At 44.9% G+C, this 72,089-nt stretch overlaps 2 protein-coding genes across 5 annotated transcripts; one reads left to right on the forward strand and one right to left on the reverse strand.

The window, feature by feature from the left end:
• Nucleotides 1-5,226: 5,226 nt before the first annotated feature.
• LOC134572686 (myoD family inhibitor-like) lies at nt 5,227-19,620 on the reverse strand. Of its 3 annotated transcripts, none has more exons than XM_063431794.1 (5): nt 19,556-19,620; nt 8,190-8,290; nt 7,963-8,118; nt 6,860-7,168; nt 6,563-6,631 (listed from the first exon to the last, which is right to left on the reverse strand). In XM_063431794.1, exons 2-4 carry the CDS (start codon nt 8,278-8,280, stop codon nt 6,897-6,899), a joined length of 519 nt encoding a protein of 172 aa, XP_063287864.1. In that variant the 5' UTR covers nt 8,281-8,290; nt 19,556-19,620; the 3' UTR covers nt 6,563-6,631; nt 6,860-6,896. The 3 variants fall into 3 exon arrangements, with proteins under 3 accessions (XP_063287865.1, XP_063287864.1, XP_063287863.1); XM_063431793.1 differs by lacking the exon at nt 19,556-19,620 and adding an exon at nt 9,993-10,054; XM_063431795.1 differs by lacking the exons at nt 6,860-7,168; nt 19,556-19,620 and adding an exon at nt 9,993-10,054 and having other exon boundaries at nt 5,227-6,631.
• A 5,897-nt stretch (nt 19,621-25,517) lies between these two features.
• Nucleotides 25,518-56,277, forward strand: CXXC1 (CXXC finger protein 1). 2 transcript variants are annotated; one of them, XM_063433054.1, is made up of 14 exons: nt 25,518-25,602; nt 26,896-27,005; nt 29,093-29,193; nt 29,283-29,416; nt 34,343-34,504; nt 34,714-34,869; nt 34,950-35,057; nt 45,458-45,642; nt 45,813-46,020; nt 46,245-46,355; nt 46,572-46,621; nt 48,729-48,825; nt 48,914-49,066; nt 55,901-56,277. In XM_063433054.1, exons 1-14 carry the CDS (start codon nt 25,600-25,602, stop codon nt 56,045-56,047), a joined length of 1,725 nt encoding a protein of 574 aa, XP_063289124.1. In that variant the 5' UTR covers nt 25,518-25,599; the 3' UTR covers nt 56,048-56,277. The 2 variants fall into 2 exon arrangements, with proteins under 2 accessions (XP_063289124.1, XP_063289125.1); XM_063433055.1 differs by having other exon boundaries at nt 34,343-34,492.
• The last annotated feature ends 15,812 nt before the right edge of the window (nt 56,278-72,089 follow it).

The following is a 72,089-nucleotide window of genomic DNA, read 5'->3' on the forward strand; positions in this document are numbered from 1 at the left end:
AGTAACGTACATTAACCAATCACACAATAGTTACATCCCACACATAGCCCTCCCCTCTACCTGTAAACTAATTATCTGTACACACAGGAAAATACAATTATCCTAGGTAGGGAAAATACCGTTTTTACACAACATTCATAACTCCCAAAATATACATCACATTCGCATAAAAATACATATACACAATCAATCCATTCAGGGGAACAACATACTCAAAAATCATACGAATTGGACCAGGGGTTCAAAAGTTAGTACAAATGTGCATTTGACCTTCTGGAAGCATGGTTTTTAGAAGCTCAAACTAGTTCCCCAGAATCCTCTATCCTGGAGACAATGGAGAAGCTGATTTAATTATATCCAGGGACAAACACAGCCTCTATTAAGCACATGTTACCAGCAACCACCAAAAGACATAAAAATACATAACTCCTGTTATACTAAACAGAACCCCCACATTCAACCTATCCCCAGATGGCTTGGATCTGAGCGCTCAACATATCCAAACAGCGTTTAGATGCCACAAACACAGTTCAAACGCCATGGGGTTTAAGTTTCGTATGGGCTGATGAGAGGGCCCATAATCCTGGGGCAGCCCAATAACCCACAGTATGCCCAAATACCGTGCATAAAGGGCCAAATCGCCCAGGGACCGTAGTCACAGGGTAAGAGGCGGGCAAGCAGCCCCCTCCAAACCACAGTGGCGAAGTGGCTTTCGCTACAGAAGGTCCTTAAGAATGATTTCAGGGAATTAGGTAGCAAACTTAAGAAAAGGGCCTCCAAGGTGGTATTCTCTGAGATATTACCTGTGCCATGCGTTACAGTGGAAAGGCAGCGGGAGATTAGAGAGGTTAATGCGTGGCTGAAGTCTTGGTGCCGGAAGGAGGGTTTGGGGTTTTTAGAGCACTGGGCTGATTTTGCGCTTGGGTACAACCTTTATAGTAGTGATGGGTTGCACCTAAAAGGAAGAGGGTCTGCTGTGCTGGGGGCTGCTCGGTGTCATTTAAAACTACTAGTGACTGGACAGCTAGTGCTAATGTCACTAGTGCAATAAGGGGGGACCTGACACAGAGTATTCTCCCATGGTGGGGAACCCAAATAACTAAAACGGGGGGGACATAGGTCACCCCCGTGCCCCCACCCGTTGTTATGGTACTTTTTAGCAAACAAACCAAAATGTTTAAATGTCTATCTGTTCCTGTCCAAATTAAGAAAATTGAATTGCGTATATACGCTGAAGTAATTAAGTCTGACACACGGAGTTCAGGTTAAAATAACTTCGAGAAAATTTATTGGCAAGTGAAGAAAAGCGGGCGCGCAGGCCCTTTTAAGAGACATTTTACGTCATCATTGATTATCAATATATTAGTGAATAAACATCATTAATTGGGTTAATTGTTAAGTGTCTGACTTAGTGCCCACCTATCTGTATAATTAATTGGTTCAAAAACTAAGTGGTTAGTCCCGTGCCCACCCACCAAGAGGTGGTATTCTTTTGGACACGGGTGGGGACAAGGGGGTCTGGAGCGTCATTTTACACGGTCAGTGATCTCAGATCTCGTGGCCAGGTGCAAGGTCTCTTATGAATAGAACATTTCATTACTACTGTGTTCTCATGGCCTTCAAATTATACTATGTTGCGAGTTAGGGGAAAGTCAGCAGTTCCTGAGTTAATCATGTCTTATAGAAAATACAGTCTTTGTCCATTGTTAGATGTGCTGGGAAATTCTGTCATGTAATGTAGCTTTAAAATGAGGAAGTTTGGTTATGAGGACAAAATGGAGGAATGAAGAAGTCAGGTTAGGAGGACAAAATGGAGGATTTGGCAAGGTGTGAGGTTAAAATGGAGTTAGTACAATAATTCAATACAAGTACAATAAAGATTTTTAATAATTCTACATCACCGTCACCTGTGGGTGGGGCTATTAATATAACTAGGGGACCATTAGAAGTCTTCTTTCTTCTAAAACCTTCTTTTTTCAGCCCCTAAAAAGGCCAAATAAAAATCCATAATTTCCATCGAATGTATAAAATTGTGCAAAAAAAAATCCAGATGCTAAAAAAAAATCCATCTTCACCCAGCGAGGGCACCACGCAAACTGAGTACGCAGAGCGGGGAGTCACTGGGAGGGAGTACGTAGAGCGGGGAGTCACTGGGCAGGAGTACGCAGAGAGGGGAGTCACTGGGCGGGAGTACGCAGAGCAAGAGTCACTGGGAGTATGCAGAGCGGTGAGTCACTGGGCAGGAGTACGCAGAGCGGGGAGTCACTGGGCAGGAGTACGCAGAGCGGGGAATCACCGGGCGGGAGTACGCAGAGCGGGGAGTCACTGGGCATGAGTACGCAGAGCGGGGAGTCACTGGGCATGAGTACGCAGAGCGGGGAGTCACTGGGCATGAGTAGGCAGAGCGGGGATTCACTGGGCAGGAGGACGCAGAGCGGGGAGTCACTGGGCAGGAGTATGCAGAGAGGGGAGTCACTGGGCATGAGTACGCAGAGCGGGGAATCACCGGGCGGGAGTACGCAGAGCGGGGAATCACTGGGCATGAGTACGCAGAGCGGGAGTCAGTGGGAGGGAGTATGCAGAGCGGGGAGTCACTGGGCGGGAGTACGCAGAGCGAGAGTCACTGGGAGGGAGTATGCAGAGCGGGGAGTCACTGGGCAGGAGTACGCAGAGAGGGGAGTCACTGGGCGGGAGTACGCAGAGCGGGTAGTCACTGGGGATGAGTACGCAGAGCGGGAAGTCACTGGGCATGAGTACGCAGAGCGGGGATTCACCGGTCAGGAGTACGCAGAGCAGGGAGTCACTGGGCGGGAGTACGCAGAGCAGGGAGTCACTGGGCGGGAGTACGCAGAGCATGGAGTCACTGGGCATGAGTACGCAGAGCGGGGAGTCACTGGGCGGGAATACGCAGAGCGGGGAGTCACTGGGCGGGAGTACGCAGAGCGGGGAGTCACTGGGCGGGAGTACGCAGAGCAGGGAATCACCAGGCAGGAGTACGCAGAACGGGGAGTCACTGGGCATGAGTACGCAGAGATGGGAATCACCGGTCGGGAGTATGCAGAGCAGGGAGTCACTGAGCATGAGTACGCAGAGCTGGGAATCACCAGGCGGGAGTACGCAGAGCGTGGAGTCACTGGGCATGAGTACGCAGAGCTGGGAATCACCGGTTGGGAGTACGCAGAGCGGGGAGTCACTGGGCATGAGTACGCAGAGCTTGGAATCACCAGGTGGGAGTTCGCAGAGCGGGGAGTCACTGGGCAGGAGTACACAGAGTGAAGGCTTATAAAGCCTTCCCACGCCCTGCAGTTTGACTCAGAGCGCTCTGATTGGTTGGTTTAAGCCAACCAATAAGAGAGCTCTGATAGGTAAATCTTGAGCCTTGCAAGTAACCAGTCAGGCAAGGCTCAAGATTTACCTATCACAGCATTCTTATTGGTTGGCTTAAACCAACCAATCAGAGCGTTCTGAGTCAAAACGCCGGGCATGGGAAGGCTTTATAAGCCTTTTCCCACCCTGCGGAGCTCAGTCTGCATGGTGCCCTCACTGGGTGAAGATGGATTCTTTTTTTAGCGTTGGGATTTATTTTTTTCGCCGTGTTTTTTTTTTGAGCTCAAGGTTTTTTATTTTATAAGTTTGATGGGAATTATGGATTTTTATTCGGCCTTTTTGGGGCCTGAAAAAAAAGAAGACTTCTAATGGTAAGTATGATTGTAGTTTTTTCAGGTATTTAGGTTTATTGGTTGCCCCCTCACTATTTTTAGGATGAATTGGGTAGGTAGGCTTTTATTTGACGGGGTGACTAGGGGCTTGGGGTTTGCCTAGCTCTATGCAGCTGAGTTGACATGATACCTGCAAAAGTCTTTTTATAACAAAATCTTTCCTCTATGTGGGGATAACGAAGTGTATATACATATGCGCGTAAATTGCCAACTCCTGCTTCCTTTTTATTCCTTTGGGAAGTCTATATCTTATAAGAGATAGGGAATTAGCTGTGTATGGTCAAAGGCAGTGATCTGAATTCTCATTGGATGAATGAAAACAGTAAGCATCCAATCAAACAGATAGGGCTTTTAAAATATATATATAGGGAGCGTCTTTCTCTGATTTCATACCTCGTCTTTTAGAAATATGAAAATGCCAAGTCCCTTATTATTATTCATATGTCTTAAAGGACTACAGAATCCTTGTTGTATAAAAGCCATTCACACATACATTTATTTATTTGTATCAAACTGATTAAATATTAAAACGAGGTCTAGTTATGTTTATTAGTTCACAAAATTAATTAAAATGACACGATTCAATAAAGAAACAGATTTTGTGAATTTTAAAAAGTAAACACTGTGTTAAAGCCATAACAATCCGTCCAACAGTCCTGGGATTGTAAATAGAATCGAAGGACTTTCCCTGGTTTATTGCCTTCCAAAAACACATTGAAATAACATGTAATTCGCGTAAATTGATAGTAAATTTGATGGACCAGTAAACTAGGGCTAGTCACATAAACTGTAATACATATATAAAAAATGATATTTTAACTGACAGTTAAGGAAGCCATGCTACAATACAAAGTGCATAAAGATCACTGCAAAACATTTGTCTCGAAAGGCGTTGCGGAACAATCGTCCCCTGCCGTGATTAGTTATAATAATCTTCTCCACCACTTTTCCCTTTAAGTTACTCACTACATCTATAATTGTAGGGAATCAAAGCGTTTTATTCACTAAATGACAAACTGTAGTGATCTGAAATTCAACATATTGGCAAGCAATAGCCGATGGCTATCTACAGTCACAGGTTGGCAACGAATTTTAACCCCAAGGAGAATTAGAAGTGAAAGGACGACTGATACCTCAAAATATTTTTTATATAAGAACTACTTCATTGAGTAATGATGAAAGACAATTGATTTGTTTTAAATGAGAAAAGCTCATCCCTCCCCTTAGTATATGACAGGATCCTTCAGCCATATACGTACACCTTGGGTCAGATAGTGTTGGGAAACTGACAGTGTCTCTATGGTTTTCCCTGTTTTTGTGCTGGGAGTGAAGCAGGGAAAACCATAGAGACTAACTGACGGTTTTCGAACACTGTCTGACCCAAGGTGTACGTACATGGCTGAAGGATCCTGTCATATACTAAGGGGAGGGATGAGCTTTTCCTCATTTTCTGATATATACTTCAATTGAATAAAACTTTTTTCTTTCAATTTATTGTATAAAAAATATTTTTGAGGTGACAGTCGTCCTTGAAGTTATACATTTTAAAGTCAGTTATGTTTCGAGATTTCAAACCTAACATTCACATTGGATGTCCAGCGATTCCCACTTTAGTAAGCTTGTGTTTGCATTTCTGGAGACTGACAAACTCAAATCCCCATGCTGGGCGTGCTGGGCCCTGCCTTGGAGGACTTTGCATATCTTGTCTACCCAATCTCTGAATATTGCTGGTCTTGTTGTGCGAATCCTGAGATTAATGAGTTTGTTCATGCCTCACTCTGAGCATTACTCTCCCAGATGTGTGAATTACTTGCTCTCTGGGACCCGTAATAAGTGTGGATAATGGGGTTTATGGCAGTAATGAGTTCTCTAATGTGCTGAAAGTAATGGCCTGGGAGTATTAAGTGATGGGATGTAATGCTGATATATACTGTATTTACACTGGAGGATGGGGCTCGGCTGAAATCAACAGGATTCTACCAGCCCTTCCTGTGCATCCAGGGGTCCTGCACGGAACAGCACAGATAGCAATAGGAAATGGCCTTATCTCTGTTTTTGGTGAAACAGTGTGAAAACTCCAAACAACTGTGCCCTTTCCTGCAGGGCTGGGACACTGTAATAGATAACCTTAAAATGGATGCAAGTGGCTCAAATATCCCCCAGATTAGCCCCCTTCAATGTGACCCATTATTGGTGCTTGGCAGGGGGGTCTGAATGAGAGGGTGGTTTAGGACTATTGTTCTGTTTGGAAATGTAATATGTATAATAAAATGGAATGGCTTTAATTAGACTGACACGTGGAGGATACCACAAACTGTCCATGGGTGAAGGCATACATTTCCACGGCACAGATAATTGTCACTTATTCCTGCAGGATGCTGGGAGCCACGAGCACGAGGAGGGAGCAGTAAGGGGCATTACCTGATAAACTTATTTCAGCTGGATATTCCTGGGTTACCAGCCCAAAGAAACTCCTTCCATTAAGACAAAAACACTATAGACAACAAAGTAGGTAGAACATTGTCAGAGCGTGTTCATCCTTCACATGCCAAAGTTTGGGCCCATGTGCCCGTGGGAAGCCACTCATTCCTTAGAAGGTCTATCTCGCTGCTATATCCAAGCATGCCTTTGGGTTGATTTCCAGACATGGTCCAGTCAGGATGGGAAGCAGAGGGAGCAGCACTCCAGCATAATGTCCAGGCAGTCAGATGAGCTACATGCCTCACCTGTCACCATGCAGCCTGGGGCACAGGGCATACTCCCAGCCGAGGCACAGCACATTCCCTCTGGGGACACTGAGCCACAGAGCACTCCATCACCACACAGACCACAGCTCGCACAGTCCACGAGCGAGGAACAGAGGAGGGACACCTCACAGAATAGAACTGCCAGTAGACAGAGAGTGCACCTGTCTAAAAGAGACAAAGAGATATACCTTCACTTTACAGTCAGGAGTCAGAGAGTGCAGCTTTCTAAAGATACATATTTGAAACTCTAGGGAGGAACTCAACAGAGAAGACATTTGATAGCGAGAATAACAGTCAGAGACTCAGGTAGAGACCTTAGACAGAGGATAAGTGTCTAATGAGACAGACAGCATTCAACACAGACACTACAGAGAGAGATGCAGCAATCAGTACCGTAATCTCTTTGTTAGTAGATGGAGGTTAGGATTAGTCAGTGGTAACATAGCTCAGAGACTTCCATGGCTAGCTCCAGACACTCAGCTGTATGCTGACACACATCCAGGAAGCCGCAGTCTATGTTATCGCAGGACGAGCAGCAGCAGCAGCAGCACAGCTCAGGGAAGCTGGGCAGGCAGTCGTTAGGCAGGGAAGAGGAGCCCAGACAGCGCAAACCCAGACTGCAAGTCCCCGGAAGCAGGAGAAGACAGTCAGAGAAATGACAGAAGAGACAGGCGAGGAGCAGAGAGGCTGCAAGATCTGACACTGCCAGGGGAAAAAAAATACACATTAAAACAGTCAAGCCATCTCTTACCCCTTACTATGCTCCCCTAGGCATGAACCAACCAATGTATCTGACCCATGTTACTCGTAATTATAGGCACAGAACCCTCGGAGCAGAAAATATTTCCTGATGACGCCGAGGAGTGAACGTGACAACCATGAAAATATTATGGATTTCCCCCCAGAGGAGCATCACTGCTTCAACCAAACACTGTGACTCCCCTCCTTGATTACCACCGCTTCAACCCCTGGTTTCCTCTCCCTGGGCAATACCTCTTCAATCTAACACTCTAATTCCTCTTTCCTGTGCACCACTGCTACAACCCAACATGGTGAGTCCTCACCCTAGGTACGACCTCTTCAACCCAATATGACTGATTCCCCTCCATTGGCACCACCTCTTCAACCCAATATGGTGACCTCCATCCCTGGCAACAACCTTTTCAACCCAACACTGTGACTCCCCTCCTTGATTACCACCTCTTTAACCCAACATGGCACATCCTCTCACTGGGCACCTCGTCAACCAAACACTCTGACACCCATCCCTGGCACCACCTCTTCAACCCAACATGGTGACCTCCCCTCCCTAGGCACCAGATCTACAACCCAACACTGTGGGTCTCCCCTCCCTGGGCAAAACCTCTTCAATCCAACATTGTGATTCTCCTCCCTGGACACCACCTCTTCAACTAAACAATGTGATTCCACTCCCTGGGTTCTTTTCCAATATCCACCTATCTTCCAATAGTCTATCATCTTTCATCTCCCCTTACCGTCTCCTGCAGCCTCCTCGATGTGTTTGGCAGAAAGTTTACTTCTTTCTATGGAATTCCCTTTAGTTGATTTCCTTCCCTTATTCTTGGTCACATTAGGCTCTGGACCTCGGCGGAGCTGCTGAATTGGTGGCTGGGTCTGTGTCTGGCCATGGTCTACGGGACAATACAAACATTGGACAGGACAGCTTTAAAACAAATTGCCCTTATTGCTGCATTAACATTACCTTCCTCCAATACGGTCTCTGCTGGAGCCAGCCTGGGATTCCCTGACATTCTTCCAGATGCCTCAAAACTGGTGGAGGGTCCATCATTCATATTGAGAAACCTAGAGGAACAAACAGGGGCCATCACTTACTACAGCCCTCAGTAAGCAACTTTAGTCTCCATTTACTGCTGCATGAAATTGGCCACGAGAGCAGGACTTACAATCACTGGGTATCATGCCATGGGCATTAAAATCACATTGTCCATGGAAAATGGGGTTAGATGGACTTTTCCCCTTTAATGCTTTTTTCCCCCCTACAACTATTACAGATTGTTTGAAATCCTTGTGCAAGCAAAAGTACATGGTCTTTAAAAATAACTTCAAATTACAAGAGAGATATTCAGACCCCCACCCCCACCCCCCCGGGAGAAAATCAGTCCCCCACATCCTGTGCAAACACAATACTATGGACATTCAGCCTCACATATCCTCTGTACCCACAATACCATGGACATTCAGCCCCCCCCCCCCCCACATCTTGTGCACCCACAATGTCATGGACAATCTTTCCCCCACATCTGTGTGTACACACAATACCATGAATACCATGTACAATCAGTCCCCCCAAATCCTGTGTACACACAATACCATGTACAATCAGTCCCCCCACATCCTGTGTACACACAATACCATGAATACCATGGACATTCAGCCCCCCTAATCCTGAACACCCCCAATACCATGGACAATCAGTCCCCCCACATCCTGTGCACCCACAATACCTCCAGTTAGTGCACACTCACTCTGTACATCCAGTTAGTGCACACTCACTCTGTACCTGCAGGTAGTGCACACTCACTCTGTACATCCAGTTAGTGCACACTCACTCTGTACATCCAGTTAGTGCACACTCACTCTGTAACTGCAGGTAGTGCACACTCACTCTGTACATCCAGTTAGTGCACACTCACTCTGTACATCCAGTTAGTGCACACTCACTCTGTACATCCAGTTAGTGTACACTCACTCTGTACCTGCAGGTAGTGCACACTCACTCCGTACATCCAGTTAGTGCACACTCACTCTGTACATCCAGTTAGTGCACACTCACTCTGTACCTGCAGGTAGTGCACACTCACTCCGTACATCCAGTTAGTGCACACTCACTCTGTACATCCAGTTAGTGCACACTCACTCTGTACATCCAGTTAGTGCACACTCACTCCGTACATCCAGTTAGTGCACACTCACTCTGTACATCCAGTTAGTGCACACTCACTCCGTACATCCAGTTAGTGCACACTCACTCTGTACATCCAGTTAGTGCACACTCACTCTGTACATCCAGTTAGTGCACACTCACTCTGTACATCCAGTTAGTGCACACTCACTCTGTACATCCAGTTAGTGCACACTCACTCCGTACATCCAGTTAGTGCACACTCACTCTGTACATCCAGTTAGTGCACACTCACTCTGTACATCCAGTTAGTGCACACTCACTCCGTACATCCAGTTAGTGTACACTCACTCTGTACATCCAGTTAGTGCACACTCACTCCGTACATCCAGTTAGTGCACACTCACTCTGTACATCCAGTTAGTGCACACTCACTCTGTACATCCAGTTAGTGCACACTCATACTCACCCTGCCACCCCAGGAATTAGTTAAATACTTTCTGTTGGAGTCCTGCTCCTCACACTAAACTCAGAGTACTCACTATCACAACACAGACTCATTTAGTTCAGCTCAGTTGATTCTCAGAGATTTCTTAGCTGTAGTCTGATATAACTTTCAGATATTGGGTCCCAGTGCCTCACCTTCAATTCCTGTATCACAGCCTGGGTTACCTGCTCAGCCACTCCAAGTACTCACACTGAATGTGTCAGATAGATGCTCTGATTTCACTGTATCCTGAGCAGTCATGGGAGGGAGAGGGATGGGGGGAGGGGGGGGGGAGAGAGGTATGGGTGGGAGAGAGAGGGATGGAGGAAGAGGGAGAGCAAAAGAGAGGGATGGGGAGAGAGAGGGAAGAGAGACAGAAGGGGAGAGAGAGATGGGGAATGGAGAGGGTGAGAGAGAAGGGGGACAGGGAGGGTGAGAGAGGGATATGGGGACAGGGACTGGAGGAGAGAGAGAGAAGGGGTAGGAGGGAGGGTGAGAGAGAGAAGGGGAGAGAAAGAAAGGAGGAGGAAGAGAGTAAGGAGAGAAATAGCAGGAGAGAGAGGGGAGAAATAAAAGGGGGAGAAAATGGAGTGAGAGAGGGGGAAGGAGAGAGAGAAGGGAAAAGGGAAAGAGGGAGGGTGGGAGAGAGAAAAAGGGGGGAAGAAGCAGGGATGGAGAAAGGGAAAGGAGATAGGGAGAGGGGGAATGTGACAAACATAGAAACATAGAATGTGACGGCAGATAAGAACAATTCGGTCCATCTAGTATGCCCAATTTTCTAAATACATTCATTAGTCCCTGGCTTTATCTTATAGTTAGGATAGCCTTATACCTATCCCTCGCATGCTTAAACTCCTTTGTTAACCTCTACCACTTCAGCTGGAAGGCTATTCCATGCATCCACTACCCTCTCAGTAAAGTAATACTTCCTGATATTATTTTTAAACCTTTGTCCCTCTAATTTAAGACTATGGCCTCTTGTTGTGGTTGTAGCGGATGGCATTGGGCTGTCCTCAAAAGTTCATTTTAAAAATGCATTTCGTGTAATTATTCCCATGTATAGCTGTATTGTATGTAGCCTTCGTCTGTGTAACAGCACCCCCAGGCATAAAATGGGTTAAACGCCATTTAGAGGATATTCCCTTCCAGATATACAGGCAGCTACTGTAGACACCAATCCACCGAACCGGAGTAGCATATGAATGCTCTCAAACATACGAATGCTGTAAACAGCCGAATAGGAAAAACCATACGAATAGGTTTACACTCCTAGCAGTCAAACTGGAACAGCATACAATAAATCCCCCCAAGAACGAGACAAGGCTCCTTTTGAGGGTCAAGCAGGAACAGACAGAGCTGTGGGTTTATTGTTCTTATATACACATTAGTACCACCCACAGGGTTTTGGAAAACAACCAATCAATCCGTACAATACACACAGACACTCCCACACAAGATCCTCCCCTCTGCCTGTGATACAATTACCTTACACAATGGGTAATGTAATTATCACAGGCAGAGAAATAGTTTTTCCACATTATTCATAACTTAAAAGTATGCATCACATTCACATCACATCACATTCACTTACATTTTCAGAATCAGCATACTCCAAATACAAACATACGTCAAAATCATACAAATTGGTCCAGTGGTTCAAAAGATAGATCGTAGTCCTTTGTGACCAAATGAAGCATGGCTTTTCTGCCCAAAACCAGTTCCACATAGTCTTCTATCCTGGAGATAATTGGGAAGTTATCCAATTATCTCCAAGGACAGAGGCAAAACTCCATTGAACACATGGTAGCAAAAGACAATAAAATGCATAAAAATCTAAAAACTGTGCAGCTATTGCATAAAACAGGTACATTCAACATATCCCCAGATAGCTCAGATCTGAGAGCACATTATTACTGAATGGCGCTAAGATCACATACATACAGTTCAATTGCCATGGAGCCAAAGTCTTTCCCATAGTCTTTCATTATACGAATGGGCTCTATGGCATAGCTATCTGGGGTATCACCGCTCAAACAGGGAAAGCACCGAATGACCCGGCTTTTGTGTCTTTGCAGGGGAAAATCAAGCGTTTCAACATGGGGCCATAGTCTAAAGGCAGCAGGCGGACAACCAGGCTCCTCCTATGCACAGTGGTGAGATTGGTTTCGTCACAGTTTGATTGTTCAGTAGTTTTCATTCCGTGTTCCATACGAATGAAAATACCGAACCATCAGACCACCCCAGAGAGAAGTGTGTACCTCGTTAAGCTTTTCACACTCTGTAACCGCAAACTAATTGACCATGCAATCGTTACTTTGTATATATCTGGGTGGTCGCCATTCGGCATACGAACCGCATGGCGGCAGCCATCTTACGCAAGAAAATCTCAGCGGTGTTTGATAGTCGAGCGACTGAAACTCAAATCGGACACTCAATTACCCGAACACTGCTGAGACCTCCAGAGCTCCGTAACTCCCGAACGGAGGGGCCAACAAGCCCCTCGTTCGGTAAAATAAATGTCCCGAACAAGGGAATTAATACGAATACAGATTTAACTTTGGATGGCAAGTATTTCTTTGCATTTTATCTCCCGAACAGAGACCGACTGCAAGGCCAAAACACATGGAGCCTTTTTCGGATACTACCTCGTGTGCGGTCGGTCAAATTGCCTCTTCCACCAGGGGGTACCCATTATATAATTCTATTTGACTGTTTTGGGGTACATCCAAAAATCGGGTAAAACTGCAGTATGTATAAGTGGATTATGTGTCACACTGAGGGGAGGAGATGTGTGTGAGGTAACAGTTACACTATTGGATATTGTACTAATTAATGTGAATCCCTCCCTTGCATGGGAGAAAGCTTTAAAAGAAGGTTGTTCAGGGGGCGGGGCCTGGCCGCCGAGCTGGATGGACGTGGGGCACCTCGGCTCCTCTGTGAAACCCTAATATCCAGCTCAAAATTATTCTTTCCCCCCTAAAGAACACCACACAGCAGCTACTAGAAGGCAAAGGGGACCCGAGCACAACTGTCGGCGGACATACTGAACCCCGTCCTACCGGCGAGGCTGACTGCTGGGCAGCTGGGACTGCGGCCTGCCGTGAGGCTCTGGCGGGAGATGCGGCCGGTCTCCCGCGCTTAGTCCGGCGGGACCCCCCATGCACCTACCGAGGGCCCCGTTCTCCCCCCCTGTGGGCCGGGGGGGTTATCCCGGACCCCACCGGGGATGCAGCGAACACTCAAGCCACTTGAGCGTCGGAAACACAAACCCGAGACCGCATGGCAAAAATCAAGATGGCCGCCTCGCCTACAACAAGCCTAAGAACACAGGCGGTCACAGCAGAGCAACGGCGGGCTGTCTAGCCCGGAGGGAACTAAGTTTTAAGCGCACTGCTCGCAACCTTGCTAAGCCATCGGACCCACTACAGCAAGCAACCGTAGCAGATCCTCAGCCTCCTCCGAGGTCCGAAGCATGTCAGGTACTTACCTCCTGCCGCTCCACCAATCACATCAGCAACCCAGCGCCCCACTCTCCTTATGGGCTGGGGGCCGCAGGGAGGGACATCCAGACACCTGTCCATATACCCCTGGGAGAAACAGAGACCTTGAGGGCACAAGATTCAGCCTCATGGAGAAAGCAGGACTATGGACACAAGGCACAAGCCCTCACCAGAGCTCGAGTAGTGGAGTAACCCAGTTTTTCCTAAACAAAGTTCCTCATGATTTAAGATTATATGCCTCGCGATCTCTCTCACACTGTTGTCTACCCGGTGGTACAAATATACTAATACACAATCACATTGTCAGCTAGAGTACCCTGTTGATTGCTCTATTCTAATCTTTCTTCCCTGACAAGTCTTTGCTTTATAATTTTGTTTTGTGCTACTATAAAAAAAAGTGCAGTACAAAAAAAAAAAAAAAAAAAAAAAAGGTTGTTCACATTATTCCCCAATTCTTAGATGTACCCCAAATATACTAGGTACACCCCTAAATGTGGTATCCCCTGGTAGCCCTGATCTGGGTGAGCAACATATTAAATAATCACCCAGATCGGACCAGGGGTTCGGGAGTTATGGGGGTTTAAACTTTTGACCGACCGCACAGGCAACAGTAGCCGAAAATAGTTCCATAAGATTTGGCCTTGCGGTCGGTCTCCGTTCGCGGAATAAAAGTCACAAAATGTTTGTCATCCATGGCTATACTGGTGTTCGTGTGAATCCCCATGTTTGCATTAGTCTTTCTACCGAACGGCGGCTCGTTCGGTAGTTTCGGCACTAATTTATGGAAGTCTGGAGGTCTCAGCGGTGTTTGCCTAGTCGAGTGTCCGATTTTATTTCCAGACACTCGTCTTTCTGTTGTCAGTTCTGGTCGAGGGGGAAACTGTCTGTAGTCCGTGTGTAAGTAGTTGGTAGGGCATGTCTGTGCTTATGGGGAGTAAGGTTTGTGTCATGATGCTCTGCTTGTTTCAGCTAAGTTGGCTCGGGGGTTGCAATCCTGTCAGCCACGTATGTGGTCCACGGATACCAGGTCAATGCACACCGCTCCGGTCTCCCTTGTAGGTCGGCCGTCAGGGTTTCCATTGAGTGTATGTCCTCCACTGCCGCCACCCACTGCCTGAAGGTGGGTGCACTTGGCTGTTTCCACATCTTTGGGATGAGGGATTTGGCAGCATTGAGCAGCGGCAGGGATTTTTTGTACACTTTCAGTGGGCTACGGGTGTGGTGCAAAAGCATCGTTAAGGGTGCCAGGGGGGTATCGGAGCCTGTGATTTTGTTGATCTCTCCTCTAATCTGTTCCCAGTATGGGGCGATTACAGGGCATGTCCACCACATGTGGATATAAGTGCCGGGTTGCGTGCCGCATCGCCAGCATACGTCTGACGTAGTACCGTGCATGCGGTGTAGTGTGTCGGGCGTTCTACACCAGCGTGTTAGTACTTTATAGTTTAATTCTTGAAATTTCGAGCTAATAGAGCATTTATGAGTGAGGGTGTAGATCTTGTCCCATTCTTGTGCTGTGAGTGTCTCTCCCGCGTCCCTCTCCCAGTGGTCCTTGAACCTAAGCTCCACGTCCCTGTTAGTCCGGGTCATGAGTAGTGTGTACAGAGTTGAGATACCCCTGGTGATGTGTGTGCGGTGCACGCATAGGGTTGAAGTCGGTTAAGGGTCTGTGTAAGCGCCCCTTACCAAACAGGGATGATCTGAACTGTTCAAGGAATGTAGGAGTTCTGTCGGGGCATAGTTCTCCAAGTGTTTTGAGACCGTTGGAACTGAGCCACTGGTGTATATATAGCCAGTCCGTCAGTTGGAGTCCGGCTAAGTCACCGCGTGTTAGTGTGTGGCAAACCTAGCCACTTCTGGACTGCAATGTAGAAGGTTGTCTGTAGGCTGTATTGTGTGCTGTGTATATTATGCTGTATGTATACTGTATTATGGTGCTTCGCATCCTGGCAGCCGTAAGCTACCAGCATGCAGAACACTTCGTTCGACGAACAAGCGACTATCCGGGCTGTTCGTCAAAACAAATCCGGGCTCGCCTGATAGACCACACACTTAGAGGCGTTGCAATCGGTAATTAGAGGCTCTCCTAGGTGGCCGTCGTTCGACTACCGACCATGCGGCGGTCGGCCATCTTGGATTCGACATTCTTCAGCTGTGTTTTGTCGTCGAGCGCCTGGAACTGAAAACGGCTACTCAACGACACGAACATCGCTGCCCTTCCAGGCCGTTCGGGAGTCCGGTGTTCGGTAGGAACGTTCCCCTAAATACAATCGACAGATTGAGGGGAACTTCCATATATAACTTTATTTGGTGCGGCGTTCGGTTATTTCAGCTGGGAGCTGAGCGGTATTCTCTCAAAAGATGCGCTCAGATCCCAGCTATCTACCGAACGTTCGGCCCAGTCAAAATACCGAATAAAACGTAAAAACTGTATTTTAATGTAAATTGTCGGTTTTGCTGCACGAGGGGATAATCTACTTAATCGTCCATTTTAGTGGGAATATCCCTCTCGTGCAGCGGGGTCTGCTGGGAGAATTATACTGCATGCTGGGATAAAACCCCTGGAACCTCTGTAAGAAAACCCCTTGCATGGGGAACTGTATAAATATGCAGCTTGTGAATAAAGCCAGTTAGTTGACTCCCAAACTGTGTTTCGTCCGGTTATTGGGAGGATTGGGAATATTGCCTTGCTTTCTAACCTGACTGTGGATTACCTGTGATACCAGCGGACATCGTGGACTATACTACTGCATTCCGTTACATAGTGTATCTGCCAAGTCCGGGTTATGTATGATGGGGGTCAGGGGACTGGGTGAAGTGGTGAGTTGCAGACGGTATCGGATTGCCGTCCAGACCCGTAGGGTGGCGTCTATCAAGGGATTTTTGGTTTGTAGATCTGCGTGTGTGGCCGTGTGTAGCCACAGTTTGGGGGGTATGTGCCCTCCCGACTGTTCTAATTCCAGTGTAACCCATTGTTTTGTGGGGTGTTGTGCATGCCAGTCCGTGAGCCTGTGTAAATGTGCGGCCCGGTAGTATGTCTCAATTGAGGGCAGGCCGGCTCCCCCAAACGGTTTCGGCAGTTCCAGTGTAGTTCTCTTGGTGCGTGTTGGACGCGAATTCCAGACAAATCTGCAGATGGCTGCCGTCAGGGAGCTGAAGAACGCTCTGGGGACCGCGATCGGCACTGTCTGGAATAGGTAGAGCAGTCTGGATAGTAGGTTCATTTTGACTGCGTTAATGCGTCCAAACCAAGATATATATTGAGGGGCCCATTTTTTCATGTCTGCCTGGATCGTTTGTAGCAGCGGATGATAGTTTTGGTAGTACAGTTGGGCCATGTCTTTAGGTAACCATATGCCCAGGTATTTCAATTTTGTGGGACACCACTTGAAGCGGTATTGGGTGTATAGGAACGGTGAGGGGTCGAGCGGGCCTGGTAGGTGAAGGGCCTCTGACTTATCCGTGTTGAGCTTGAGGTTAGAGATCAAGCCAAATTCTTGGAATGCGGCCAGGAGGTTAGGAAGTGAGATCCGCGGTAGGGTGAGAAAAAACAACATGTCATCCGCGTATGCGGCTACCCTATATTCTCGTCGACCAACGGTGAATCCCGTGATTCCCCCGTCCCGTCGGACCGCCCCCATGAACGGTTCCAGGTAGAGGGCAAACAGGAGGGGGGACAGCAGGCATCCCTGTCGGGTTTCCGTTTCGAATAGGGAAGGGGGCGGACAGTGCCCCGTTTACCCGTATCCGAGCTGTCGGGCTGGTGTACAGGGATAGGACCCAAGATCGCATGCGTGGGCCGAATCCCATGTGTGTAAGTGTTTTTTCCAAGTACACCCAGTCCTCTGGGTCGAAAGCCTTCTCGGCATCCGTCGAGAGCAGGAGTTGCTCCCGACGATGCGAACAGACCACTTGCAGAATGTTTAGGGCTTTGATGGTGTTATCCCTTCCCTCTCTTTCAGGGACGAACCCGACCTGGTCTGAGTGGACCAGGTGTGGTAGGTGTTTCGCGATTCCTAAGGCTAGTGTCTTGGCGAACAGCTTAAGGTCTGCGTTGAGCAGGGATATGGGGTGATAGCTAGCGCAGTTCGTTTGGTCCTTGCCTTCCTTGGTTATTACCGTGACTATGGCCGCCAGTGTGTCGGTGGGAAACCGCTCCCCATCTTGGAGTGAGCCAAGACCTCGTAAGAGGTTTGGAAGTAAGATGTCGCGGAACGTACGCAAGTATGCCAGTGGGAGGCCGTCTGTGGGATTTGGAGATTTTTAATGCAGCTGCTTATTCTTCTACCGTGAGGGGTTGTTCTAGTTCCTCTTTCATTTCGGGGGTTAGTTGTCATTCTACATTTTGGTCTAAGTACTCCGATATTTGGTTGCGGCGATGAGTTTGTGCGGCGTCCGTTGTGGGTTGGGGAATGTTATATAAGTCAGTGTAGTATTCCACGAAGGCATGTTGGATACCGTCGGGTAAACTTGTTTCGGTTCTGTCTCTTGTTTTAATTTTGTGTATGTGGTTCGCCCTTCGTCTGTCCTGGAGTTGGCGGGCTAAAAGCCTACTGCTTTTGTTGGAGTATTCGAAGAAGTGCCGAGCTGACTTTCTAAGGGTGCGCAAGAGACCTTTGGCTAGTATGTCCCACCTCTGCCGCCTAAGCTCCGTCAGTTGGAGGAACTCGTCCTCTCCTTGATTTTGTTTGTGTGCCTGCTCCAGTGTGGCGATTTGTGCGTGTAGGGTGGACAATTGTTGTGAGCGTTCTTTTTTACGCTGTGAGCATATTTTGATATAATGGCCCCTGATGACGCATTTATGTGCCTCCCAGATGGTTAGGGGGGAGTATCTGGAGTGTTGTTAGTGTCAAAGTATTGTGTCAGAGCTTGCCTGGCTTGTTCCTTGTCCGCTATATCGAGCAATAGGTTCTCGTTTAACTTCCATTGCCGTTCTGCGGGTTTATGTAGGGGGGACTGGATTTGTACTGTAATTGGGGCGTGGTCTGAGTCTGCGATTAGCCCTATGTTAGCCCGTTGGAGTAGTGGTAGGGCCTCTTGTGCCATTAGGATGTAGTCAATTCGTCTGTAGCGCTGATGCACAGCCGAATAGTAGGCGTAATCTCTGCCCTCGGGGTTTGCCACCCTCCAGCAGTCAGCCAAGCCGCTCCGGGCTAAAGCCCTCCCTGTTGAGCGTATGCAGTGACCTGGTATCGGGGTTTCTCCCCTGGATGTGTCCAATCTAGAGTCAAGGGGAGTGTTTAGGTCACCAGCCACAATCAGAAGGCCGTCCCTAAATTTGTTTAGTAAGGCTAGTGTCTTAGTTAGAAAGACGTGTTGGTTTCGGTTAGGTGAGTACAAGCAGGCAAATTTGTAGGTGTTCTGTGCAATGGTACCTTTGACAAATATGTATCTACCCCCAGGGTCTGACTTCTGCTCCGCACAGATGAATGGGACTGTACTGGAGAGTAGGATTGCTACTCCGGCCTTCTTCCCATCTGGGTGATTAGCATAAAATCCCCTGGGGTAGCGCCCATTTCTCACGGTCGGCGCTTCTGCTCCCTGAAAATTAGTTTCCTGTAAAAACGCCACAAAGGCGCGCTCTGCCCACAGTGTGCGGAGTAGTTGGGACCTCTTCTCGGGGATGTTTAGGCCTCTCACATTGTTAGACCATAGGGTCAGTTGTGTCGGCTTATAGTTAGAGCCCATCGCTATCAGCGTTATGTGAGGGGTGTGTGTGAATATGTGTGCTTCAGTGGTTGGGGGGTGTAGGGGTTAGGTCTGTCCGGTGTCAGGGGAGGGGGAAAGTCTGTCAGAGAGTAAGGCAACTGTGACTCGCCTCGGATTTTGTCGCCCTTTGGTGTCTGGTACCCTAGGGGTGAGTCACCTCGGTGGCCTCCGAGTGTATATACAACGTGAGTCTGTTACTTGGGGTATGTGGTCCTTCTGGTCTAGGTCGTTCAGTAATGTCGTGACGAGCCATTCCCTTGGCTCCCAGCTCACCTATCATATCGTTTTGTAGATCTATCCAATTATGCTTCCACCCCGGAAACCCCACCCGCCATTGTCGTCCCACCTTGTCGTGGCCTACGTGTGAACTATCTGGCTCGGGCCCCTAGCTTGACGCTAATTTGTAACTGTTGCTATACATGCATTACAGCGCCTAGGCAATACTTTTCAAACATTAGAAACCATGTAACAATCATAAAAACAGTTGTGGAACAAGGCCCCCCACTCACCCCACCCAAGGAGCCTTCCGCTACCCCTCTTGGTGGCACCAATTCATGCCTGAAAAATCTTTGGCTGTCCAGAAGGTGCTTGAATCCGTACTGTCGGTTGGACCCGCCAGACTTGTGTATGGGGAGTTAATCCTCTCTGTGGAGAGTACAACCCTGGTATGGTGGCAGTCCCCTGGCCCCCACCCCCACATCCCACCCTCCCAAAGGTGGCTAGTGTTCCCGGGGCCATGGCAGCTAGCGTGGTATTTCCATGCAAAGTCTGTCCCATGGGGGCCCCCCACCCCTAGGTTGTGAGGCTCAGGCTGGGCCCTGTTAGTGTGATTCGGATCCTCGTGTTACGGGCCTAGGCCAGGGAGTCAAGTACATACCGAGATGTGCCGTGGATCGACCAGATGCGTGGGGGTCATGCCACCGCCTGGTGTCCGACTCCCAAGAGTGCTTCCGACGGTTGGTGGTAAGGCCTTCAGAGATGTCGCGTGGTATCATTCAGTATTGGCTGGGGGGATTCGTTAGTGTGGTGGCAGGTCTGCGGTTGGGGTAGCCGAATGGGAGATAGGGGGCCAGGACCACAGGATTCCATTATTCTTCGTGGCTGTCCGGGCCCCCCTGCCGGAACCCTCCACCTGTGAGGCCCGTGCCCGGCCTTTCGCTGGCGGCTCGTGGATGCTGTGGTTGTCGCTCCAGGACCCAGTTGGAGACCGTCACCGCGGGTAGACTAGCGGCTCGTATGAAGCGTGGTACATCTGCAGGCCATCGGATAATGTGCCAGGTGGAGCCCACCTTCGCCTGCAGGCTGAAGGGGAAGCCCCATTTGTATGGAATCCTCCGCTCCCTGAGAATGGCGGTTACTGGACGCAACGCCCTCCTGGCCTCCAGCGTGAGCACGGAGAGATCTTGGTAAAGCGAGACCTGACCGTCTCTAAAGGCGATATTCTGTTGATTTCTCGACGCTCTCATGATGTCGTCTTTTAAGGCGTAAGAGAGCAAGCAGCAAATCACGTCTCTCGGTGGTCCCTCCGGGGACAAGGGACGCAGCGCCCTATGGGCTCGTTCAATGCCGTAGTCTTCTGGGGCTCTGTCTCCCAGAATATGGGTAAACAGGTCTGTCAGGAGTTCTGGCAGCGTTTCCTCCGCGTTTTCAGGGAGGCCCCTTATGCGGATTTTGTTTCTCCGTCCGCGGTTGTCTCCTAAGATCTAGTAGGACGTTGACCTGTCTGGAGGTGGCAGTGTCAGTGGCTTGTTGGTGCTGCACATTCTGAGCTCTGTCTGCTTCTAGGGCCTCTACCCTGTGTTCAAGGGCTGTCAGATCTTTCCTCACCTCCATAACTTCCTCCCTGATTGCGGTCCTGATTTCTGCCAGCATCTCAGATTTGTCCGCACGAGACAGCATATTGGTAGTGATTTTGGCCACATCCAACGCAATTTGGGAGAGTGATTCTCCCCTGGGTGAGCCCTGCGTCTGGCTGTCACTGCTGCTGGCTCCAGGGGAGGCCGGCGCCATTTTGGCTGCGGCCAGCGCAGACCGCGTGTCTCGCGGCGTGCAGACATAGCCGTCCATGGGGCCCGAGGTGCGACCCGGCGAATCGGCTTGCGAGGGACCCGGCGTGTGGGGTCTCCTGGATTTACCCATCGTGGGTCGATTAGAGCTCGTTGATGGGTGCAAGTGTAAGCTGGGGCCGCGGAGCAGGCACGAGATGTGTCCTACTCCATTCCCGTTCAGTCCACGCCCCCGTTTGTTCATTTTTAAACTACTGAACTAACCGACCGCTAGCCATGATTTCATGGAACTGTCGGTCAAAATTATGACTTCAAGGGAAATTCTGAGCCCCATAACCAATCTGGGTGATTTTTGGATGTTGGTCACCCAGATCGGAGCTATCAGGGGATGTAACGTTTGTGGGGGTTTTATGTGTTTTAAAGGTATTTTGGGGTTTTTGTAATGTATGTTTTTCTGTGCCTGGAGATAATAGAGTCATTTCAGTTCCTGACTCAATTATCTCTCGGGCACAGAGGAGGAGTTTGTAACTTGTAACTAGTCCCCTCTCAGGTCCAGGAAAGGGATTACCTTGTTTGTGTGTGAGTGTCAGGGACGTGCTTAACGGTGTCTGAAATTGTATAAAAGCCGGCCATCTGGCCAGATTAAAACATTCCAGCTCGTACTCTCAGAACGATGTGTTGTCTGGTTACTGGGAGGGGAAAGAGCTAATAACTACTCCAGCTTGTTCCAGTGTGGAGGGTACAGGGGGCTGTATTAGGGGTGGGGGGTACAGGGGGCTGTATTAGGGGTGGGGGGGTACAGGGGGCTGTATTAGGGGTGGGGGGGTACAGGGGGCTGTATTAGGGGTGGGGGGGTACAGGGGGCTGTATTAGGGGTGGGGGGGCACAGGGGGCTGTATTAGGGGTGGGGGGCACAGGGGGCTGTATTAGGTGTAGGGGGGCACAGGGGGCTGTGTTAGGTGTAGGGGGGCACAGGGGGCTGTGTTAGGTGTAGGGGGGCACAGGGGGCTGTGTTAGGGGTGGGGGGCACAGGGGGCTGTGTTAGGGGTAGGGGGGGCACAGGGGGCTGTGTTAGGGGTAGGGGGGGCACAGGGGGCTGTGTTAGGGGTAGGGGGGGCACAGGGGGCTGTGTTAGGGGTAGGGGGGGCACAGGGGGCTGTGTTAGGGGTAGGGGGGGCACAGGGGGCTGTGTTAGGGGTAGGGGGGCACAGTGGGCTGTGTTAGGGGTAGGGGGGGCACAGGGGGCTGTGTTAGGGGTAGGGGGGGCACAGGGGGCTGTGTTAGGGGTAGGGGGGGCACAGGGGGCTGTGTTAGGGGTAGGGGGGGCACAGGGGGCTGTGTTAGGGGTAGGGGGGGCACAGGGGGCTGTGTTAGGGGTAGGGGGGGCACAGGGGGCTGTGTTAGGGGTAGGGGGGCACAGGGGGCTGTGTTAGGGGTAGGGGGGCACAGGGGGCTGTGTTAGGGGTAGGGGGGCACAGGGGGCTGTGTTAGGGGTAGGGGGGCACAGGGGGCTGTGTTAGGGGTAGGGGGGCACAGGGGGCTGTGTTAGGGGTAGGGGGGCACAGGGGGCTGTGTTAGGGGTAGGGGGGCACAGGGGGCTGTGTTAGGGGTAGGGGGGGCACAGGGGGCTGTGTTAGGGGTAGGGGGGGCACAGGGGGCTGTGTTAGGGGTAGGGGGGCACAGGGGGCTGTGCTAGGGGTAGGGGGGCACAGGGGGCTGTGCTAGGGGTAGGGGGGCACAGGGGGCTGTGCTAGGGGTAGGGGGGCACAGGGGGCTGTGTTAGGGGTGGGGGGGCACAGGGGGCTGTGTTAGGGGTGGGGGGGCACAGGGGGCTGTGTTAGGGGTGGGGGGGCACAGGGGGCTGTGTTAGGGGTGGGGGGGCACAGGGGGCTGTGTTAGGGGTAGGGGGGCACAGGGGGCTGTGTTAGGGGTAGGGGGGCACAGGGGGCTGTGTTAGGGGTGGGGGGGCACAGGGGGCTGTGTTAGGGGTAGGGGGGGTACAGGGGGCTGTGTTAGGGGTAGGGGGGGTACAGGGGGCTGTGTTAGGGGTAGGGGGGGTACAGGGGGCTGTGTTAGGGGTAGGGGGGCACAGGGGGCTGTGTTAGGGGTGGGGGGGCACAGGGGGCTGTGTTAGGGGTGGGGGGGCACAGGGGGCTGTGTTAGGGGTGGGGGGGCACAGGGGGCTGTGTTAGGGGTGGGGGGGCACAGGGGGCTGTGTTAGGGGTGGGGGGGCACAGGGGGCTGTGTTAGGGGTGGGGGGCACAGGGGGCTGTGTTAGGGGTAGGGGGGCACAGGGGGCTGTGTTAGGGGTAGGGGGGGCACAGGGGGCTGTGTTAGGGGTGGGGGGGCACAGGGGGCTGTGTTAGGGGTAGGGGGGGTACAGGGGGCTGTGTTAGGGGTAGTGGGGCACAGGGGGCTGTGCTAGGGGTAGGGGGGCACAGGGGGCTGTGTTAGGTTTAGGGGGGGCACAGGGGGCTGTGTTAGGGGTGGGGGGGCACAGGGGGCTGTGTTAGGGGTGGGGGGGCACAGGGGGCTGTGTTAGGGGTGGGGGGCACAGGGGGCTGTGTTAGGGGTAGGGGGGGCACAGGGGGCTGTGTTAGGGGTGGGGGGGGGCACAGGGGGCTGTGTTAGGGGTAGGGGGGTACAGGGGGCTGTGTTAGGGGTAGGGGGGCACAGGGGGCTGTGCTAGGGGTAGGGGGGCACAGGGGGCTGTGTTAGGGGTGGGGGGGCACAGGGGGCTGTGTTAGGGGTAGGGGGGGCACAGGGGGCTGTGTTAGGGGTAGGGGGGGCACAGGGGGCTGTGTTAGGGGTAGGGGGGGCACAGGGGGCTGTGTTAGGGGTAGGGGGGGCACAGGGGGCTGTGTTAGGGGTAGGGGGGGCACAGGGGGCTGTGTTAGGGGTAGGGGGCACAGGGGGCTGTGTTAGGGGTAGGGGGCACAGGGGGCTGTGTTAGGGGTAGGGGGGCACAGGGGGCTGTGTTAGGGGTAGGGGGGCACAGGGGGCTGTGTTAGGGGTAGGGGGGCACAGGGGGCTGTGTTAGGGGTAGGGGGGCACAGGGGGCTGTGTTAGGGGTAGGGGGGCACAGGGGGCTGTGTTAGGGGTAGGGGGGCACAGGGGGCTGTGTTAGGGGTAGGGGGGCACAGGGGGCTGTGTTAGGGGTAGGGGGGCACAGGGGGCTGTGTTAGGGGTAGGGGGGCACAGGGGGCTGTGTTAGGGGTAGGGGGGCACAGGGGGCTGTGTTAGGGGTAGGGGGGGCACAGGGGGCTGTGTTAGGGGTAGGGGGGGCACAGGGGGCTGTGTTAGGGGTAGGGGGGGCACAGGGGGCTGTGCTAGGGGTAGGGGGGCACAGGGGGCTGTGCTAGGGGTAGGGGGGCACAGGGGGCTGTGTTAGGGGTGGGGGGGCACAGGGGGCTGTGTTAGGGGTGGGGGGGCACAGGGGGCTGTGTTAGGGGTGGGGGGGCACAGGGGGCTGTGTTATGGGTGGGGGGGCACAGGGGGCTGTGTTAGGGGTAGGGGGGCACAGGGGGCTGTGTTAGGGGTGGGGGGGCACAGGGGGCTGTGTTAGGGGTGGGGGGGCACAGGGGGCTGTGTTAGGGGTAGGGGGGGTACAGGGGGCTGTGTTAGGGGTAGGGGGGGTACAGGGGGCTGTGTTAGGGGTAGGGGGGGTACAGGGGGCTGTGTTAGGGGTAGGGGGGGTACAGGGGGCTGTGTTAGGGGTAGGGGGGCACAGGGGGCTGTGTTAGGGGTGGGGGGGCACAGGGGGCTGTGTTAGGGGTGGGGGGGCACAGGGGGCTGTGTTAGGGGTGGGGGGGCACAGGGGGCTGTGTTAGGGGTGGGGGGGCACAGGGGGCTGTGTTAGGGGTAGGGGGGGTACAGGGGGCTGTGCTAGGGGTAGGGGGGCACAGGGGGCTGTGTTAGGTTTAGGGGGGCACAGGGGGCTGTGTTAGGGGTGGGGGGGCACAGGGGGCTGTGTTAGGGGTGGGGGGGCACAGGGGGCTGTGTTAGGGGTAGGGGGGGCACAGGGGGCTGTGTTAGGGGTGGGGGGGGGCACAGGGGGCTGTGTTAGGGGTAGGGGGGTACAGGGGGCTGTGTTAGGGGTAGGGGGGCACAGGGGGCTGTGTTAGGTGTAGGGGGGCACAGGGGGCTGTGCTAGGGGTAGGGGGGCACAGGGGGCTGTGTTAGGGGTAGGGGGGGTACAGAGGGCTGTGTTAGGGGTGGGGGGGCACAGGGGGCTGTGTTAGGGGTAGGGGGGGCACAGGGGGCTGTGTTAGGGGTAGGGGGGCACAGGGGGCTGTGTTAGGGGTAGGGGGGGCACAGGGGGCTGTGTTAGGGGTAGGGGGGGTACAGAGGGCTGTGTTAGGGGTGGGGGGGGCACAGGGGGCTGTGTTAGGGGTGGGGGGGGGGGAGAATAGAATTGAGTTCGATCTATCGATAATCCCCCCCCCCCCCCGATATTTGTATTACAGGAAGCGCTGGCTGTGAGGTCACGGGCTCTGACCCGGAAGCGGAAGTGTCTGTCTGACATCGGAGACCGGAAACCGCGAGCAATGGTGAGAAAACAGAGACAGAAATTATATTAAAATACCGTGTGTTATTATTATACAGAGTGATATTATATACTGTGTGTTATTATTATACAGAGAGTGATATTATATACTGTGTGTTATTATTATACAGAGAGTGATATTATATACTGTGTGTTATACAGAGAGTGATATTATATACTGTGTGTTATTATTATTATACAGAGAGTGATATTATATACTGTGTGTTGTTATTATTATACAGAGAGTGATATTATATACCGTGTGTTATTATTATTATACAGAGAGTGATATTATATACTGTGTGTTGTTATTATTATACAGAGAGTGATATTATATACTGTGTGTTGTTATTATTATACAGAGAGTGATATTATATACTGTGTGTTATTATTATTATACAGAGAGTGATATTATATACTGTGTGTTATTATTATTATACAGAGAGTGATATTATATACTGTGTGTTATTATTATTATACAGAGAGTGATATTATATACCGTGTGTTATTATTATTATACAGAGTGATATTATATACTGTGTGTTGTTATTATTATACAGAGAGTGATATTATATACTGTGTGTTATTATTATACAGAGAGTGATATTATATACCGTGTGTTATTATTATTATACAGAGTGATATTATATACTGTGTGTTATTATTATACAGAGAGTGATATTATATACTGTGTGTTATTATTATACAGAGAGTGATATTATATACTGTGTGTTATTATTATTATACAGAGAGTGATATTATATACTGTGTGTTATTATTATACAGAGAGTGATATTATATACTGTGTGTTATTATTATTATACAGAGAGTGATATTATATACTGTGTGTTGTTATTATTATACAGAGAGTGATATTATATACTGTGTGTTATTATTATACAGAGAGTGATATTATATACTGTGTGTTATTATTATTATACAGAGAGTGATATTATATACTGTGTGTTATTATTATTATACAGAGAGTGATATTATATACTGTGTGTTATTATTATTATACAGAGAGTGATATTATATACTGTGTGTTATTATTATTATACAGAGAGTGATATTATATACTGTGTGTTGTTATTATTATACAGAGAGTGATATTATATACTGTGTGTTATTATTATACAGAGAGTGATATTATATACTGTGTGTTATTATTATACAGAGAGTGATATTATATACTGTGTGTTATTATTATACAGAGAGTGATATTATATACTGTGTTATTATTATTATACTCTTTGTATGTAATTAATATGCAAGTCTTTGTTTCCTGTTTGGCCAGGAGAGTGAGTATTCTGACCCTGATCTGGCTGGAGTTGGGGAGGCGGAAAATGGCGAGAATGCACCAGTGTACTGCGTGTGCCGCAAACCAGACATTAACTGCTTCATGATGTGAGTACTAAGAGTTTCATGGTTTAAAGGAACACTATAGGGTCAGGAACACAGACATGTATTTCTGACCCTATAGTATTAAAACCACCATCTAGCCCTCCTGGGCCCTTCATGCCTCCCTAAATATAGCAAAATCATACTAGTATTCAAGTCTGAAGCTGTAGCTCTGCATGCCGTTTTCCTCAGAATAGCAAGCTGTCTGCTGACATCATCAGAAGTGGTGGCCTGATCCAATCACAGTGCTTCTCTATAGGATTTGCTGAGACTGCAAGGAGGCAGATCAGGGGCAGAGCCAGCACAATTCAAACACAGCCCTGGCCAATCCGCATCTCCTCATAGAGATGAATTGAATCAATTAATCTCTATGAGGAAAGTTCAGTGTCTGCATGCAGAGGGAGGAGATACTGAATGTTTGGATGCATTTTAGGCAGCCATGACCCAGGAAGGATCTCTAACAGCCATCTGAGGAGTGGCCAGTGAAGTTATCACTAGGCTGTAATGTAAACACTGCATTTTCTCTGAAAAGACAGTGTTTACAGCAAAAAACCTGAAGGTAATGATTCTACTCACCAGAACAAATTCAATAAGCTGTAGTTGTTCTGGTGGCTATAGTGTCACTTTAATCACTAGGGCCTGAATAATTATGGACTCTAGATGTACATCATTCCATAAACATTCATAAACTCTTTAAAAATTAGTTAGTGAAATGCCTTGTGATCCCGATTATACTGACATGTAAATGGTCCTTTAAAGGAGCACTTCTGAGCATTGTAACCACTACTGTAGTGGTTATGGTGCAAAGCATCCTCTGGCACTGACACACAGTAAAGAGAGAACAGAAGTAGTCTTGCCTGGATCCCTCAGGCACCTGGGGTCTTTCTGGTCTTCTGTGATATTGCTAAAATGGAAATCACCATTCTGCTTGAACAATATCACTTAGGACTTAATTAATTGTCAGAAAGTGACTGCTGACTCCCTGCCTATGAATTATGTGCAGAGGTGGACAGGTTTGATATTGCCAAAGTGTAAAACTGGGGCCCCCAGGTAAGAGTCAAATCTATGAAAAACATACCTTCGTGTGGGACAGTGCCAGGGGCCTACTGACAACAGTGTGATGTAGTGGATATGGTGCTTCAAATACCCCTTTAAAGAGCTGTAAATTAATAACAATAATGTGACGGAGCTCCCGTACTCTGACCAAGTCAGCTTCCTAACTGCTGCAGGGAACTCTGGGACACTTCACACCCAGTCACTGAAGCTTGAATGGAGTCTCTCAGTACCTCTTCCACCCAACCAGGCTGTAGCTCTCTCCTTCCAGGTAGATCACGTTCTCTTTGCCTTTTCAGTTCCTTTCCCAGGCAGATATTCACAGCTCTGCTCACACTGTGGCCGGCTACTACTTTTACAAAAGTAGTTGTGGCTCTCAGCCTCTTTTGATTGGCCTGGTATCCAGGGACCAAGCAGCCAGGTAACCGGTGTGAACTCTTTTACTGAGATCTCAAAATAAATCAACCAGGACACACAATTCCAAAAGTTACTAACACACTATACTGTAATTTTTAAACAAGGACTAGCTGTGCCGAGTTGTCTTTCAGCATGTGGTGAAAACCATAAATATCAACAAATATACATAATGTGAAGAACAAGCAAGATAACAATGCCTGAAATATATAATATTATTACATCTTTACAAACCATGGAAAAACAGAGATATAAAAACAGATTTTGCAATATCCTAATTTGCATATTGTGATTATGCAAACAATACATTTTCCAATTTCACCATCAGATGAAGAGTCACCACAGTCCCAACCTTGCAGCAATGGCAAACCCAACCCATGGGGGGAGAGCGGTCCAATTGGCCCCGAGTGGCTGCCTCCCCAAAACAGAACCTCATTCCAGGCCAAGGCCCATAGTCGGTACTCGGGTAACGGAGCATTCTGTTACAATTAATAAAACCCCCCACAAAGTATGATAGGATGTGCATGCCCCACAGTTGTACATAAATCAGATCAAGGTCAAACTAAGGCAACATGTTGTATGCAGTGTGTTCTTTATAGTGAAATCACCCTTTTCCATTTTCCCAGTGGCTGTGATCATTGTAACGAGTGGTTCCATGGAGACTGCATTAACATCACAGAGAAGATGGCCAAAGCCATTCGGGAGTGGTACTGCATGCAGTGTCGAGGTGAGCAGTGCTTCGGAGCTAGCATGGGGCATGATTTACCTTGTACTGGAGGGACATGTCTGAGGTTTCTTTCTGTTTATCACCTTTAGAGAGGCATCCACACCTTGAAATCAAATACCGCCACAAAAAGTCCAAGGAAAGGGAGCGAGAACCTGAGAGAGAGGAGAGCGAGGAGAACCTAAAAAATGAACGCAGGAAGAACAGCTCCAGCAGCAGCAGCAGAGTAAATATCCCTAAAACTTTAACCCATACGCAGTAACGATAATACACTGACTGTGCCATAAACTGTATTAGAAATCATTCATCCATACACAGTAACTATAATACACTGACTGTGCTATAAACTGTATTATAAATCATTCATCCATACGCAGTAACTATAATACACTGACTGTGCTATAAACTGTATTATAAATCATTCATCCATACGCAGTAACTATAATACACTGACTGTGCTATATACTGTATTATAAATCATTCATCCATACGCAGTAACTATAATACACTGACTGTGCTATATACTGTATTATAAATCATTCATCCATACGCAGTAACTATAATACACTGACTGTGCTATATACTGTATTATAAATCATTCATCCATACACAGTAACTATAATACACTGACTGTGCTATAAACTGTATTATAAATCATTCATCCATACTCAGTAACTATAATACACTGACTGTGCTATAAACTGTATTATAAATCATTCATCCATACGCAGTAACTATAATACACTGACTGTGCTATAAACTGTATTATAAATCATTCATCCATACGCAGTAACTATAATACACTGACTGTGCTATAAACTGTATTATAAATCATTCATCCATACGCAGTAACTATAATACACTGACTGTGCTATAAACTGTATTATAAATCATTCATCCATACACAGTAACTATAATACACTGACTGTGCTATATACTGTATTATAAATCATTCATCCATACGCAGTAACTATAATACACTGACTGTGCTATAAACTGTATTATAAATCATTCATCCATACACAGTAACTATAATACACTGACTGTGCTATATACTGTATTATAAATCATTCATCCATACGCAGTAACTATAATACACTGACTGTGCTATAAACTGTATTATAAATCATTCATCCATACGCAGTAACTATAATACACTGACTGTGCTATAAACTGTATTATAAATCATTCATCCATACGCAGTAACGATAATACACTGACTGTGCCATAAACTGTATTATAAATCATTCATCCATACGCAGTAACTATAATACACTGACTGTGCCATAAACTGTATTATAAATCATTCATCCATACTCAGTAACTATAATACACTGACTGTGCTATAAACTGTATTATAAATCATTCATCCATACGCAGTAACTATAATACACTGACTGTGCTATAAACTGTATTATAAATCATTCATCCATACGCAGTAACTATAATACACTGACTGTGCCATAAACTGTATTATAAATCATTCATCCATACTCAGTAACTATAATACACTGACTGTGCTATAAACTGTATTATAAATCATTCATCCATACACAGTAACTATAATACACTGACTGTGCTATAAACTGTATTATAAATCATTCATCCATACGCAGTAACTATAATACACTGACTGTGCTATAAACTGTATTATAAATCATTCATCCATACGCAGTAACTATAATACACTGACTGTGCTATAAACTGTATTATAAATCATTCATCCATACGCAGTAACGATAATACACTGACTGTGCCATAAACTGTATTATAAATCATTCATCCATACGCAGTAACTATAATACACTGACTGTGCCATAAACTGTATTATAAATCATTCATCCATACTCAGTAACTATAATACACTGACTGTGCTATAAACTGTATTATAAATCATTCATCCATACACAGTAACTATAATACACTGACTGTGCTATAAACTGTATTATAAATCATTCATCCATACGCAGTAACTATAATACACTGACTGTGCTATAAACTGTATTATAAATCATTCATCCATACGCAGTAACTATAATACACCGACTGTGCTATAAACTGTATTATAAATCATTCATCCATACGCAGTAACGATAATACACTGACTGTGCCATAAACTGTATTATAAATCATTTATCCATATGCAGTAACGATAATACACTGACTGTGCTATAAACTGTATTATAAATCATTCATCCATACGCAGTAACGATAATACACTGACTGTGCTATAAACTGTATTATAAATCATTCATCCATACGCAGTAACTATAATACACCGACTGTGCTATATACTGTATTATAAATCATTCATCCATACGCAGTAACTATAATACACCGACTGTGCTATAAACTGTATTATAAATCATTCATCCATACGCAGTAACGATAATACACTGACTGTGCCATAAACTGTATTATAAATCATTCATCCATATGCAGTAACGATAATACACTGACTGTGCTATAAACTGTATTATAAATCATTCATCCATACGCAGTAACTATAATACACTGACTGTGCTATAAACTGTATTATAAATCATTCATCCATACGCAGTAACTATAATACACTGACTGTGCTATAAACTGTATTATAAATCATTCATCCATACGCAGTAACTATAATACACTGACTGTGCCATAAACTGTATTATAAATCATTCATCCATACGCAGTAACGATAATACACTGACTGTGCTATAAACTGTATTATAAATCATTCATCCATACTCAGTAACTATAATACACTGACTGTGCTATAAACTGTATTATAAATCATTCATCCATACGCAGTAACTATAATACACCGACTGTGCTATAAACTGTATTATAAATCATTCATCCATACGCAGTAACTATAATACACTGACTGTGCCATAAACTGTATTATAAATCATTCATCCATACGCAGTAACGATAATACACTGACTGTGCCATAAACTGTATTATAAATCATTCATCCATACGCAGTAACTATAATACACTGACTGTGCTATAAACTGTATTATAAATCATTCATCCATACGCAGTAACTATAATACACTGACTGTGCTATAAACTGTATTATAAATCATTCATCCATACACAGTAACTATAATACACTGACTGTGCTATAAACTGTATTATAAATCATTCATCCATACGCAGTAACTATAATACACTGACTGTGCTATAAACTGTATTATAAATCATTCATCCATACGCAGTAACTATAATACACTGACTGTGCTATAAACTGTATTATAAATCATTCATCCATACACAGTAACTATAATACACTGACTGTGCTATAAACTGTATTATAAATCATTCATCCATACACAGTAACTATAATACACCGACTGTGCCATAAACTGTATTATAAATCATTCATCCATACGCAGTAACTATAATACACCGACTGTGCCATAAACTGTATTATAAATCATTCATCCATACACAGTAACGATAATACACTGACTGTGCCATAAACTGTATTATAAATCATTCATCCATACGCAGTAACGATAATACACTGACTGTGCTATAAACTGTATTATAAATCATTCATCCATACACAGTAACTATAATACACTGACTGTGCTATAAACTGTATTATAAATCATTCATCCATACGCAGTAACTATAATACACTGACTGTGCTATAAACTGTATTATAAATCATTCATCCATACGCAGTAACTATAATACACTGACTGTGCTATAAACTGTATTATAAATCATTCATCCATACGCAGTAACTATAATACACTGACTGTGCTATAAACTGTATTATAAATCATTCATCCATACGCAGTAACTATAATACACCGACTGTGCTATATACTGTATTATAAATCATTCATCCATACGCAGTAACTATAATACACTGACTGTGCTATAAACTGTATTATAAATCATTCATCCATACACAGTAACTATAATACGCTGACTGTGCCATAAACTGTATTATAAATCATTCATCCATACTCAGTAACTATAATACACTGACTGTGCTATATACTGTATTATAAATCATTCATCCATACGCAGTAACTATAATACACTGACTGTGCTATAAACTGTATTATAAATCATTCATCCATACGCAGTAACTATAATACACTGACTGTGCCATAAACTGTATTATAAATCATTCATCCATACGCAGTAACTATAATACACTGACTGTGCTATAAACTGTATTATAAATCATTCATCCATACGCAGTAACTATAATACACCGACTGTGCCATAAACTGTATTATAAATCATTCATCCATACGCAGTAACTATAATACACTGACTGTGCTATAAACTGTATTATAAATCATTCATCCATACTCAGTAACTATAATACACTGACTGTGCTATAAACTGTATTATAAATCATTCATCCATACACAGTAACTATAATACACTGACTGTGCCATAAACTGTATTATAAATCATTCATCCATACGCAGTAACTATAATACACTGACTGTGCTATAAACTGTATTATTAAACTGTTACAAGTACAAGGCGTCTTTCATTTTTTGTTTTTTGCTCTTTAGTTCAGCATTGCACTGTTCTTCTTGTGTCCCATTAAAGGGATCCATCAGGCACAATAACCAGTTCATCCCATTTAAGTGGTTATAGTGCCTGGAGTCCCCTGGGTGCTGTCCATCCTTTCAGTGTTGATCCACTTCAGACAATTTAAAACTGAATGAGGCTCCCTGGCCACCCACCTGGAAGTGTGGTAAGGCAACGATTACACACTTCCTTGTTACAATGCATATTTATACCAGCAATGGGTGCTGTGATAGGCTGAAAACAGTCAGTTGACACTCATATCCAATCACAGCCATCCATTGCTGGTCAGGCTAATGTTTCCTCATTAGTCCAATCAGCACAGAGAGGCTGGGCTTCTAGGGACTCTCATATACATTTGAAACATTAAAAACGGTTCAACCCTGAGGACTCCAAACACTATAACTACTTAAATGAGTGGAAGCAGTGACCATGCCTACAGTATCCTTTTAATATCCCTGTAGGTGGTTTTGCTTTTTATTTGTCGATCACATTATCTGGCAGGCAGTGAGAATGTGTTTTTTCTCTTTTCTAATTTATGTGTCCAATACTACAGATTTGTGTTGTAACTCACTGTCTGTGTTTGTCTCTCTCTTAGCAACAGATCAAGCGATCAGCACGCATGTGTGGGGAATGTGAGTCATGTTGTCGAACTGAGGATTGCGGTCAGTGTGACTTCTGCAGAGATATGAAGAAGTTTGGAGGCCCCAATAAGATTCGGCAAAAATGCCGACTCCGCCAATGCCAAGTGAGAGCAAGGGTAAGAGTGTCGCCTTCTGACGGCTATTTTTATTTTTTCTAATCAGAGTTGCTCTGTCCCAGTTTTTCCTATACTTTGCGAGCCTCTGATATATCCCCTGCCGTCAGTGGTTTCCCTTAAAAGATTGCTACAAAATTCTTTTCCCCCTGTTTACCACTTCAGTGGCTCTGCTCAATCTAACACCCCCATGCTTTGCCCTTTCTCCCTAGAAAATGCTGCGTGTGAGAGATGATGAGGTTTCAACTTTTAGGGACACACCCGAGCCACCAAGTCTCGCTGATTCTTTATCAGATGATGATCTACCATTGGATCCAGAGTTGTATCAGGAACTTTGTGCTGGAGGAGCGTTTGATGACCAGAATCTGGTAGCTGGGATTTTCAGTGGGTTGATGGGAGGTTTAGATAGGTGATAAATGTCTATACCTAACTATTTGGGTTTCTACAGCCATGGCTCAGTGATACAGATGATACTCCATTCCTCGATTCTGTTCTGAGAAAGAGAGCTGTGAAAGTCAAGCATGTTAAGAGGCGCGAGAAGAAATCTGAGAAAAAGGTAACTCGAAAAATGCAAATAATTGCGTTTATTGAATTTGCATTAAATAATTAAAAAGTCATAGAATATTTTGGTGTTGGCTAGTTGGCATCTACTGTGGATCTGCTCTATAGAACTGAACACAATACTCTAGGTGAGATATTACCGGGGATCTATAAAGTACGATCACTACCTCTCTATGTCCTCCTGGCATCTGCTCTATAGAACTGAACACAATACTCTAGGTGAGATCTTACCGGGGATCTATAAAGTGCTATCACTACCTCTCTATATCCTCCTGGGATCTGCTCTATAGAACTGAACACAATACTCTAGGTGAGATATTACCGGGGATCTATAAAGTACGATCACTACCTCTCTCTGTCCTCCTGGCATCTGCTCTATAGAACTGAACACAATACTCTAGGTGAGATCTTACCGGGGATCTATAAAGTGCTATCACTACCTCTCTATATCCTCCTGGGATCTGCTCTATAGAACTGAACACAATACTCTAGGTGAGATATTACCGGGGATCTATAAAGTACGATCACTACCTCTCTATGTCCTCCTGGCATCTGCTCTATAGAACTGAACACAATACTCTAGGTGAGATCTTACCGGGGATCTATAAAGTGCTATCACTACCTCTCTATATCCTCCTGGGATCTGCTCTATAGAACTGAACACAATACTCTAGGTGAGATCTTACCAGGGACCTATAAAGTATTATCACTACCTCTCTATGTCCTGGGATCTGCTCTATAGAACTGAACACAATACTCTGGGTGAGATCTTACCGGGGATCTATAAAGTACTATCACTACCTCTCTATGTCCTCCTGGGATCTGCTCGTTAGAACTGAACACAATACTCTGGGTGAGATCTTACCGGGGATCTATAAAGGGCTATCACTACCTCTCTATGTCTTGGGATCTGCTCTATAGAACTGAACATAATACTCTAGGTGAGATCTTACCAGGGATCTATAAAGTACGATCATAGTTACATAGTTACATAGCTGAAAAGAGACTTGCGTCCATCAAGTTCAGCCTTCCTCACATTTGTTTTTTTGCTGTTGATCCAAAAGAAGGCCAAAAAAACAGTTTGAAACACAATTTTGCAACAAGCTAGGAAAAAAAATTCCTTCTTGACCCCAGAATGGCAGTCAGATTTATCCTTAAATCAAGCAGTTATTACCCTACATTGAAAGATTATATCCTTGAATATTCTTTTTTTTTCAAGTATGTATCTAGTAGCTGTTTGAACATCTGTATGGACTCTGATAAAACCACTTCTTCAGGCAGAGAATTCCACATCCTGATTGTTCTTACAGTAAAAAAACCTTTCCCTTGCCTTAGACGAAATCCTATTTCTTCCAGTCTAAACGCATGGCCTCGTGTCCTATGTAAAGTCTGGTTTGTGAATAGATTTCCACACAATGGTTTGTATTGGCCCCGAATATATTTGTATAATGTTATCATATCCCCTCTCAGGCGACGTTTTTCTAAACTAAATAGATTTAAATTTGTTAGCTTTTACCCTTTTTTTTTTATAAACATAGCAGTTTCAGAGAAACTGCTATGTTTATTCTGAGGGTTAAGCCAGCCTCCAGAGCCTCTAGTGGCTGTCTCATTGACAGCCGCTAGAGGCGCTTGCGTGCTTCTCACTGTGAAAATCACAGTGAGAGCACGCAAGCGTCCATAGGAAAGCATTATGAATGCTTTCCTATGCGACCGGCTGAATGCGAGCGCGGCTCCTGCCGCGCATGCGCATTCAGCCGATGACGTTGCGAGGAAGAAGAGGAGGAGGAGGAAAGCTCCCCGCCCGGCGCTGGAGAAAGAGGTAAGTTTAACCCCTTCCTCCCCCCAGAGCCCGGCGGGAGTGGGTCCCTGAGGGTGGGGGCACCCTCAGGGCACTCTAGTGCCAGGAAAACGAGTATGTTTTCCTGGCACTAGAGTGGTCCTTTAACCTTTCTTCATAGCTGATATGCTCCATTCCTTTTATTAATTTTGTAGCCCGCCTCTGCACTTTTTCTAGTGACATAATATAGAACAGGTGCCCAAAATTGCACAGCATATTCAATATGTGGTCTTACCAGTGATTTCTAAAGAGACAAAATGATATTCTCGTCCCGAGAATGAATGCCCTTTTTTTTTTTTTTAAATCTTTATTTTTGTTGTGCATGGTATAACAATAGGCTTGGTCAGTCACAATAGCATTCACAAGCAGAAATATAACAAACAGTTGGAACATAACGTGGCATATGACTAGATTGCACATTTTTAGTTTAGTAAAAGAAGATATAAACAGTGGGTGAGTGTTGCTTGGGAGTTACAGAGCATTTGACTATGCCACAATGGAGAGTTAGAAGATGTAGACAGATGTAAACACAGCGTTTGTACATTAGTGACGTGGAGTGTTTATAGTGCATTAGTGTTTATATGCTAAGTCACGCTATTATGAACTTTAATTTTGTGTGTCAGGTTAAAGTAAAAGGCGTAAAACAAGCTTGGACCATGTAACTAGTATTACTGAACATATGATAATGTTTTAGTTTATAGAACCGTCTGGCTGCCTAAGCGTACAATCTGTATATCTTTAGAGGGCATATACAAGTGAGGCACACATTGGATAGCACGTTGAGGCATCAATTAAGCAGGCTATGTGCCGAACATTAAACTTAGTGTGGGCTACTAAGATTGATTGACAAGTTTACTTTATGCTAACATATTGCTAAACAAGCTCGGCAACGAATAGTCTTAGTATCGATAATGCTTGAGACCAGATATGGTTGAGCTATTACACTCATTGTTAATGAGTCCGTTTAAGGAAACCAGGAAGGTAAATGTAAGTCCCTTACTGTCCATCAGGATGGGGGCTGACAGGATAGATAGATGGCTGTTGACTGACCCCATGGAGGCATGCTCGTTCATGAGGCACAGGGGTAGTCTTTTTAGCCTATGCCCATTGCAGTGACTTGTGTCTTGCCTGCGGTGTTTGTCTCAGAGGCTCCTCTGGGCCGGGAATCAACTCCCTCTGTATTCCGTAGAGTGTGCAGACTTGCGGCTCCTTGCTTAGCGGCAGTGGCGTGAAGGGGATGATATAAGTTCCCGGTTCCCGGATCAGGTGAGTGGCTTGTGTGGGGGCCAGGGTTTGCGGTATAGCTCCCATGTATGTGTGGGTCCGTGCGTTCGCCCAGGTAGCCAGGTGTCTTTTCCCGCCTGTGGGGTCGCTGGCATTTGCGTGTCATGGCGGCCTTTCTGGGTGCTTGCGGGGGGTGCCTGTAGTGGAGGCGACGGGTTTTAGGACGGATCCATGTGGCCACTAGCTTGACTGCCAGTCTGTGAGCCATTCCGCGGTCGCACAACATTGCCCAGAGGCTCGCGCAGAGCCGATCGAGTTCCAGTAGAGGGTTCGCGGCATGTCGGGCGTGTGTGCTCCGCTTCTCGGGCCTGCGATGGGCGGCCATCTTAGCTTTGTCCTGAATGCCCTTTTTCATGCATGACAATACCCTACTGGCCTTGGCCACTGCTGATTGACATTGCACATTGTTGCATAGTTTGTTTTCTATAACAATTCCCAAGTTCTTTTCGTGTGTTGTTATCCCTAATTCGCTTCTATTAAGGGTATACGTTGCTTGTGTATTCTTTACGCCGAAGTGCATAACTTTGCATTTTTCAACATTAAATTTCATCTGCCATTTGAGGGCCCAGTCCTCCAGTCTATCTAAATCCCTCTGCAGCAAAGTAATATCTTGCTCACATTATTTTACAAAGTTTTGTGTCATCTGCAAACACTGAAACATGACTTTCAATGCTGTCTTCAAGATCATTTATAAACATGTTAAATAGAAGGGGTCCCAGAACAGACCCCTGAGCGACACCACTTGCCATCTCTGTCCAGCTTGAAAATTTACCATTAATGACAACTCTTTGTACTCTGTTTTTAAGCCAATGTTCTACCCAAGAACAAGCATTTTCATCTAGACCGATTTCCTTGAGTTTGAACAGTAATCTTTTGTGTGGAACTGTACCAAATGCCTTGGCAAAATCCAAATAGATCACATCCAAATGGGATCACTACCTCTCTATGTCCTCCTGGGATCTGCTCTGTAGAACTGAACACAATACTCTAAACACAGAAACATAGAATGTGACGGCAGATAAGAACCATTCGGCCCATCTAGTCTGCCCAATTTTCCAAATACTTTAATTAGTCCCTGACCTTATCTTAAGTCTAGGATAGCCGCATGCCTAAACTCCCTCACTGTGTTAACCTCTACTACTTCAGCTGGAAGGCTATTCCATGCATCCACTACCCTCTCAGTAAAGTAATACTTCCTGATATTATTTTTAAACCTTTGTCCCTCTAATTTAAGACTATGTCCTCTTGTTGTGGTAGTTTTTCTTCTTTTAAATATAGTCTCCTCGTTTACTGTGAGGAAAGGATATTTCATCTAAGGCAAAGAAAAGTTGTTCTTTTTTTACACAGTAAGAGCAATAAGGATATGGAATTCTCTGCCTGAAGAGGTGGTTTTGTCAGTCCATACAGGTGTTTAAACTGCAATTGGATAAACACTTGCAAAAACATAACATACAGGGATATAATTCCTAATTAGTGGGGTAATAGCTGCTTGATCCAAAGAGACATCTGACTGCTATTTTGGGGTCAAGAAGGATTTTTTTCCTAATTTGTTGCAAAATTGGAAGCAACAGCAAAAACAATGTAAAGGATGGACGCAAGTCTCTTTTTAGCTATGTAACTATGTAACTGTGTTGATTCCCTTCATGTATTTAAAAGTTTCTATCATATCCCCCCTGTCTCGTCTTTCCTCCAAGCTATACATGTTAAGATCCTTTAACCTTTCCTGGTAAGTTTTATCCTGCAATCCATGAACCAGTTTAGTAGCCCTTCTCTGTACTCTCTCTAAGGTATCAATATCCTTTTGGAGAGACGGTCTCCAGTACTGCGTACAATACTCCAAGTGAGGTCTCACCAGTGAGATTTTACACCCAAGAGGCATTAACTTGCACTTATCCACATTAACCCTTTAAGGTCAAAACTTCTGGAATAAAAGGGAATCATGACATGTCACACATGTCATGTATCCTTAAGGGGTTAAAGGACCACTCTAGGCACCCAGACCACTTCAACTTAATGAAGTGGTCTGGGTGCCAGGTCCAGCTAGGTTTAACCCTTTTTGCTGTAAACATAGCAGTTTCAGAGAAACTGCTATGTTTACATATGGGTTAATCCAGCCTCTAGTCTAGTGGCTGTCTCATTGACAGCCGCTAGAGGCGCTTCAGCGCTTCTCACATTCTCATTGAGAATGCTTTCCTATGGACTGGGTGAAAGCGTGCAAGGCTCTTGCCGCGCTTGCGCATTCAGCCGGGAACGTCAGAAGAGGGAGGAGAGTCCCAGCGCCGAAGGAGCCCGGCGCTGGAAAAAAGGTAAGTGATTAACCCTCACGGTAGTGGGACCCTGAGGTTGGGGGCACCCTCAGGGCACTACAGGGAGTGCAGAATTATTGGGCAAGTTGTATTTTTGAGGATTAATTTTATTATTGAACAACAACCATGTTCTCAATGAACCCAAAAAACTCATTAATATCAAAGCTGAATATTTTTGGAAGTAGTTTTTTTTTTTTTTTTTTTTGTCAATCTTTCTTTTATTAAAGGCATATAGTATGGGATACAGAAGAGAAATTGGAGGAAACGTTTAAACGATTTACAGTATAGGGTTTGCACATCAATACGCAAAGTTAGATTACATTTCCAGATTTTCTATGCCTCATTTTTTATATATATTGTAGTTAAACTTCAGTTTGAAATTACAAGCTAAGGATCAAAAGATCCGGATTGATAACTCGCTAAGTCAAGTTAGTCAGGCGTCAGGTGACACATGGTCGAGTAAAACACAGGATTCACAATAGACGTTAACACAACAGTACATCACCTAAGAATGGTAGCCTAATTTTAAGTTAAACAAGCTGTCTTCAAGAAGGTACTAACACGTATAAAATAGCAATTGTAAAATTGAGTAGACGGGAGCAGAACAGAATTAAAACATACGAAAAACAACCTCCAGCTATGCTTGTCATTGCTTGACTGGTTATGGTAAACAATTAAATCTTGTTTAGATATATGCTAGCTTGTGCGCGACTGTAATCGCTTCATTTGTTGTCACGTGTGTATTCAGTAAGCCTGTCATTATAACAAGGCATGGCACGGTTACTTATTGCTTTTGCCGATATCCACGGTAGTGGAATTTGTGTGAATATATAGGTGTATTTGGTAACTTACTTCCGTTTGAAAAGTCGATGTATGTATTATAACTAGTAGTGTGTGCATGTGAGAAATGAGAGTAGCTAGATACGACAGTAAAATAGGCATAAAGGCATGGTCAGAAAAGTAAAAGTCCCGAAGTGTCCCTCAGAACGGAAACTGGCAGGTCACACTGATGGATGCATACTGTCCCCATAGAGGTGTGCCCGCTCATGAGGAACCAAGTTAGTCCTATTTTAGCCGATGCCCTTTGCTGCTACTTGTGTCTTGTCCGTGGTGTTCATCACAGGTGCGCTTCTAGACCGGGAGTCGGCTCCCTCTGCATGCCGTGAAGTGAGCAGTTTAGTGGCTTCTCGCTTTGCAGCAGTGGCGTGGAGGGAATGGCGTGAGACACCTTTGCTGCCGTTGAGAGTCCAGAAGGTGAGCTGGTAGCGGGTTCCATATGAGCTGCTGTCCCGCACTATCCCTTGAGCGGTACAGGTTGCTCGTGCAGTAGGTGTGGGTACATAGGTGGCAGGTTGTTGGGGGCGAGGTGCGTCCTCTCTCCAGCCCCGGGCCGGGATGAAGGCCAACATCCTTACTCCACGGACCCCCGCACTTCGGGCTGGGTCCTTCCCTTGTAGGGAGTAACGGGGGGAGCTGATGTTTTGCCGCCTTCTGTGGCGGCCGTCCCTCCGTCCATGTGGGTGATGCTTCCGGGTTTTACCCTTGGTGGCCCTCGGCCCAGGTGGGCCAGTAGTGTGTGATGCAGGCTTGTCTGAGTGCTTTAGGTCCGAGAGAGTCCTCCTCACCCTCCGGTTCTTGCCACCCCGTCCGCCATCTCGAGGGGCCGGCGCCATATAGGGTACGGAAGTTTCCAGTGCGACCCATAGCTGGTGGAAGTGATCGTTTAGAGTCTGCAACAAGCGGTCTACAGAGCGCAGGACAGGTTCTTGCTGTTCGTTCGCCGTCGTTGCTGGCTGTGTGATAGTCGCCATTTTGGGTCGGGTCTCACACGTGGCGGCCACCTCGGGTGTCGCTAGGTGATTCTCTGGTGCTGGGTCGTCGTTTGCGCTTGCCGGGATATCCCCCACCGGCATGGGGGGGGGGAGAGGCAGAGTCCTCCGGGGAGACCTTTGTCCAAGGAGGCTGCTGCTGCAGAGGGATCGGCCGCTTCCCTCGCGTCGCCTGCTTTTGCCTCCCGTAGGCCTCAGGTCGATCTCCGTCGCTTTGGTGTGCCCTTTAGGCTGGGGCTGTCGTGAGAGCGGAATTGAGGGCTTTGTCTCGCATATTTTGTCCGCTTTTTGATTTTTGCCTCGGAGCCCATGTTGCATGCGACTGCTCGGCATGGCTGCCAGGCTCCGCCCCCCTGCACTTGGAAATAGTTTTTAGTTTGTTTTTAGTTACAGCTATTTTAGGGGGATATCTGTGTGTGCAGGTGACTATTACTGTGCATAATTATTAGGCAACTTAACAAAAAACAAATATATACCCATTTCAATTATTTATTTTTATCAGTGAAACCAATATAACATCTCAACATTCACAAATATACATTTCTGACATTCAAAAACAAAACAAAACAAATCAGTGACCAATATAGCCACCTTTCTTTGCAAGGACACTCAAAAGCCTGCCATCCATGGATTCTGTCAGTGTTTTGATCTGTTCACCATCAACATTGCGTGCAGAAGCAACCACAGCCTCCCAGACACTGTTCAGAGAGGTGTACTGTTTTCCCACCTTGTAAATCTCACATTTGATGATGGACCACAGGTTCTCAATGGGGTTCAGATCAGGTGATTAAGGAGGCCATGTCATTAGATTTTCTTCTTTTATACCCTTTCTTGCCAGCCACGCTGTGGAGTACTTGAACGCGTGTGATGGAGCATGTCCTGCATGAAAATCATGTTTTTCTTGAAGGATGCAGACTTCTTCCTGTACCACTGCTTGAAGAAGGTGTCTTCCAGAAACTGCCAGTAGGAAGCGGAGTTGAGCTTGACTCCATCCTCAACCCGAAAAGGCCCCACAAGCTCATCTTTGATGATACCAGCCCAAACCAGTACTCCACCTCCACCTTGCTGGCGTCTGAGTCGGACTGGAGCTCTCTGCCCTTTACCAATCCAGCCACGGGCCCATCCATCTGGCCCATCAAGACTCACTCTCATTTCATCAGTCCATAAAACCTTAGAAAAATCAGTCTTGAGATATTTCTTGGCCCAGTCTTGACGTTTCAGCTTGTGTGTCTTGTTCAGTGGTGGTCGTCTTTCAGCCTTTCTTACCTTGGCCATGTCTCTGAGTATTGCACACCTTGTGCTTTTGGGCACTCCAGTGATGTTGCAGCTCTGAAATATGGCCAAACTGGTGGCAAGTGGCATCTTGGCAGCTGCACGCTTGACTTTTCTCAGTTCACGGGCAGTTATTTTGCGCCTTGGTTTTTCCACACGCTTCTTGCGACCCTGTTGACTATTTTGAATGAAACGCTTGATTGTTCGATGATCACGCTTCAGAAGCTTTGCAATTTTAAGAGTGCTGCATCCCTCTGCAAGATATCTCACTATTTTTGACTTTTCTGAGCCTGTCAAGTCCTTCTTTTGACCCATTTTGCCAAAGGAAAGGAAGTTGCCTAATAATTATGCACACCTGATATAGGGTGTTGATGTCATTAGACCACACCCCTTCTCATTACAAAGATGCACATCACCTAATATGCTTAATTGGTAGTAGGCTTTCGAGCCTATACAGCTTGGAGTAAGACAACATGCATAAAGAGGATGATGTGGTCAAAATACTAATTTGCCTAATAATTCTGCACTCCCTGTATAGTGGTCCTTTAAATGTCGGTTGCCACAGCTCTGCCCATTTTTCTAATTTACCTAAATCATTTGCTATTTGGCTTATCCCTACTGGAACATCAACCCTGTTGCACATTTTAGTATCATCCGCAAAAATACATACATTACCATCAAGACCTTCTGCAATATAACTAATAAAAATATTAAAGAGAATGGGTCCAAGTACAGATCCCTGAGGTACCCCACTGGTGACAAGCCCTAGCTTCAAATATACTCCATTGACTACAGCCCTCTGTTGCCTGTCACTCAGCCACTGCCTTACCCATTCAACAATATTGGAAGCCAAACTTAAAGATTGTAGTTTATTGATAAGCCTTCTGAAATCTAGGTAAGCAATGTCTACTGCACCACCCTGATCTATTATTTTAGTTACCCAATCAAAAAAATCAATAAGATTAGTTTGGCATGATCTCCCTGAAGTAAACCCATGTTGTCTCTGAAATCCATGTGATTTTAGATGTTCAACAATCCTATCCTTTAACATGGTTTCCATCACTTTCCCCACTACTGAAGTAAGGCTTACTGGCCTATAGTTCCCCGACTCCTCCCTACTACCATCCTTGTGAATGGGCACAACATTCGCTAACTTCCAATCTTCTGGGACAACTCCTGTTAACAATGATTGGTTAAATAAATCTGTTAATGGTTTTGCTAGTACATCACTAAGTGAGATCTTACCGGGGATCTATAAAGTACTATCACTACTACTCTATGTCCTGGGATCTGCTCTATAGAACTGAAAACAATACTCTTGGCTTGTTTTTGACCAATTATTAAGCAATATATTTGCCTTACAGTCTTATTTGAACTGTTTTAAGTGTGTTTTGTTTTGTTTAGTGCTAATGTTGTCAACCTAAATCTACGTTTTCTAAGTGGTCCTGTCTTCTCTCATACTTTTATGGTAAATTTGTTTTGATATATAGTGTGTAAAATAAGATGACATTCTCCCTTCTCCCACAGATAGTACTCTGACAGGTGAACATTCTCACAGAGATTATTGGGCAAATACTGATCCAGCAAGTCTGATGTGAAAGGGGTTCAATAAGGAGGAAATGGTTGATTCTCCGTTTTCTTATGCATCAGTGGTCTAAGCACAGATTTAGACCATTGTAGGCAAACACTGCGATTTTCTGCAAACTGTGCGTTGGACTTATACATCTTAAGTGCAATTAAATTTACAATTTGCAGAGAATCTGCGTGCTTTTTCCTACACCTTGCACATTCTGTTGTTTTTGTTTTTTCTTCTTTTAGTCACAAAGGTTAGTGAATAGACCCTTGAAAGTTTCCTTTGTTCATGCAGAAGGACGATAAATATAAGCGGCACAAACAAAAACAAAGGCACAAGGACAAAGCTAAGCACTCAGAGCGCCTGGAGAACAGGGACTTCTCGTCTCTACGACAGTGTCTCGGACCTAGCTGTGTGCAGCCAGCCCGAGCCACCTCCAAGTACTGCTCTGACGACTGTGGCATGAAACTGGCAGCCAAGTGAGTCTTCCTCTACGCCACCTTACCATCTTCTAATATTTAGCTGTATAACGCCAACTTATTCCGCTGCTTTTTACAATTTTACATTTGCGATGCATGATCACAAGCAATAAATGAATAACATGCTGTTGGTGCCACATTATGTCTCACTGGATATCGCTTGTTTTTAGTCGCATATATGAGATCCTTCCTCAGCGCATCCAGCAATGGCAGCAGAGCCCGTGCATTGCTGAGGAGCAAGGAAAGAAGCTTTTGGAAAGGATCCGGCGAGAGCAACAACAGGCGCGCACCAAACTTCAAGAGATGGAGCGGAAATTTCACGAGTTAGAGGCCCTTATCAGTAAGGCAAAACAACAGCATGTTCGTGAAGATGAAGAGGTGAGCTTTGGTGTTATGTCTGCCATGGGAGGACTAAAGCAATGTGAGGGAGTGTCTGCCACGAAAGGCTTAAGGAGCTGTGATGGTATGTGATCTCTTAGGGTAACTTTCAGGGTCCTGTTCAGATATTTCTTTCCATTAGGTTAAGATCTGTATCTCAGGGGGCATCGTCTGCATACTGGAGATGAAAGGGTGTCTCACATTAACTTGTCTTTTCTCCACAGACCAATGATGGCGACAGTGATGACAACGACCTGCAGATCTTTTGTGTGTCCTGTGGGCACCCTGTGAACCCTAAAGTTGCTTTAAGACACATGGAGCGCTGCTATGCCAAGGTCAGCTTTTATTCCCTTCCTGCTGCTATTGGGGGTCTTATTTTGGACTGGGTTTATAGAGGTGCAGTTTCTTTGGCCCATTACCGAGTTTCATTGTGTGTAATAGTTAACAAAAAGTTTTATGGATAACATGCTTCCTTTCATATGACCTGTTTGGTGGCAGGGAAACCTCCGAAACATGTCTGTTTATTGCATGTTTTCTCTTATTTTCCATAGTATGAGAGCCAGACGTCCTTTGGTTCCATGTACCCTACACGAATCGAAGGGTAAGGATTGCTAAGACAACAACTCATCACCTACAAACTGTTCTTTGTTGCCCCGTCACATCGCTGTCCTTTGTTGCCCCCGTCACATCGCTGTCCTTTGTTGCCCCCGTCACATAGCTGTCCTTTGTTGCCCCCGTCACATAGCTGTCCTTTGTTGCCCCGTCACGTCGCTGTCCTTTGTTGCCCCCGTCACGTCGCTGTCCTTTGTTGCCCCCGTCACGTCGCTGTCCTTTGTTGCCCCCGTCACGTCGCTGTCCTTTGTTGCCCCCGTCACGTCGCTGTCCTTTGTTGCCCCCGTCACGTCGCTGTCCTTTGTTGCCCCCGTCACGTCGCTGTCCTTTGTTGCCCCCGTCACGTCGCTGTCCTTTGTTGCCCCCGTCACGTCGCTGTCCTTTGTTGCCCCCGTCACGTCGCTGTCCTTTGTTGCCCCCGTCACGTCGCTGTCCTTTGTTGCCCTCGTCACGTCGCTGTCCTTTCTTGCCCCCGTCACGTCGCTGTCTTTTCTTGCCCCCGTCACGTCGCTGTCCTTTCTTGCCCCCGTCACGTCGCTGTCCTTTCTTGCCCCCGTCACGTCGCTGTCCTTTCTTGCCCCCGTCACGTCGCTGTCCTTTCTTGCCCCGTCACATGGCTGTCCTTTCTTGCCCCGTCACATGGCTGTCCTTTCTTGCCCCGTCACATGGCTGTCCTTTCTTGCCCCGTCACATGGCTGTCCTTTCTTGCCCCGTCACATGGCTGTCCTTTCTTGCCCCGTCACATGGCTGTCCTTTCTTGCCCCGTCACATGGCTGTCCTTTCTTGCCCCGTCACATGGCTGTCCTTTCTTGCCCCGTCACATGGCTGTCCTTTCTTGCCCCGTCACATGGCTGTCCTTTCTTGCCCCGTCACATGGCTGTCCTTTCTTGCCCCGTCACATGGCTGTCCTTTCTTGCCCCGTCACATGGCTGTCCTTTCTTGCCCCGTCACATGGCTGTCCTTTCTTGCCCCGTCACATGGCTGTCCTTTCTTGCCCCGTCACATGGCTGTCCTTTCTTGCCCCGTCACATGGCTGTCCTTTCTTGCCCCGTCACATGGCTGTCCTTTCTTGCCCCGTCACATGGCTGTCCTTTCTTGCCCCGTCACTTTTCTGTCCTTTCTTGCCCCGTCTCATTGCTGTCCTTTCTTGCCTTGTCGCATCGCTGTCCTTTCCCGTCACATCGCTGTCCTTTCTTCTCCTGTCACATCTCTATCCTTTCTTGCCCCCGTCACATCTCTGTCCTTTCTTGCCCCGTCACATAGCTGTCCTTTCGTGCCCCGTCGCATTGTTGTCCTTTCTTGCCACGTCTCATCTCTGTCCTTTCTTTCCCGTCTCATCAATGTCCTTTCTTTACCGTCACATCGCTGTCCTTTAGTGCCCTGTTGCATAGCTGTCCTTTCGTGCCCTGTTGCATAGCTGTCCTTTCGTGCCCTGTTGCATAGCTGTCCTTTCGTGCCCTGTTGCATAGCTGTCCTTGCGTGCCCTGTTGCATAGCTGTCCTTGCGTGCCCTGTTGCATAGCTGTCCTTGCGTGCCCTGTTGCATAGCTGTCCTTGCGTGCCCTGTTGCATAGCTGTCCTTTCGTGCCCTGTTGCATAGCTGTCCTTTCGTGCCCTGTTGCATAGCTGTCCTTTCGTGCCCTGTTGCATAGCTGTCCTTTCTTGCCCTGTTGCATAGCTGTCCTTTCGTGCCCTGTTGCATAGCTGTCCTTTCGTGCCCTGTTGCATAGCTGTCCTTTCGTGCCCTGTTGCATAGCTGTCCTTTCGTGCCCTGTTGCATAGCTGTCCTTTCGTGCCCTGTTGCATAGCTGTCCTTTCGTGCCCTGTTGCATAGCTGTCCTTTCGTGCCCTGTTGCATAGCTGTCCTTTCGTGCCCTGTTGCATAGCTGTCCTTTCGTGCCCCGTCGCATTGTTGTCCTTTCTTGCCACGTCTCATCGCTGTCCTTCCTTGCCATGTCACATCACTGTACTTCCTTGCCCCGTCTCATCGCTGTCCTTTCTTGTCTTGCCTCTATTGCTTCTATCCAATTCTGCTGCCTGTGTTTAGTAACCTTCTGTAATCTGTGGAGCACAAACATTTATTTTTGTTCCTTTCAGGGCCACACGGCTTTTTTGTGATGTTTACAATCCGCACAGTAAGACTTACTGTAAACGGCTTCAGGTTCTTTGTCCAGAGCACTCCCGTGACCCAAAGGTAAACACAGGAGTTTAATCTATGGCATGACCACTCACCACCTGACCTTGTATAATTGCTGACCTCTTTGTGTATCTTGTGATATTAGGTGTCTGCCGATGAGGTTTGTGGGTGCCCTATGGTAAAGGATGTCTTTGATTTGACTGGTGACTTTTGCCGAGTCCCGAAGAGGAAATGTAACAGACATTATTGCTGGGAAAAGCTGCGGAGAGCTGAGGTGGACCTTGAGCGTGTCCGTGTGGTAGGTTTACACCGAATTAATGTAGAGTCTGGTGCTTTATTGCTATCTTATAGTACTATAAAGGTTTGATATGTTAATGTGAAATTTTGATCATGATGCTTTTGTTGCTATTGTACCGCGATCCTGGGGGGTATGTACTTTTTTTAAATTTTTTTTATTGCTTCTTAACTTTAAAAAAAAAAATTCTTCTTCACTGAGTGCCTCACCCCTCGCGGTATTCCTATGTTCTTATCTCTCCGTCTGGGGGGACTGGCTGACAGCCCAGACAGTACCCCATCAGCTCAATAGGACTCCATGGGCCATGTGATCGCTCTGAAAGAGCGGTCACATGGCCAAAATAGGCATCCATAGTATTGCCTGCGGGGGGACTGCCTGACCTGACAGGCAGTCCACTTGCTGGTGAAAAAAAGTTTAAAAATAAAAAATAAAAGTTCCAATTGCACTCCTGGATTATAGTTTAAGCGCATCTGCCAGTGGATCAACGTTTCAGTTCTCTACCGGAACTTCCTGACGAAAGTAATCAAGTGACCACTTGATCCTGAGGAAGGTCCCTGCGTGGACCGAAACGTTGATCTCTTTCACTTAATGGAATAAAGAATTTTTCAATGCAAAGACCGTGAGTGCAGCCCTGGCTTCTATATACCTTAGGTGTTTATATATATATATAATTATATAACGTCATACTAAGTGTATTTTGTTATTAATATATACATATATTAATGTAAAATTACACACGTGTGTGTGTGTGTGTATGTATGTGTGTATATATATATATATATATATATATATATATATATATATAGAACAAAAATAATCAGCACTCCCAGGATTTGTAAAAAATAAATAATACTTTACTCCACAGGTCGACATTTCAGCTCCACTTGGGAGCTTTCATCAGGACAGCAAACATAAAATAAATGAAACACACATAGTTTAAATAAGAGCATCAATCGAAAAAGAACTTAGATTTCAGGTGTGTAAGAGGCTGGCCACCCCTCCTCTCGAGCGTTTGATCAGGCACCACCGGGATTCGGCATCTCATTAATTGCGCTGACGTCATCAACACGTGACGTCGTTACCATGGAGATCATGACGCTAATGGCGTCTATCGCTCATCCTCTAGTGTACTTCCTGGATGCCAGCATTCTCGGTAGTCATGGAGATGCCGGCGCATGCTCCGAGAGCTTACTCCCCCGGTCTCTGTGTCTGACCTGCGTTCGGGGAGCAGACTGCCAGCATCCCTCCCTAGCATATACATATATCAAAAAAAAATTTTTTGAGGGAAATGTCATCATATTCTCCTCTCTTCTGCATCAAATATGTCCAAAGTTAGTATATCAACACTTAATGAAGTCAATAGATACAGTGTAATGCTACAAGTAATTACTGTCACAGGTCAGTTCAAGACCGTAAAGTGCAACATATAGCATATACATAATCCATATATTGATACTAGCTTAACACCATATACTCGAGCTAAAAGTGCTAGTGACCAACATTAGGAATCCCTTGAATTAAACCCTGTTCCTCATTGTTTGTGATGGATATTATGTGATAGAATATGGTAATATATGTGAGTAAATAAATGTTATAAAAATTGTAGCTATACAAGTCGTACTAGAACCCGTGATACTATTGTAGTATTACAAAATTAGGATATCCATAAGGATATAGTTCTACTGGTGTATCAAAAAGAGAGACTTCCTACATGTGATATTGATCTGTCAGATCGCAAAATGATGCGAATATATCAAACAAAGTGCCAATGCATACTAATGAAAGTGCAAAACAGTGCAAAAAATCACACGATACGTTAAAGTGATAAGTGCCCAGTGTCCCAGAAATATTAAGCACCATAGTAGTCAAGAAGAGTGTATGGTCCAATGCACTTTTTTAACTCCAAGAAAGGAAAAAATGACAAAAAGAGTGAGAGGAGAATTGGACACCCTGATTATCCCATTACTTCTTACATTTAACGGGAGAGGTTATCACAAATATATTTTCTCACAATAACCTGTATCTGCAGTCCAGTTATTAAATCCAAGGGTTCACATACTGTTTCCACCTGCACTGTGAATGTTTACATGGTGTGTACAATAAAAACATGGCAACATTTCATTCTTTGTGTGTTATTAGTTTAACCCCTTAACGCTGTTACGGCGTTCTATGCCGTCGCGGCTTTAATGGGCTTTAAAGCCGTTGCGGCGGCATAGAACGCCGTAACGGCTTAAGCCCCCAGAAGATCGCATCTACTTACCTCCGCCGCGATCCTCTTCTGGGGGGCTGCCTGACAGCCCAGGCAGCCCCCCTCCGGCAAATGAGGCCCCCGGGGGCCATGTGATCGCTCTCAAAGAGCGATCACATGGCCCCCTATAGCTGGCTATGGATCTGCCAGCAGGGGGACTGTCTAAAATATTAGACAGTCCCCCTGCTGGTAGGAAGAGTAAAACAAATTTATTAAACATGTGTAAAATTAAATTAAAAGTATTTATATATATATATAATATGTATATATATTATATATATAATATATATACATATTATATATATGTAACGTCATACAAAGTGTATTTTAATACTAATATAAGTATATATATTAATATTAAAATACACTTAGAATGACGTTACATATATATAATATGTATATATATTATATATATAATAGATATATACACATATATTATATATAAATACGTCTAATTACAATAATAAATAAATAAAATAATAAAATAAATAAATAAAATATTGAAACAAAATTTAAAATAAATTATATATGCATATGTAATTTCATTCTAACTGTATTTTGCTATTAATATATATATATTGGTAACATAATACACTTAGAATGACATTCTATATATATCTATCTATATATAAAATGCAAATAACCGCAAATATATATATAGAGATAAATACATATAATTACATAAAAGATTACATTAGTATGCACGTAGAATTTAAATACCTATAAATGCATATATATTAAAATTCTACGTATATATTTAAGTCATTTTTTTACATAATTATGTCATTTGATTAATTAAAATTTGATTGACATGCCTGACAACACAGGGAGAAAGTGCAGCAAATTTAATTTGCAAGCACTATATTTGACCCTGTAACTCTCCAAGACACCATAAAACCTGTACATAGGGGGTACTGTTTTACTCGGGAGACTTCGCTGAATTCAAATATTAGTGTTTAAAACTGGTAAATTTTATTAAAACAATGATATTTTAAGTAAAAGTGACGTTTTTTGCATTGTTTTCAAACAAATGGCACTTTTATGGACTATATTATTGTTGTAATATGTTTTACTGTTTTAAAACACTAATATTTGTGTTTAGTGAAGTCTCCCGAGAATAACAGTACCCCCCATGTACAGGTTTTATGGTGTTTTGAAAAGTTAGAGAGTCACATATAAGGCTTGCATTTCATTTTTTTGACATTGAAATTTGCCAGATTAGTTATGTTGCCTTTGAGATCGTATGGTAGCCCAGGAATAAGAATTACCCCCATGATGGCATACCATTTGCAAAAGTAGACAACCCAAGGTATTGCAAATGGGGTATGCCCAGTCATTTTTAGTAGCCACTTAGTCACAAACACTGGCCAAATATTAGTTTTTTGCTTTTTTCACACAAAAACAAATATGAACGCTAACTTTGGCCAGTGTTTGTGACTTAGTGGCTACTAAAAAAAGACTAAACATACCCCACTTGCAATACCTTGGGTTGTCTACTTTTTCAAATGGTATGCCATTATGGGGGTAATTCTCATTCCTGGGCTACCACACTGTCTCAAAGGTAACATTACTAATCTGGCAAAATTCAATTTGAAAATGGAACGTTCTATATTTGACCCTGTAACTTTCCAAAACACCATAAAACCTGTTAATAGGGGGTACTGTTGTACTCGTGAGACATCGCTGATTACAAATATGTGCTTTTTGTTGCAGTAAAACCTAACAGTATTATGACATGTACAGCTAAAATGTGAGGCGGAACTACAAATTAAAAAAAAATAAAATAAATTCTCACAGTTTTTTAAATTTTATTCATAATAAATTATGTTTCATATATAAATATTTGATATAAAATGAAAGCCCTGTTTCTCCTGAACAAAATGATATATAATAAGTGTGGGTGCATATAATATGAAAGAGGGGAACTACGGGTGAACAGACATATAGCGCAAATTCCAGTTTTTGTTTACGTTTTGTTTTAATCAGAACGTGTACTATTGACTCCGTCCTGAAGGGGTTAAGCAGACTGTGATTGTCTATTGTTGTGACTTAGATGATGATCAGATCACATTTTATGACCAATTTGTGCAGAAATCCATATCATTCCAAAGGGTTCACATACTTTCTTGCAACTGTATGTATATGTATATATTATATATTACGTATATATATATATTATAATAATTAAAAATAAATTTAAAAATGTAAAAATAATTTTAAAAAATTATATATCTGTAATTTTATTCTAACTGTATTTGATATTAATATATATATATATATATATATATATGTATATGTATATATAAATAAAAATAATACGAAATATACATATATCCATATACATAATTACATATATAATTTCATAAATATACACATAGACTTCAAATATATAAATATATATATTTAAATTCTATGTGCATATTTATGTCATATTTTTACATAATTAATTTTATTGATTGCAATTTGGAGGACCAGCCTGACAAGCCAGGCACAAAGTCCAGAGAATTTAATTTGCTATCACTATATTTAACCCTATAACTTTCCAAGACATAATAAAACCTGTACATTGGGAGTACTCTTTTACTCAGGAGACTTCTCTGAACACAAATATTAGTGTTTCAAAAAGTAAAACATATCACAGTGATGATATTGTCAGTAAAAGTGAACTTTCTTGCATTTTTCACACACAAACAGCACTTTTACTGATGATATAATTGTTGTGATACATTTTCCAGTTTTGAAACACTAATATTTGTGTTCAGCAAAGTCTCCTGAGTATAACAGTACCCTCCATGTACAGGTTTTATAGTGTTTGTGAAAGTTACAGGGTCAAATATAAATCTTGATTTTCCGTTTTTCCGCATTGAAATTTGCCAGATTGGTTATGTTGCCTTTGAGAGCATATGGTAGCGCAGGAATAAGAGTTACCCCCATGATGGCATACCATTTGCAATAGTAGACAACCCAAGGAATTGCAAATGGGGTATGTTCAGTCTTTTTTAGTAGCTACTTAGTCACAAACACTGGCCAAAGTAAGCGTTCATAATAGTTTTTTGCATTTTTAACACACAAACAAATATAAATGCTAAGTTTGGCAAATGTTTGTGACTAAGTGGCTACTAAAAAGACTGGACATACCCCATATTGAATACCCTGGGTTGTCTACTTTAAAAAAAATATGTACATGTGAGTTGTGATTCAGAGATTTATGACAGATAAGTGTTACAAAGTCACTATTGATACATTTCTAAAAATGATATATTTTGAAACCGCAATGTCACTTGTACTTATTGCCCTATAACTTTCCAAAAAAGCTAAGAACATGTTAACATTGGGTATTTCTAAACTCAGGACAAAATTTAGAAACTATTTAGCACGGGTGTTTTATGGCAGTTGTGGATGCGTAACAGATTTTGGGGGTCAAAGTTAGCAAAGATGTGTTGTTGTTTTTTTAATTTTTTCATCATATTTTATAAAATAAAATTATAGTAAATTATATGATATGATGAAAATAATGGTATCATTAGAAAGACCTTTTAATGGTGAGAATAACGGTATATAATATATGTGAAAAGAGGAAAATTACCGCTAAACACAAACACCGCAGAAATGTAAAAACAGCCCTGGTCCCAAACGGTAAGAAAATTAAAAAGCGGTCTGGTCAGTAAGGAGTTAAAGGTTTCTTTACTAAACTCAGAATTATTAAAAATGGACCAGGGAATTCCAAATTGTAAACTGAGATATCAGAGCTGAAAATCAACTAATTTTCCAGCTAGATCAGATAAATGTCTATCTAGATCAGTTAATTTTCCAGCTAGATCAGTTAAAGGGACACTCCAGTGCCAGGAAAACCGTTTTCCTGGCACTGCAGGCCCCCCTCTCCCTGCCACCCCTTCGGTCACTTACCTGAGACCCCCGCCGATGTCCCTCGGTGGTGGTTTCTTCTCGCCGCCGCTCCTTCTCTTCCTTACGTCAGCCGGTGGTTGAGACTGATCCCGCCCGCCGGCTAAGGTGACCTAATGCGCATGCGAGGCAATGTCGCGCACGCGCATTGGAGCTCTCCATAGGAAAGTATTGAAAATGCTTTCCTATGGGGAATTGAGCGTGAGGACGTCCAACGACGCTATATCACAAAACCTGTGTTTTGGACCAGGAAGCCACTAGAGGAGGAGTTAACCTTGAAGGTAATTATTGCAGTTTATAAAAACTGCAATAATTACACTTGCAGGGTTAAGGACAGTTGGCACCGAGACCACTCCAATGGTCTGGGTGCCTGGAGTGTCCCTTTAATTGTCCATCTAGGCTGTTTTGACATAAACAGGGTTATTTACTAAAGTGAGAATTTAAAGTGCATTCTAAGTGAATTTCAAATGTAAGGCCATGGTAGCCAAACTGAAAGCAGAGCCGACTTAAAGAGTTTTTCCAGTTTGGATATTTTGAATAATGCTGAAGATGTGCAATTCTCATAACAATTGTCCAAAACTCACAGTTTAGTGAAAACACATTGGGCTTTGAATATCCCCAGACCAGATATCTGAATCTGTGTTCCAGTGCTGTGTTTGCTGAACCCTTCTTTGATTGTCTTGCAGTGGTACAAGTTGGACGAGCTGTTTGAGCAGGAACGCAATGTCCGTATGGCGATGACGAACAGAGCTGGGCTCCTGGCTTTAATGCTTCACCAGACGATTCAGCATGACCCGGTTACCACGGACCTGCGCACACACACAGAACGCTAACATGATGCCCGGCAGCGACGGCATTTTATATCACTCTTCAAATAACACCTTTTTTTCTTTTTTTAACCGATATTATTATTAAACAATGTTTTTGGATTCTTTAACATAGTTTGATGAGCAGATTGTATTGATCCTGTTAGGTTTGGTGTTTTCTTGTTCAGAATATGTTTGTATATACGTGCTCCCAGACTCTTTACCTGGTTCCTCTGTCATTAAATGATGCAGTCTCAGCTCATTACCAGCCTTTTTAATGATTTGAAGGATCCTCAAGCATAATTAACCTGCACGTGACAGCTTGTTAGCCCATTCAGACATCACAAATGAAGTGTTTGAGAAAGGTGCAAGGTGTGGGGGAGGGGTTGATCTGTTTAGGGGACTTGTGGGAGCCTGGAGTGCTGCGTGAATCACACATTGGAATATTCGTCTCAGTGTCTGCTCTAGGTAGCCCTGTGTTGATTTCCCCCCTCAGCCCAGTTTGTCCACCTTTTAGTGATAAGTCCATGTGTGCATATTCTGCATTGTAGCTGTTAGGAGCAATACGAGGCCTGCTTAGCGGTCCTGTGTTGAGGTGCCTTAAAGGACCACTCCACTTAAAGCGCTTTATGAATGTGGAGAATCCCATGATTTCTATGAAAAATTGTCAATTTTATAAATATTATTAATCAAGACAGCCAGGGAGGCTTGCGTTTTACTTCCATTAGGTCATCTGAGTGTGCCTGCCTCCCCCTTTGCATACCTGGTTTTCAGAGCTCTGATTAGAACGCCGTGAAGGGAGAGCAGGCGCATGCACAGTAGGAGAGCTTCAGAGGTTTCTCTGTAGTCTCTTCCAGGGAAAAGGGGGAGTGCTTGCAAACCCTGCAATTAATGCAAGCAAGTTGTTTTACGGTATATGCATGCATTCATTGCAAGGATATCTGTTAAACTGTGAATTATACTTGTTCACCCATTTGGACAGTGGAGTGTTTCTTTTAGATCAGAGAAGGAGACATTTCAGTTTTGTTTTATTCCTATTTTTTCCAGGACTCCACCTTTTTGTAAATGACTGATTTTCCTAAAGCACACAGTTTGTTTTCCAGTACGAGCAGTTGCAGGTTTGGCAGTAAATTCAGGTTTCGATACAGAAGTGATAGGGCAGTCATGGATTGGTGCAGGAGACAGGGGCCACTGTGCTGCCATGTGTCATACTTAGTAGCAAGGCCGGATTAACATAGGGGCTGATGGAGCTGCAGTTCCAGGCCCAGGCCCAGGCCCATGGAATAGCCCCATTTAAAAAAAATATATATATATATTTTATTTTTACACACACTACTCTTAGGTGTGCCACCTGACTGGTATTTTTAAGCACAGCCGGTATTTGAGGCTGCCTGGCTGTGCCGGTATTGCAGTAATAATGTCTCTGTGTCCCTAGTGTCCCCATGTCTCCCAGTGTCCCAAAATGTCTGTCTCCATGTCTCCCAGTGTCCCCAAGTCTATGTCCACAAGTGCCCCATGTCTACCCGTGTCCCCAAGTGTCTCCATGCCTCCCAGCCAGTGTCCCTAGTGTCTGTGTCCCCATGTCTCTCAGTGTCCCCTAGTCTTCCAGTGTCTGTGTCCCCATTTCTCCCAGTGTCCCCATTTATGTCTTGCTTCATTGGACACTGCTGTTAGGGGGTATGGATTTACTTGAAAGATGAAAGCATAAATTAGAGAGCGATTAACATAGAGTATGTGTTTTCTTAAAGCTGCATCCTTTGAGTTTCCCTCCAACACCATCTCCATCAGATGTATGACTGTTTTAGTGTTTATGGGCGATAAGATTCTTGTCATGACTGCTAGTGTGGTCCAGCACGCAGAACTGTGTAACATCTACATAGACAGAACAGAAAATGATAAAACGTAAACCGGTCCTTAGAATGGCCGGTCTAATACGTTAAAAACAGAGAATGGTCAAGGGATAGCCGAGGTCAAGGAAGCCAGAAATATACAATATCATTTAAAAAGCCAAGACGGGGGAAGCCAGAAATCAGAATAGTCAGGAATAGCCAAGGTCAAAATACCGGGCATATCAAAAACAGGACGCACAAGAAAACGCACTCTCAGGTAACAGGAACGAAAACCATGACAGGGCAATAACCTAGGTTAAATATCCCTCTGACCCCAGAACGTGCGTGTGACCCTGGGGGTAGAGCTATATCTGGCCACGAACGTGTGGTCGGCTCCATCTTAAATCCGCTCAGGTGGCCAGGAGAACCCAGCAGAGCGGCTCCCGACTCGCCGCTAAGCAGTTGCACCGGGGGCCGTGACAATTCTGTAATTAGGCCCCATCATAATTGTCAGCACCAGGCCCACTGGGCTCTTAATCTGGCCCTGCTTAGTAGAAATCCTGTCTGAATTCTTCATGAGCACACTGTCAGGTTTATTTACTAAAGGGTGAATATCGGGGATTCTAGGCCATTTGTTTTTGCCTAATCTTTGAAACCCTTTGTTAGCTGTAAAGGTATTCTAGAATCATTCCAATAAAATACACCTTCATGCTACGCGGCCAGTAACCTCTTCAACTTTCCATTTACTGTACTCCTGGCTCAAAACACAGTTCATGTCCATTTATGTTTGTGTATTGATTTAATTTTTTTACATTTTTTTTTTTTTAAGCATAATAAATAAAAAATTAAATATATTACGTGTTATCTAGTAAGCGCTGTATTTTAGCAAACTAAGGCCAGTATTTGATTTAGTATTTTTGGATAAACTTGTCAATGATTTAATATGGTCGGATACACTTTTAAAATTATCAATAAGAAAGTAAAGCTACGCAGGGGGAAAATAAAGTAAAAATAATATTCTATAAAACCATCTAATTGGTTATTGTCTTAATATAAAAAATTTACATAAGTACAAAGTGCAAATGTAAAAAATAGACTATTAGCATAAAAAAATAAAAAAACACAGCATAAGTAATAACCAGCACATAAGCAGCAAAGGAAATAGCAACAATACATATATCCATAAAAATTAGATATTGGCAGCAAATATGACAGCCAATAAAGCCAAAGTGCTAGAAAAATCTCTAAGAGACAAAAGTCTTATTCCCAGATAATGGGAAGCAGTGTATGAACACTGGAGGCGACTCCTGAAAGGAGAGTCTGTAGATAGTCCAGTTTAAATCATAATCCTTGGCTTGTTCCAGTGATCTTCCAGTCTTAGTGTGGTGATAGAGAGGTAGAGTTCCAGGTTCTTTCAACACCTTTTCCCTGTGGATGCCAGTCAGTTTATGAAGCTAAACGCATTTCGCCTTCTTAGGGTTTATCAATGGTTATGGCATTTTGCAAAGTGCTTGCCTTCATGTTAAAATAGCCTGCCTTTGTGTGATGGGCGGAGCCAGGGGAAGTCCTTTACTCCGATCTAGCTTGGCTATAGGAGAGGGGGTAAAAAAGGTAAAATTACTATAAAAAATAACATGGTGCAAAATCAGAATTAAGACCGTCTGGTATTAACACGGCCATCTGATATATCCATTTAATTTCTGCTCTGCTGAGTTCTTTCAAATGATCACCACCTCTCCAGTTCTTCATTAATTTGCATATTGCCAAAAATGACAATAATTTGGCGTCCGTGTTGCGGTGTGTAGAAAAGTGAGCTGATGCACTGTGTTGTATTCATGTGTTTAAATATTGCTCATGTGTTCCCAAATGTTTTTTTATATTTATGTGTTCATAGCTTACAGATAATCTTCTCATAGTCCTTCCTATATATTTCAGTCTACGAGGACACTCTAACATATAAATTTTTATATTAATTACATATATTAATGTGTCATTAATCTTGTATATCCTTAAAACATCTGAATGTTGTGATCCTTCTTTATTGATTGACAGAACTTTCTTTGTAGGTTGCACACTTGTTGCACTTGAAGAAGCCTTCTAGTGCATTCTGAAAGGTAAAACTTGAGGGGCCCCTATGGCTCTTAACTATGTGGTTTCTGATGTTGGGGGCTCCCCATAATATTATTTTTGTCTTGTAGCATCCCTTTGAGGAGCTTGTGTCTTTTCAAGACGTTCCAATATTTCTTGATGATTTTCTTGAAGTCAAGTACTATGGGCAGTATTCCAATTTGAGTTTCAGTTCAAACTTTTGTCTACAGTAAGGTTGATGATTAAATTGCTTCTATTCTCGTAATAGGCTTGTTTAATTCTTTTTCATCATATTTATTTTCAAAAAATCTCGCCTTCATAATATCGGCTTGAATTTGATACTGTTCAATTTCTGTGCAGTTTCTTCTTAATCTCCTGAATTCATTTTTGGGGAATATTCATAAGCCAAAGTAAGTTATGCCCACTTCCTTTAAGGATGAAGCTGTTCACATTAACATTTTTAAAGGGAGTTTTTGTTTTAATAGTTTGATTTTCCATATAAATATCCAAGTCTAGAAATTAAACTCTCTATGGGCTGTATGCGGTGTTAACATATACTCCCCAATGGGTTGAATTTAGGTATGTTAAAATCATTAAGAGAGGATGTGCTTTCCTGCCAGATGAACATTATATCATCAATGTACCTCATGTACATCACAATGTCGTCACTCCACTTATGATCTTTCCAAGTGAACTGGCCCTCCTAGTAGCTCATGAATAGGTTGGCAAAACTAGGGGCAAATTATGTCCCCATCGCTGTCCCTCTCTACTGGATATAAAAGGTACCATTGTGCCAGAAATAGCATACCGTACTGCGTTGCATCCCTTGTTGTGTTCAATGATAGTATAGAGTGACGTAAAATCTGCCGTCACCAAAAAATAATGTTCTCACCAGGTAACGTTCAATAAATACTTGATAGTATTATTAGTATTCTCCATGTAGGATCTATCCTTGGTAACACATGGCTGGAAAAAAAACTAATATTTCTGGATAGATTGCCATTAAGGAATTAATGCCAGAAATGATGGGTCTTCTGGGGGAGGGGGGGGGGAGGAGGAGGATTCTGGAGGTTTCTGGAGGTTCTTTAGGTAGAAAATAAAACACTTGTGTTTTTGGATATGTAATGTATAGGAATCTGCCTCTGTAATGATTCCTTCTTCTTTTGCCAAAGAGATTACAAAGGGATCTGCATGGTGCTTAAAGGATCTTTATCTAAGATCCCGTATGTGCCCCTATTATTATTTATTTGCCCCTATCTCCTAGAAGTCTTAACGCTTCTAAATTATAGTACTTTGTGGACATGATCACAATAACCCCCTCCCACACACACACTGTTGCGGTCACCGGCCCGCCGAGCCTCACGGCCGTGCCCGACCGGCACGACCGCACCGACTACACAAGCTTACCTGCTCGTCGGCGAGCCGGGAACCGCGCACGTAGTTCTTCCGGGCATCACGCCCGAATCCAATATGGCGCCGACCACGTGGTCGCGTCTATGGATAGCCCCGCCCCCGAGAATGATACTAACGTGTGCGTGACGTCACGACGTCAACGCACACGCACGTTCTGGGGTCAGAGGTCGCCCTCTGACCAATCATAGCTTAGAGAGGGGTATTTAAACCCCTAATTCACCCCAGTACTTTGCCATGTCGTGGTTTGTTTCCTCGTTTCCTGAAAGTGCTATTCTCGTGTTTCTGATTTCCTGGTATCCTGATCCTTGGCGTTTCCCTGGTTATTCTGATCTCTGGTTTCCCTGACTTGGCTTGTTTTATCGGTATTGAGTATTTTCTGGCTTCCTTGACCTCGGCTTTCCCTTTGACCATTCTCTGTCTCTAGCGTATTAGTCCGGCCATTCTAAGGTCCGGTTTACGCTCTATCCTGTTATTTTCCTTTTCTTACTTATGTATATGTTTACATAGTTTTTGCGTGCTGGACCACATTACTAGTCGTGACACACACACACCTTTGTCGGCTGGCTTAATCGTAATTAGAGTTGAGCGGACACCGGGATGGTCGAGTTTGCCGAGTTCGGCCGAACTTCGTAAAAAAGTTCGAGTTCGGGCTCGAACTTGACCCCGAACCCCATTGAAGTCAATGGGGTCACAAACTTTTGGGCTCTAAAATGCCTCTAAAAAAAGTCCTGGAAAGGGCTAGAGGGCTGCAAAAGGAAGTAAAATGAGGGTAAGAGTAGGACAAGTGCCCTGCAAACAAATGTGGATAGGGAAATCACTTAAAATAACATAAAAAATTAAAAATACAGCTGAGCCATAAAATAGCACTAGATGGAATCTTTGATTTTAGCTGTGGAAGAACATAAATCAAAATCTAAAGCATGGCTGTCAGGAGGATCACCAGAATTATCCATTTGAGAGAGGGTTGGGATGCAGGGTATTCTCTTTCATTGTTCAAACTGAGCTCAACTCCTGATGCATGGAGAAAATGCCTTCACAAGCCTCTGCTATTGTGTATATAGTTTATACTAAGTGACCCATTGGTTGCGGAGGCGGTGGAAGCGGCGGTGGAGGAGGAGGAGGTAGCCAACACTGTGTTTTTTTTGTTTGTTTTTTTAATTGGGTAGCCCCCAAAATATTGGGACATATAAAAAAAAAAAAAGAAACATTTGCGGCCTGCGGTGCATTTCTTGCAGTCCAATAACGCCATCAGGTTTTTAAAACTGTCTGTCTCCACCAGACGGAATGACAGCATTTCAAATGCCAGGAATTTTGAAATGCTGGCATTCAGGGCCAGTGATCGTGGGTGGGTAGGGGGATACTTCCTCTTTCTTTCCAGTGTTTGGGAGATGGACAGCTGAACGCTTTCATTGGACAGTGTGGATATGCTGGACAATTGTGTACCTGGCCTATGCTGGTGCAGAAACCCACCCTCCGAGCCACTTGTGAATGACTGGCCTGACAACCATGATAATTACCCCTCTTCCTCTTCCTCCTGTGCCACATCCTCTTCCATCATCGCCCAAAGCGTTTTTCAAGGAGACATAGAAGCGGGATAGTAAGGCTGAGAAGGGCGTCATCGGCACTGGCCATGTTGGTGGAGTACTCGAAACAGCGCAACATGGCACACAGGTCTCGCATGGAGGCCCACTCAATGGTGGTGAAGTGGTGCTGTTCCGCAGAGCCGTGTGTGCTGCTGCTCGGACAGTCTCTCCAGCATGTGCAAGGTGGAGTTCCACCTTGTGGGCACGTCGCATATGAGGCGGTGAGCAGGAAGGCCGAAGTTACTCTGCAGCACAGACAGGCGAGCAGTTGCAAGGTGAGAACGCCGAAAGCGCGCACAGACGGCCCGCACTTTTTGCAGCAGAAGGAAAAAAAAAAAGTTACTTTAGACCAAAGAGGTGGTGATTTATTACTTAAACTTAGGCAAAGAGAGGGGTTTTGGATTCATACCCTCAATACTATGCAACCTGAGGGTATGAATATAGATTTTGATATGGTCTGTTTTTTGTGATTTTTACGGTATTTTTCTGAGATATGTAGGAAGTTTTACTATGATGATATTATATATTAATTTGTTTTTATGGTTCTCTTTTTATACATTATGTACAGCATCTTTTATTTATTTATTTTGTATGGGTAATATGTTCCGTTTGTATTAACTTTATGTTTTGTTCCATTTTTCTGAATGAACTTTTGTGTTATTCACTTCCTCTGCGAGGCCACTCCCACCCGAGCACTGGAACGCATTTGCGTTCCAGCAGAGTGTGAGGAGAGGAGTTTCTCGCGAGAGGCTGGATACACTATGGTTCTGAGCAGCCTATTGGCCATACAGATGCACCTTTTGATAGGTGGCCGTGGAATACGAGATTGCCTTTCATTGGCTGACGGAAAGGACTTGTTTCTCGTCGGGACATTTAAAAGACCGGAAGATCATGGAGTGTACCTCACAAGCCGGATGCCCCTGACGAAGTCTAAGGACGAAACGCGTAGGGCGGCAGGAATACTTTATATAACGGACTTTTGATTTTGTATTTTAAAAAGTTTTATTTTGTTCGTGCTTCTTCCATCTGGGTTCCTGTATTTCCACCTTGGGATCCATCGAGAAGTTTGCAACAATATTTGATGGGCCTTCTGGCATTTTGTAAGTGCAGACAATAAAGTGTTTCCTATATCCTTAAAGTGGTACACTATGTTCTTTTATTTTTTCCCTTAAAGTAAATCCTTGGGAGAAAGAAGATTCTATTGATCCTCCTGTCTACATTCAAAGAGATTATATTGGGAGATATTTTATTATACTTTTTGCAGCAGCTCTGATATATCTGGGTAGTTTTTCCGGAATTTCACCACCAAATTCAGCACATGTGCCAGGCAAGGGATGTGCGTCAAACCGGCTAGGCCCAGAGCTGCTACGAGATTTTGCCCATTATCGCACACCACCAGGCCGGGCTTGAGACTCTGGGGCAACAACCACTCATCGGTCTGTTGTTCCATGCCTGTTCACAGCTCCTGCGCGGTATGGGGTTTCCCCCCCCAAACATATGAGTTTTAAAACAGCCTGCTGTCGTTTCCCCCTGGCTGTGCTGAAGTTGGTGGTGAAGGTGTTAGGCTGACAGGAAGCGGAGTAGAAGGAGGAGGCAAAGCTGTGTATCCAAATAAAGATTGTCAAACATTGTATCCTGGAACTGTGTCCCATCCAGTTACTGGGGAAATAGGTCTGACCTATTCTAATCAAAGGGGATACCCATCGGTTACCCAAGTCCCGCTTCAATTGGTGGCAAACGGCAGGATCCCATGTCCCTGCCAGCAGACCCATGGACTACAGTGCTCTAAAGCGACCTACACTGCAGGACTTGTGTGGAGCCAGAGGAATAAAGCCTAGTGGGCGTAACAAGGCCAAATTGACTGCTGCGCTTATGGAGGACGACCAGGCACGCAGTAAGGCAACGAACCCCAGCCAGGGGCTGGAGATGAGGAGGAAGTGCGCAAGGAGGTGGACCAGCGCCTGGCATATTACAGAGCGCCACCCTAAGAGGAGATCGGCAGCAGGACCTTTTTGGATGTGCAAGCCTATGTCCTTGCCAATAGACAGAGGGCGACCTCCATGAACCCAGATGAAGGAAGCAGAGGGCGCCGGGAAGCACAACCACCCTGGCCCACAAGCTACCATACAATGTCTTCAAAGAGTTCAAGGAAGCAGAAGAAGGCATCGATGACTTTTTACAAGACTTTGAGCGCCAGTGCTTACTCAAAGACGTGGACCCCAGCGACTGGGTCACCATCCTGGCCAGCAAACTAGTGGGAAAGACAGCGGATATTTACCGGGCTGTACCAGAAGAGCAGATCAGAGACTATCCCTTTATTACACAAATCCTCCTGGCCCGGTATGCGGTCACCCCTGAGCAATACCGCCGAAAGTTTAGGGAGACCTGGAAAGGGGAGAAGGATTCCCATGTGGAGTGGGCATGCCGCATCACAAGGGCCACCCAGAACTGGCTCAACTCCCATCAAGCCAAGTTCCCGGAGGAGATCACCCAGCTTGTCATGCTAGAGCACTTTTTCTATAGGAGGGCAATACTGGTGCAGAGCGACTGACCCGTGTGTGCTGCAGTTGAAACTCCGCTATCGCCTGCTGCTGCTCGCACAGTCTCTCCAGCATGTGCAAGATGGAGTTCCACCTTGTGGGCAGATCGCATATGAGGCAGTGAGCGGGAAGGCAGAAGTTACGCTGCAGCGCATACAGGTGAGCAGCAGCAGGGTGAGAATGCCGAAAGCGCGCACAGTCACTACAGTGAAACTGCGAATGGCTCATTAAATCAGTTATGGTTCCTTTGATCGCTCCATCTGTTACTTGGATAACTGGTAATTCTAGAGCTAATACATGCCGACGAGCATTAGGGGACGGCCGCTCCGCTTTTGCACCCTGCTCCCTCTTATGCTGTGCTGGTGCCTCTGTGCATCCAGCGCCTCTTCCTCCAAACTGCACACGTCACTCTCATGACCTTGATTCCATGTGGGTTCTAGGACCTCATCATCCTCCACATCATCTTCCACCCACTCCTCAACCCTGCCCTCCTTGCTGGTCTGCACACTGCAGAAAGCCACAGCAGTTGGCACCTGTGTTTTTCCAGCATGTAAAGTCTGCAAAGGACATATGGAAATTGTTTTAGAATTGTATCCAGGCAACAGTTTTCCCTATAAACTGACCTCTCAGTCTAACTTGTGAGGGTATTGCCCCAGAATGAAAATATTGTTTAAGTACCTCTTAGCTATTGATAACTGGTTTAAATATAGCAGCTTGTTATCTGGTAGTTTCTAGTGTATAAAATATCAATCTGTTTTCTATCACTTAGATCTGTTTAACAAGTGTTGTAGGTGTGAAACAATATTACCAGTGACCGATGTAGTAAATTCAAATCAAAGTTCCATTTGCAAAAAAACATTCTCGCCCATCTTCTGTGGATTATTGCATTTTTAAGATGTAGACTTATTGTATCACACTAGCCATGCACAGGTAGATTGTCTGGTACGTTGTTTTGGTGTTTGGTTTTTAACTTTGTAGTTGTGTCTTTACACAATATAGAAATGTCCCCCTGAAGCGATCACAATAACACTTATTTTTCACTTTTTAAAAAAGTCTTTAGACTTTCTTGAGAAGCGGTAACTAGCCAGTGTTGCACACATACACCAGATATGAAGTGCACACCCCAAATGTACTATTTAGCACCTAAAGAATTTGAATGTTTACAACTGCTTTGTCACAGCAGTATTTGACGGTTCTATTTGACTCTCAGATATGCAGTGCAGGCCCCAAATGTACAATTTAGCACCTAAAGAATATGAATTTTTAAAACTGCTATGTCACAGTAGTATTTGACGGGTCTATTTGACTCTCAGATATGAAGTGCACGCCCCAAATTTACTTTTTAGCACAAAAAAAAATGTGAATTAGGCATACTGCAATGTCACAGCAGTATTTGACGGTTCTATTTGACTCTCAGATATGAAGTGCACCGCAGGCTGCAAATGTACTATTTAGCACCAAAAAGTTAGATTTTTTTTAAACCAACAATGTAACAGTAGTATTTAAGGGTTTTATTGGACTGCAAGAAAAGCAGTACGCAAATGTACTATTTAGCACCAAAAAAATAGCAGTATTTAAAAATGCCTAGATGTTGCCCACTGAGCTACCAGAACAGGATTAAAGTAATGTGCCTGGCACACATGCAGTTGCAAGTGCACTGCACTCTCTGTGGCACTGGGCTCAGGGCAGAGTACAAAAATGTAGTATTATAGCACCCACAAAAATAATCGCTGTAGTTTGCAGATTCAACACCAGAATTCTTTCCTAATCGGTCCCTCACAGCTGCAGCATCCTCTCCCTACACTAATAAGAGCTCATGTGCGTGCTGCGCTACGTGACTCCAGTTTATATATAGAAGCTGGGTCACATGCTGCACTGGCCAATCACAGCCATGCCATTAGTAGGCATGGCTGTGATGGCTTCTAAGGGCACACAAGTCAAACGCTTGTTGATTGGCTGCCCTGCAGCCTTTCAAAACGTGCCGAACACTGAACTCCAACCCGAACATACACTGATATGTACGTGTTCGGGTCCGGGGTCCAAAAAACGTAATGTTCGGTATGAACCCAAACTTTACAGTCCGGGTTCGCTCAACTCTAATCGTAATCTCTGTTAGATAATTCTTTAAGAGCTTCCTTTGCAGCTTTATTTAGGTCATTATTTCTGTGTCTTTTTCTTAATTTTTGAACTTCTGACATCACAATCTCCTCAAATAGCTCCATACTTGTCGGAAAAAAATGTTGATTCAGGCTTATGTATATATTTAGATGTTGCATGAAGTCTGTGTTGCCGGTCTGCACACTGCAGAAAGCCACAGCAGTTGGCACCTGTGTTTTTCCAGCATGTAAAGTCTGCAAAGGACATATGGAAATTGTTTTAGAATTGTATCCAGGCAACAGTTTTCCCTATAAACTGACCTCTCAGTTTGACTCGTGAGGGTATTGTCACGATTCGGGAACCTAACACGCTAACAGGTCACAGATAGTAAAGGGTGCAGTACCGGTCCTTAGAATGGCCGGGTTAAGCACACTAAGAATAGTCAGGAGACAAGCCAAGTAAAGGGAGCCAGAAAACAGGAGAACAATAAACAAGCCGAGGTCAAAGGAATGGAGAAAACAGGAGAATCGGAATAACAAGCCAAATATTCGGTAACCAGAGAGAAACACGAGCAAATTGCAATACAGGTATCATAAGACCACAACAGGGCACTGAGAGACAGGAAAGGTAAGTATTTAAATCCTGTGCTTAATTCTGATTGGATAACTTCCAATCAGAATTAACAATCACACGTGGGGGATATCTATACCACCCACTGTGATTATTGTGCTGCTGCTTTAACGCCGGGTCACGTGAGTGACCCCGGCGTTCGGATAAATGTGCCGGCTCCCAGCGTGCAGCGTTATACATGCTGCCGCTGGGAGGAGAGGAGGAGGATGCGAGCGGCGCGTCAAGCAGAGAGGACGCCGCTCGCCGACAGGTAGGGGAAGAGAAGACCGCGTGGACCCCTTGCTCACGGTGCCTAGAGATATCAGCTATGCCTCACTGATGATGCCTAACAAGGCTGAAACGATCATCTGGGGTTGCTGTATCTCTCGTGCAGAGAGAACTTGCTGGCATTTCGGATCTGGACTGTCCGTATGGGTGGGACCAGTCTGATATGCTTCAGATATGTTCTCTCTGTAATGGCACAAGATGAGCTAAAACCAGCTTGAGTTCTGAGCGGGGACCCACCGAAGGGCAGGCTATTTCAGCTGCTGTCCGTTCTCAGAATACTCTTGTGACCCGTTTTTTGCTCTCCGTATGAGAAAATGAATATTCAAATAAACAAGGTTATTCACTAAAGTGATACTTGCAGGGAATTCAAAGTGAATTTCAAACTTAAGGCCAGACTTGACAAATTTTTCTAGTAGGCTATGCTTTTAGTTCAGCCTTTTCTGTATCTCTTACACTAAGAGAACCTGGTGGCCTAATGGATGAGATCAATCTAATGTGTCACTGATATTTGCCTAACATTTTAAATATGTAATGACTCTATTAAAACAAAAATTCCTTTGTGGGTATTTGGAAGGAACCTGCTGGCATTTTGGAAAAACTGATTCCAGAAACCATTGCAGAATACAGTTGTGCTCAAACGTTTGCATACCCTTGGAGAATTAGTAATATATGTATCATTTTTGAAGAAAACCTCAGTGAGCAGGGAAAACACATTTATTTTATTTTATTGTGGGATTCATATTCAACTGTAGGTTATAACAGAATGGCAACAAAGAAACAAATGAAATTACCATTGTTCAGAAGTCTGCATACGGTGCATTGCCTCCTTTAGCATCGATGACAGCGTGCAGTCTTTTGTAATAGTTGTCTATAAGACCCCTAATTCTTGCAGGTGCGATAGCCGCCCATTTGTCTTGGCAAAATGCCTCTAGATCATGCAAAGTCTTTGGTAGTCTTGCATGAACCGCACGTCTGAGATCTCCCCAGAGCGACTCGATGATATTAAGATCAGGAGACTGTGATGGCCACTCCAGAACATTCACCTTTTTCTGCTGTAACCACTGGAAGGTCATCTTGACCTTGTGCTTAGGGCCATTGTCAAGCAGGAGATTCCAAGAGCTTCCCATGCACAGCCTTCGTGTAGAAGAATGCTAATTGTCTGCCAGTATTTTTTGATAACTGGCTGCATTCATCTTGCCATCAATTTTTACTAGATTCCCCGTGCCTTTAGAGCTCACACACCCCTAAAACACAAAACATCAGTGAGCCACCACCATGCTTCAGAGTAAGGATAGTATTATTTCACTATAGGTCTTGTTGACCCCTCTCCAAACATAGCACTTATGTTTGTGACCATAAAGCTCTTTTTTGGTCTCGTCACTCAAAATTACAGTGTGCCAGAAGCTGTGAGGAGTGTCAAGGTGTTGTTAGGCATATTGTAACCAAGCTTTTTGTGGTATTGGAGCAGTAAAGGCTTCTTTCTGGCAACTCAACCATGCAGCTCATTTTTGTTCAAGTATCATTGTATTGTGCTCCTTGAAACAACTACACCTATCTTTCGATAGGTCTGTATGCACGGCGGGGGCCCCGAGACCCCTGCCCCCTGGGCCCAGAGATTAAGGGGACACTGGAACAGCCGACCTAGCCACACACTTCCCGGTCGGAGTGACCAAGCCTTTGACGGGAGCGCGCGAACCTGGTAAAACTGTACAGACGCCGGAGAGACGCTGACCACGAGACCACCACGGGGAATTGCAAACCCTGCTGGACAATGTGAGGCTGAGAATGGTGGATTTGGGAAATGTGTCTCAACTCCCTTCCCCTCCTTACCCCCACTTCCCCCCCCTCTCTTCTCTTCTTTCGTTTAGCTGTTTCTTTATTCTGTATTCCTGACATGACAGGCAATGTAACTTATAGCAGACACAATAGACTATACATCATACAGATGTATAAGCATATAGTAAATACACGCACTGTATTAGGCTACGCAAAGGAGCACTATCAGAGGTGTTTATACACAACAACGTAAAACAAATCATCAAGAGAGGATGGTAGCATGCACATGTATATTAAAACTATGATACAACCTGCCTACGACTGCGCTGTTCCGGGTCTACCAAAATTTACCCTAGTGTTCCCTACACAGTATTCCCGATGGCTCTGGACCGGGGCAGCACGTGCCCTGATGCACAGCAATTCGCAGTTCTTGTTACACATCTACGCTGTACAAATTACTGATACTTCATGACGCTTCCTATAGGTTATCACATTTGCTCAGTTCAACTGTACGTCTAAGCCATATAACTGCCTATGTGTAATAGTCAGGAGAGTAAGTGCATTGGGACTGGCTAACCCTAAAACAATCTGTGTCAGCTGGGAATATCCTAGTCCTAGTGTATGTGTCGGGACTTTTGTCCTTATTGCCATCATTGTCCCTCATGCAGATACAAATGTCTGCTCCATGATACTTTTCTATTCCTGTTGTCATATATATTTTCTCGTTCAAGAGATAAAATTACAAATAAAGATGTACCATACAAATTTGCCCATCTTCTCCATTTCTCTCAACAATCCAAGCCAATCAGTTCTGGTAGTCATATTGAGAACAAATCATGTAGATTCACCAAAAAAAGACTGAGTTTGATCTACTCCAAAATCCTGGTGGTGAAATATTCTTATGCTCTTCATATTGATTTGGGGACTAGCAAAATGTTAAGGGATACTCCAGACTGGATTTGCCAACAATATGTTTTAAACTGTATATGTGTCAGGATTAAAGAGACCCAACACGCAGAGTGTAATAAATAGAAAGGATAAACGTATACCTGACAGAGTGGCCAGGTTAACGTGCACAAGGACAGAGAATAATCAAGGACAAGCATAGTCAGGGATGCCAGAAATCAAGAATAGCGATATAACAGTATCCGAGTAAAATAAGTTGAAAAGGTTGAATAGTCAAACATGCCAAAATCAGAATGCACAGCATAAATAACACACCATTGGGAACAAAATTTGAACTGCAACAGGGCAATGACCTATGCCCTAGGAATCCTTTTTATAGTACGGTACTTTAAATTGATACCCATGCGCCGCGTCATAAAATGGGGCAGAGCTACAGTGGCCGGTGTTGGAACCGAGGATGGTCTCCCTTCACTTGGAGGATGTCCACAGGCTGTGACCCAGCCTGGACAAGTGCAGGTACCCTGACAATATGTAATTCATAATACATGTAACGTGTCCTGGTAACCTAAACAGACAAGGGTGAATGAAAAGGGATGGCCATACAGTCCAGGTGGTCAGAGTCCAGACAGTACAGGTTTGGAAAAGTTTATACAGTCCAATGAGTCAAGAAGTTAAGGTATCAAAGAAGTAACTCCAAGTCAGTATGTGAGAACACACACAACTTAGCAATGAGTACTGGTGCAGTGAAGTTTTAAATTAAGGGGTCACACCTCCTACCACTTCTCTCACTCCTGTCACCCTGTGTTCAACCCAGTAGGTATCTTTTATTGAAGGACAGATAATTTCCAGAAAACCATGGCTAAATCTCCTGGGTGTGCCCACCGCTGGACTCGATAGACTGGAGTACCATCCCAGAATGTCTGTCTACTTGTGTGGTATA

The sequence above is a fragment of the Pelobates fuscus genome, chromosome 9 (genome assembly GCF_036172605.1).
Source record: "Pelobates fuscus isolate aPelFus1 chromosome 9, aPelFus1.pri, whole genome shotgun sequence".
Taxonomy (NCBI): Eukaryota; Metazoa; Chordata; class Amphibia; order Anura; family Pelobatidae; genus Pelobates; species Pelobates fuscus.

Bases quoted from the DNA above. Each gene is read 5' to 3' on its own strand.
- LOC134572686 (XM_063431794.1), bottom strand. From the start codon at position 8,280: ATGAATGATGGACCCTCCACCAGTTTTGAGGCATCTGGAAGAATGTCA. The intron at 8,119-8,189 runs GTAATGTTAATG...ATTGTCCCGTAG, and splicing joins AGAGACCGTATTGGAGGAAG to ACCATGGCCAGACACAGACC. The intron at 7,169-7,962 runs GTAAGGGGAGAT...TTCCCCTGGCAG, and splicing joins CGAGGAGGCTGCAGGAGACG to TGTCAGATCTTGCAGCCTCT.
- CXXC1 (XM_063433054.1), top strand. The intron at 27,006-29,092 runs GTGAGTACTAAG...CCATTTTCCCAG, and splicing joins GACATTAACTGCTTCATGAT to TGGCTGTGATCATTGTAACG. The intron at 46,356-46,571 runs GTCAGCTTTTAT...TATTTTCCATAG, and splicing joins TGGAGCGCTGCTATGCCAAG to TATGAGAGCCAGACGTCCTT.